The sequence below is a fragment of the Corylus avellana genome, chromosome 7, assembly GCF_965113065.1.
Source record: "Corylus avellana chromosome 7, dhCorAvel1.hap1.2, whole genome shotgun sequence".
NCBI classification, from domain to species: Eukaryota; Viridiplantae; Streptophyta; class Magnoliopsida; order Fagales; family Betulaceae; genus Corylus; species Corylus avellana.
In genome coordinates, this window is record NC_142496.1 from 18,656,806 (window position 1) to 18,728,894 (window position 72,089).

The 72,089-nt window shown below is 37.0% G+C and overlaps 3 protein-coding genes, 1 long non-coding RNA gene and 2 pseudogenes across 6 annotated transcripts; 5 read left to right on the top strand and 1 right to left on the bottom strand.

Annotated features, from left to right (window-relative positions):
• Positions 1 to 6,833: 6,833 nt before the first annotated feature.
• LOC132185647 (uncharacterized) lies at positions 6,834 to 7,945 on the top strand. Its single transcript, XR_009440624.1, has 2 exons — positions 6,834 to 7,019; positions 7,759 to 7,945. It is a non-coding gene; the product is annotated as an uncharacterized LOC132185647 (long non-coding RNA).
• Positions 7,946 to 16,101: 8,156 nt separating this feature from the next.
• LOC132184802 (putative metal-nicotianamine transporter YSL7) lies at positions 16,102 to 22,273 on the top strand. The gene is made up of 6 exons (XM_059598567.2): positions 16,102 to 16,591; positions 19,922 to 20,076; positions 20,219 to 20,316; positions 20,404 to 20,538; positions 20,693 to 20,882; positions 20,984 to 22,273. Exons 1-6 carry the CDS (start codon positions 16,195 to 16,197, stop codon positions 22,094 to 22,096), a joined length of 2,088 nt encoding a protein of 695 aa, XP_059454550.2. The 5' UTR covers positions 16,102 to 16,194; the 3' UTR covers positions 22,097 to 22,273.
• Positions 22,274 to 24,201: 1,928 nt separating this feature from the next.
• Positions 24,202 to 27,157, top strand: LOC132184643 (putative metal-nicotianamine transporter YSL7). The gene is made up of 7 exons (XM_088518540.1): positions 24,202 to 24,392; positions 24,647 to 24,800; positions 24,970 to 25,148; positions 25,301 to 25,435; positions 26,524 to 26,713; positions 27,010 to 27,063; positions 27,140 to 27,157. Exons 1-7 carry the CDS (start codon positions 24,202 to 24,204, stop codon positions 27,155 to 27,157), a joined length of 921 nt encoding a protein of 306 aa, XP_088374666.1.
• Positions 27,158 to 32,583: 5,426 nt separating this feature from the next.
• On the top strand, positions 32,584 to 33,459 carry LOC148584614 (putative metal-nicotianamine transporter YSL14 pseudogene; annotated as a pseudogene).
• A 16,484-nt stretch (positions 33,460 to 49,943) lies between these two features.
• LOC148584615 (uncharacterized) lies at positions 49,944 to 50,849 on the bottom strand (annotated as a pseudogene).
• A 17,293-nt stretch (positions 50,850 to 68,142) lies between these two features.
• Positions 68,143 to 71,105, top strand: LOC132184801 (putative metal-nicotianamine transporter YSL7). Of its 3 annotated transcripts, XM_059598566.2 has the most exons (7): positions 68,143 to 68,641; positions 68,812 to 68,966; positions 69,093 to 69,190; positions 69,278 to 69,412; positions 69,570 to 69,759; positions 69,839 to 69,866; positions 69,969 to 71,105. In XM_059598566.2, the coding sequence occupies exons 1-7, from the start codon at positions 68,245 to 68,247 to the stop codon at positions 70,952 to 70,954; spliced, it is 1,989 nt and encodes a 662-aa protein (XP_059454549.2). In that variant the 5' UTR covers positions 68,143 to 68,244; the 3' UTR covers positions 70,955 to 71,105. The 3 variants fall into 3 exon arrangements, with proteins under 3 accessions (XP_059454549.2, XP_059454547.2, XP_059454548.2); XM_059598564.2 differs by having other exon boundaries at positions 69,839 to 71,105; XM_059598565.2 differs by lacking the exon at positions 69,839 to 69,866 and having other exon boundaries at positions 69,929 to 71,105.
• Positions 71,106 to 72,089: the final 984 nt, after the last annotated feature.

Consider the following 72,089-nt stretch of genomic DNA (forward strand, 5'->3'; position numbering starts at 1 on the left):
ATTTTTTACATGTTAAAAAAGACAGTTTTAAAAACTATATTAAAATAAATTCCCAACTTGATAGCTTGGAAGCACTTTTACTTTTACTAAACTCATCTATAGTTAACTATCTTTATTACTATCGGTTGGGGCGCCGGCCACCCCCAACCGATCTTTGGGGGTGGCATGGCCCCAGGGGGTGGTCGGCCACCCCCAACTGATCTTGGGGGTGGCGGGCCCCAGGGGGTGGTTTAGCCACCCTTTAGGGCCAAACCCAAAAAAATTTGTTTTTGGGTTTGGCCATAGGGGGTAGCCGAACCATCCCCTGGGGCCCTAAGGGTGAAGCTGGCCACCCCCAGGAGCCAGTTGTTTTTGGGTTTGGCCATAGGGGGTGGCCGAACCACCCTTTGGGGCCCTAGGAGGTGACGCCGACCACCTCCAATCGATCTTTGGGGGTGGCCGGCGCCACCCCCTAGGGCCCCGGGGGGTGGTTCGGCCACCCCCTATGGCCAAACCAAAAAACAACTGGCCCTTGGGGGTGGCCGGCATCACCCCTAGGGCCCCAGGGGATGGTTTGGCTACCCCCTATGGCCAAACCCAAAAACAAATTTTTTTAGGTTTGGCTCTAGGGGGTGGTGCCGACCTCCCTCAACCGATCTTTGGAGGTGGCCGGTATGACGTCCCACATCGCCTGAGTATGGAGATGAGGATGTGCTTAAATGTATACTACACCCTTAATGACAACAACGCGTTTTAAAGCCGTGATAGTCATGATCCCATCAGACCTCCGCAGTTAAGCGTGCTTCTGTTGGAGTAGTACCAGGATGGGTGACTTCATGGGAAGTCTGGTTCGAGAAGAGCCAAAAGCGGACAATATTGTGTGTCATTAGGGTGGGATGTTACAGCCGGCGCCCCCCCCATAGCCCTAGGGGGTGGTTTGGCCACCCCCTAGGGCCAAACCCAAAAAAAATTTGTTTTTGGGTGGTCAACCCCTAGGGCCCTAGTGGTGGTGCTGACCACCCCCAAGGGCCAGTTGGGGGGGCACCACCCCATGGCTACGCTGGGGTGGCCGGCCACCCCCTATGGTGAAAATGGGGTGGCCAGCCACCCCATATTATTAAATTAAATTTTTAATTTTTAATTATTTAATTTTATATTTATTTTTTAAAATATAAATAATATTTTATTATTTTCTTTTATGTGGGACATGTGGTGAGCTTTAGACCGTTGGATTCCAGGTTAACAAAAAAAACCCCTTGGCAATTCCCCAGCTATTGCTGGGATCCTAATCCAGTTTTAACCCCACATTTATCTTGGAATAGAACCCTTTCCAGTTCAAATGAATTGGATAATATCTAGTTATTTATAGTGGATGAGCATTTTTGTCTTTACACTTTTTGAGGGGACAAAAATACCACTCCACTATAACTAACTAGATATTCTCCAGTTCAAATGAAATGGAGAGGATTCTAATTCCTTTATAATGAAGAACCGAAAAAACCCTATTTAATTTGTTTCCTCGAACTCATTGGTGGGACTTGTCACTTTCAACTTTGCACCTCTGCATAGACTTCATACTATAGCTGCATAGCTCAACGGTGACTGAAGGTCTTTGCTTTTATCCGGCTCGTTTGGCATTGGATGGTTACTGTTTAATGGACAAAAATTATAACCAAAAACAATTGATGACCATTCATTTTAAATTAGAGATATGATAGTGGCTCAGCTGAGTCTTATCTAAGACCCAACTTTTGTGTATATATATTTTGATTTTTGTTTCTTTTTTAAAATTTTAATTTAGAACCTAACACAACTCTTATGTGGCTTTGTGTCACGTAATTAAAAGTTGGGTCTTAGATGAGGCTTAGTTGAGCCCCTATACATTTGAGATTGTGATTTCGCAAGAATAATTTGCGTTTTTAAAAGATATCGCAAAATGTAAGGCATTTGACATTACGATTTAAAAACCATTTAATTTAAAATAGGAAAAAAATCTGCGATTTCTATAAGTAGATTAGAGGGTGAAAAAACACGAATTTAAACCAAAATTATGATTTCTCATAACAAATATTTATTAAAAAAAATATTTTTAAACATGTTTTACCAAATACCTTTGCGATTTCATAAACAAAATTTTTAAAAATTCAATTTTTAAATCGTAATTCCAAACGGACTCATATCTCTTTAAATTATATGTTCTAAGAATAGCATACCCTTGAAAATTGCAAAGAAAAATTTGCCAATGTTGAAACTTATTCAATCCCATCTACATGCATATGGCCCCCAAATTCACCTAAAATTCTATCATTTGCCTTTACCACATTCACAATCTGCACCCTCATTTTTCCTATAATATAATTTTCCGAAGGCCCGATTCTTAAGCTGACCTTGACTGCACATAATGGCGATAATCCTTCGGAATATGATCTTATCTAGTCTATTTTGGACTGAAAAATATCCAGTTAATAGTCAGGATCTCTTTAAAGAGATTTTGATGCCATAAATAGGACATCTGTCCCATTAATAAAAAAATAAAAAAATATTAAATATATTTTTTAAAAAATTATAAAACAAAATTATAAAAAATTAAGGGGTGGCTAGCCATCCATTGGGGGTGGTCGGACCACCCCAGTTGGGGCTGGGGGTGGCCTGGCCGGGCCACCCCCAAGGGTCAGATCTAAAAAATAAAAATAAAAAAAAAATCTTTCGGCCCTTGGGGGTGGCCGGACCACCCGCAAGAGCCCTGGTAGACCAGACGGCCTGGGGTGGCCGAAGCCACCGCATGGCCCTTGGGGTGGTTCGGGGACCCCTAAGTGCCAAATCTAAAAGATTAAAAAAAATTCTTTTGGCCATTGGGGGTGGTCGAACTACCCCCAAGGGCCCTGAGGTGGCTTGGGCCACCCTAGACCGGCCGGCTTGGGGTGGCTTCGCCCACCCCATGGCCCTTGGGGGTGGACCACCCCCACGGGCCAACACATATATATATATATATCCGGCCACCCCTGGCCCGCCATCGGGGTGGGTCTCAAGCCACCCCTAGCTAAAATGGGGTGGTCCAACCACCTCTTATGGCCAAGATGGGGTGGCCAGTCACCCCGTATTTTTTTATTAATTTATTTATTATTTTGAATTTTTTTTTTTATATATATTTTTTTGTAGTGGGACATATATTCTATTTGTAGCTGTAAGATTTTCTAAGAAGAAATCTCAGCCATGAACTAGATATTCTCCAGTCCATTATAGACTGGAGATGATCCTATTCCTAATCCTTCCGCTATCACCGGCTCCATCTATTAATTAATATGTTGTTAACGGTTGTTGGTGCCACTAATGTCAATGCCTTTACGCTTCTTTGTGGTTGTAAGATTTTTAAGAAGAAATTATAGCCATGAACTGGATATTCTCTGGTTTATTATTGACTAGAGATGATCCTATTCCTAATCCTTGCGCTATCACTGGCTCCATCTATTAATTAACATGTTGTTAATGGTTGTTGGTGCCACTAATGACAATACCTTTACACCTCTTTGTGGTTGTAAGATTTTTAAGAAGAAATTCCAGTTATGAACTAGATATTCTCTGGTCTATTATTGATTGGAGATGATCCTATTCCTAATCGTTCCACTATCACTGGCTCCATCTATTAATTAACATGTTAACGGTTGTTGGTGCCGCTAATGTCAAGCCTTTATGCCTCTTTGTAGTTATAAGATTTTTAAGAAGAAATTTCAACTATGAACTGAATATTCTCTGGTCTATTATTGACGGGAGATGATCCTATTCCTAATCCTTCCGCTATCACCGGCTCCATCTATTAATTAATATGTTGTTAACGGTTGTTGGCGCCGCTAATGTCAATGCCTTTACACTTCTTTGTGGTTGTAAGATTTTTAAGAATAAATTCTAGCAATGAATTGGATATTCTCTGGTCTATTATTGACTGGAGATGATCCTATTCCTAATCCTTCCACTATCATAGGCTCCATCTATTAATTAACATGTTGTTAACAGTTGTTGGTGCCGCTAATGACAATACCTTTACGCTTCTTTGTGGTTGTAAAATTTTTAAGAAGAAATTTCAGTTATGAATTGGATATTCTCTGGTCTATTATTGACTGGGGATGATCCTATTCCTAATCCTTCCGCTATCACCGGCTCCATCTATTAATTAACATGTTGTTAACGGTTGTTGTTGCTATTTACAATAATTTTTTTTTTTTTTTTTCAAAACAAATAATCTTTCATTCAATTTCAACAAAATACTAAACTCTACACAAAAAGAGCAAAATGCTCTTGGGAAACAATGTCAAAAATACAACTCGGTATTTCTTCCATTCATATTTGATCTGTGGGCTCCTTTGCAGCGACTTTTGCCAGTCCATGTGCTGCTGAATTGCCCCCCATCTTGACGTGCCCCATTTCCCATCACTGAAAGTGACGTAGTAACCCTTTAGTATCATTTACAATTTGGCCATACCGGCAATTTTCTAGATTGCCGGTCAAACATGATAATATATAAATAAATAAATAAAATCCCAACTTGAAAATGAAGATAATACTTTTTCTTTTTTGACATGTCTGCACAAGACGGAGGAGAAAAATTCGAACTAATGATCTTCGCTTCATTAGACATGGTCTCAACCAATTGAATTACCGGGACATGAAATAATACTCAAAGTCATAGATAAAGAAAAAGACAAAGACAACTGGATCCACCACAGTTCCCACTTGGCAGTGTGGATATCGTTTGCAGCAAACATTGACTGATTAACATACAGATTTGTTTTATGCGTCGGTGATTCAGCAGCATCACGCTCGCAACACAAGTAGAATAGTCTTTCTCCTTGATAAGCTCAGTCTCTTTTACAATTTTATTTATTTATTTATTTTATTATTTTTCTCTATTCTACTGCAAATCGGTTTGGATTATGAATTTAGTTTGTGTTCTACAATTAAGGGCAAATCTTGTAGGTTGAAAGGGTATGGGTGTTAATTTCGTGAGTGTAAAAAAAAAAATAGAATCGCATGTTGAAAATATATAAGAAGCGTGAATGGTTAATATAATAATGTTCGGCTTGAATTCAAGGGTTTAAGTTTTTGAGTTGTGTGGTGTCTTAACATGCTATATTATGGGCTCACAAATGAATTTGCCAAAACTTATAATGGATAAGGGCCAATCAGATGAAAGTAGTATTATACATTTATACCTCTTTTTTTTTTTTTTTTTTTTTTTTTTTTTTTTTTTTAAAAAAAACAAATTTGGGGGACATTTTTAAAATTTTTGTTAAATTCTAACATACGCCTAAATCTTTGAAAAAATTTTATTTTATTTTTCAAAAAAAAAGGGGAGATATTTTAGTAATTTTGACATCTTTTAGTTAAGATTTAGCGAAAATACTTAACGGAGAGAAGACATTGAAAAAAATTAAAACTTCACTAATTTTAGAGTTTTTGAACTTTAAAAGGATAATTACAAAAGTGATAAAAGTTTATAGGGGTTAAGTAAGGTTTTCCCTTAACTTTTGTTTAGACCAAACTAGCAAATTTGAAGATAGACAGATCAAATTTTGTCGCTTATAGGCAAAAAGTAAATATTCATAAAATGACACAAATTTCCTTCAACCTATTCTTAAAAAAAACTAAAAAAAATAAAAAAAGAAAAAAGAAAAAAAGTGAGAGATGATACTTAATACTTATTAGAATAGGTTGGAGGGAATTTCAATTTGGAAGAAATTTATGTCATTTATAAAATTGGGAGAGATGCACCATCTCTCCTAAAAATAAAATATATTAGAAATATTAACATAAGGTGAACAAACTAATATAAATTTTCTACAAAATGAGTTATAAGATTTTCTTCAACTTAATTTCTAAAAGTGTCATATGTCCTTTGAGCATGTGACAAACAGATTTTTTGTTTTATTATTAATGCTATTAAAAAAGCATGTAAGAAGTATATGTTAGGGTAAAATCCACTTAACCCTCTCAAACTACCACCCTAATGACAATTTATCCCCCAAATTATCAATTGTGACAATTTACAAATCAAACTACCAAAACAATGATAATGTACTCCCAATTTTAACAAAATGACAAAATTATCCTTACTAAAATAAAAACAAAAATACTAAAATTTAATATTTTTTTTTTTCAAAATTTTAAGAGTATTTTTATCTTATTAAAAATTCTATACGGGTAATTTCACCATTTTGCTAGCATTGGGGGTATATTGTCATTGTTTTGGTAGTTTGGGGTGTAAATTGTCGTAATTGATAGTTTGAGGGGTAGATTGTCGTTGTAATGGTAGTTTGAGGGGGTTAAATGAATTTTATCCTATATATTATTAAAAAATATGTATTTATTTTTTGCTTGTTCACACAAGGGGAGAAAAGGAATGGAGGAGAATTCGATTTAGTGACCTCTGCTTTACGAAGCGTGTATTTTTTACATGTTAAAAAGACACTTTTAAAAACTATATTGAAATAAATTCCTAGATTGGAAGCACTTTTATTTTTACTAAAGTCATCTATAAATAACTATCTTTATTACTATCTAATTTTTGTAGTACGGATAAATTTTTTTTTCCGTAGTACGGATGTTATTTTTCCTTTTCCATTTCTTTTTTATTCAGTTCCCACTGCAAAAATAATTCTAATCCGTACGATTTTATTTCTTAGTTCACTCTGTATTAATTTTATTTGAGTAATGCTAGGGAGAAGCATTTTATTAGCAAACCATTCGCATGGTACTGAGCTGTCCTGGTTAAGTGAACCATGGTTATCAGCTTTCTTTTATAAAAAATAAAATAAAATCACGCCCTGAAGAGTAAAAGTGTGAATCGTGTGATACGGGTTCAAAATTTTTATTTTTTCCCCCTAAAACCTTTCCCCGTCCTCCTCTCCCACACTTCTCCCTCCCGCCTTCTCCCATCAGTATCACCAAGCACTACCGCCACCGAACAGACTGCCACCCACGGCACTAACTCAAAATCCGGAGACGCCACCCAGCCACCACCGGCGACGCCCGGTGAGTTGGAGAAGGTATGTATAGATAGATGATTTCATTGTTTTGTTGGTTAGCGCTTCTTTCATTTCGAGAAAAAAAAAAAAAAAAACCCAGTCAGTTCGTGGGTTTTGGGTTGTTTGTGAGTTTTGGGTTATTTTTTCATGTTCTTCGATTCTATTCAACTCCCTGAAAGAATGGGTTTCGATTTTGCCGAATCATCATCGATTTTTCCGTGTCCTTCGATTCTGTATAAGTCTCTGCACGAATGGGTTCCGATTTCGTCGATCTGCATGAATGGGTTCCGATTTCGTCGATCTCCATCTATCCAAGCTCTCTCTCTCTCTCTCACTCTCTCTTTTCTGCCCATTGTATGGTTTTCATCTGCATCTGCAAGCTGATTTTGTCTTTGGAAGCAACTAATGAACATGAAAAATATTACTGAAGCTCTTTTGTCTTGGATGCAAAAGAAAGTTTTGATTCCTTTGTGTGTGTGGCTGGTTTTGATTGTTAACATTCTCGAATTTGTTTGTGTTTTCTTTTAGTTGTAGCTAGTTGTGAATGTCAAGCTTCACATGTGTTTGATGAAATGTTTGTGAGAAAATTTATTGCCTTTAGAAAGAGCTTTATTTATACAAAAAAAATAAATAAATAAATTCCTTTCATTTGTGTTACTACTGCTATTCACAACTAGCTACTGATAAATTTCCTTATCAAAAGAAAAATTTCCTTTCATTTGAAATAACTTGAAGCTAATGTTCTGTTTCTTATTTTCAGATGTAAGATTTTGGGCGGGATCAAGGAGAAGCAGAGCTACATGCTCTTTAGAGGGATTTTCTAGAAATTCAAAAGAATCCGGGTGTAAAGGATGATAAATGATGGGATTTGATTTGATTTTTAAGAACTACACGTTGTCATGTATTAGCCATTTTTCTGATTTGATTTGAGTTTTAATAAGAGAATGTGTTGTTTGAAGTTGCAAATTATTTTGTATGTGGACCACTGTGCTTGTGAAATTGGTTAAGAAAGGTTGTGTAGATGAGTCAAAGTTAGTTCTAGTACGATTTTTCCTTTGCTTTTCGGTTGAGTGCTGATTGGTCATGGGTCTTCTTTCTGCCATGGCCGAATGGGCTAGGTGGGGGGTTTCTTTTGCTCTCTGCTTCAGTTTTGCTTCACTCAATAGTTTTGAAGATTTTAATCCCTTCGATTTTCAGTGGTTGGTTGAGAATGGGTATATTTCTTGAAAACAATTCTTGGATATTTGGTCTTCGTTGGTTTCTCTGTTTTTGTCTAGTTTTTGATTTTTTGGTTTTACCACCAACAAGAAGAATGAAAATGAGATTTCTAGTTTTTGTTTTGGTAATTTTTTTTCCCTGGGTTTCTCTTTTCATTTTTTGATACTACTGCTTCTATTTTTGCTACTCATAGTTCTTAGTAATGAATTTTCTCACAAACATTTTCATCAAACACATGTGAAGCTTGACATTCACAACTAGCTACAACTAAAAGAAAACACAAACAAATTCGAGAATGTTAACAATCAAAACCAGCCACACACACAAAGGAATCAAAACTTTCTTTTGCATCCAAGACAAAAGAGAGTGAGAGAGAGAGAGAGAGCTTGGATAGATGGAGATCGACGAAATCGGAACCCATTCGTGCAGAGACTTATACAGAATCGAAGGACACGGAAAAATCGATGATGATTCGGCAAAATCGAAACCCATTCTTTCAGGGAGTTGAGTAGAATCGAAGAACATGAAAAAATAACCCAAAACTCACAAACAACCCAAAACCCACGAACTGACTGGTTTTTTTTTTTTTTTTTTTTTTCGCGAAATGAAAGAAGCGCTAACCAACAAAACAATGAAATCATCTATCTATACATACCTTCTCCAACTCACCGGGCGTCGCCGGTGGTGGCTGGGTGGCGTCTCCGGATTTTGAGTTGGTGCCGTGGGTGGCAGTCTGTTCGGTGGCGGTAGTGCTTGGTGATACTGATGGGAGAAGGCGGGAGGGAGAAGTGTGGGAGAGGAGGACGGGGAAAGGTTTTAGGGGGAAAAAATAAAAATTTTGAAACCCTATCACACTTTTACTCTTCAGGGCGTGATTTTATTTTATTTTTTATAAAAAAAAAAGCTGATAACCATGGTTCACTTAACCAGGACAGCTCAGCACCATGCGGATGGTTTGCTGATAAAATGCTTCTCCCAAGCATTACTCATTTTATTTAGACTGCAAGATACATGACAATGACATATCCAAGACCCTTAACTACAAAAAATTAAAAAAAAAAAAAAAAATTAGTACAGTGTGAAAGCCAGAAAGTTTTAGGCTTGACTCAAATGTATAAATTTGATGGTGGGCCACCACCTAATAATGCTCTTTTTTGTCACTAGGGTCAAACATTTTGAATAAGGTTCATACCAATGATATCATCTTATCACCATCAGTTTGCTGTAAATAAGAACCCTTCTAGAAATCATACTTACTAACTTAAAATAGTGGATATATCATTTCTGTGGCCACCCCAACAAGTCTCTATAGACTATAATCTTATCTTATCTTATCTCTTTTTAAATGTGTTGAAGTTTTGTGTCAAAACCACAAGCTTTTGGTTTTGGTGCTACTCTACAATATCTTTTGCTATTTGCAAGATTTTTTTTTTTAAACAAATCATCTTTCATTCAATTTCAACAAAATACTAGAGCACGAAACTCTACACAAAAAGAGCAAAATGCTTTTAGGAAACAATGTCAAAAATACAACTCGGGACTTCTTCTATCTATATTCGATCTGTGGGCTTATTTGTAGCGACTTTCGCTAGCCCATGTGCTGCTGAATTGCCCCCCTCTTGACGTGCCCCATTTTCCATCACTGAAAGTCACGTAGTAGCCCTTTAGTATCATTTACAATTTGGGTAAATGGCCATACCTGCTATTTGCTAGATTTACACACAATTGGTGTACAATACCTTTCGCATCTCAGTAATTAGTTAGTTCAATATATAAAAAAAGATTTTCATATATTTCATATTTAGTAGATATAGAAATATTTTCTATTACCAATTTTTTGTAATTAATTTTTGAGAAAATTTTATTTATCTATGTTAGAATATATAAAAAATATTATATTTTCCTTATATTCCATAATGATGCTAATATCAAATATTCTCTATTTATGTTAGAATATATGAAAAATAAAAAATATAATATATTTTTTATATATTCTAACATCTCTTCTAAATTGTATCATTTATAAAATTTTAGAATAAAGTATGCAAAACCGCATGTAACATGGCCCAAACCCTCTCACTTTAAGACTTAGAGCCTATTTGAAATTGCGTTTGAGAAATAGAGCTTTTAAGTCAAAAAAAACTTTTGAACAAAAGCTTTATTTTTAAGCTTTTATCAAAAATGCATTTTAGCAATTTTTAGGCTTTTTGGATCCTTAAAAAGCTCATAATTTTTTTTACTAAACGAGTAATTTTTTCTTCAAATGAGCTCTTTGAATGTTAAAAACACTTTTAAACTTTTCAAATGTAATCACAAACATGCTCTTAGCAGTCAAACATGATAATATATAAATAAATAAATAAAATTCTTACTTGAAAAATGAAAACAGTAGTCAAAGTCATAGAAAAAGAAAAGGACAAAGACAACTGGACCCACCACAGATTTTTGTTTCCCCAAACAGAAATCAGTTCCAACTTGGCAGTGTGGGGATCGTTTGCAGCAGACATTGACTGATTCACATACAGATTTTTTTATGCATCAGTGGTTCAGCAGCATCACGCCCGCAACACAACTAGAATAGGCTTTCTCCTTGATAAGCTCAGTCTCTTCTATAATTTTTTTTATTTATTTATTTTATTATTTTTCTCTATTCTACTGCAAATCGGTTTGGATTATGAATTTAGTTTGTCTTCTACACTTAAGGGCATATCTTGTAGGTTGAAAGGGTATGGATGTTAATTACGTGAGAGTAAAAAAAATAGAATCCCACGTTAAAAATATATAAGAAGTGTGAATGGTTAATATAGTATTGTTCGGCCTAAGCTCATGGGCTTAAGTTTTTGAGTTGTGTGGTGTATTAACATGCTATATTATGGGCTCACAAAAGAATTTGCCAAAACTTGTAATATATAGGGGCCAATCATATGAAAGTAGTATTATTCATTTATACCTCCTTTTTTTTTTTTTTTTTTTTTTTTTTAAAAAAAAAAACAAATTTGTGGTGATATTTTTGAAAATTTTGTTAAATTCTAACATACGCTTAAATCTTTGAAAATTTTTATTTTTATTTTTCAAAAAAAGAAAAGGGAGATATTTTAGTAATTTTGACATCCTTTAGTTAAGATTTAGCCAAAAAACTTAATGGAGTGATCACATTGAAAAAATTAAAAGTTCACTAAACATTTATAAAGTGACACAAATTTCCTTCAACCTATTCTAAAAAAATAAAAAAAATAAAAACGTGAGAAATGATACTTGATACTTATTAAAGTAGGTTGGAGGGAATTTGAGTTTGTAAGAAATTTATGTCCTTTATAAAATTGGGAGAGATGCACCATCTCTCCTAAAAATAAAATATATTAGAAATATTAACATAAGGTGAACAAACTAATATAAATTTTCTACAAAATGAGTTATAAGATTTTCTTCAACCCAGTTTCTAAAAGTGTTATATGTCCTTTGAGTATGTGACGAACAAATTTTTTGTTTTATTATTAATGCTATTAAAAAAGAATGTAAGAAGTATATGTTAGGGTAAAGTCCACTTAACCCATTCAAACTACTATCTAAATGACAATTTACCCCCCAAATTATCAATTGCGACAATTTACCTCCAAAACTACCAAAACAATGATAACATACTCCAAATTTTAACAAAATGACAAAATTATCCTTACTAAAATAAAAACAAAAATACTAAAATTTATTTATTTTTTTTCAAAAATTTAAGGGTATTTTTATCTTATTGAAAATTCTATAGGGGTAATTTCATCATTTTGCTAGCATTGGGGGATACATTGTCATTGTTTTGGTAGTTTAGAGGGTAAATTATCATAATTGATAGTTTGGGAGGGAGTAAATTGTCATTGGGGTAGTAGTTTGAGGGGATTACGTAGACTTTACCCTATATGTTATTAAAAAATATGTATTTATTTTTTGCATGTTAATACAAGGGGAGAAAAAGAAGGAAGGAGAATTTGATTTACTGACTTCTAGCTGCTTCACCATGAGTGTATTTTTTACATGTTAAAAGACACTTTTAAAAACTATATTGAAATAAATTCCCTACTTGATAGCTTGGAATAGGGGTGTCAAAAATAACCGGGAAACCGGAACCGGGACCGGAAAACCGGGAAACCGGGAAACCGGAAACCGGAAAACCGGGACCCGGTTCCGGTCCCGGTTTTTGGCACCCGGTCAAAACCGGGAAAACCGGAACCGGGTATTAAATAATATATATATATATATATATATATATATATATATATATATATATTTAATTCTTTTACTCTTAGTATTACGCAATACTCAGTTTATATATAAAACAATACTTTTTATTGTTTTAATGTTTTATTTATGTATCTAATTTAAAATTATGTTTAGGGTATTTTAAAAAATTTGAATTTTTATTTTTAAGGCTCATATAGGCAAAAACATTGATTATTTAGGATTTTTATGCTTTTTTAGGTTTATTTTTTAATTATTTGAAACAATCACAATAAAGCCTCTTTAATTTAGACAAAAAGATTAATAGTTTCTTTTTTAAATGAGCTAACTTATGAAAAAAATAATGGGCTTATTTTAGGCCCAATACCTAAAATAAGCCCCAAACACTAATTATTTTCAAAAACCGGGTACCGGACCGGGTAAAACCGGAACCGGCCGGGAACCGGGACCCCGGTTAACCGGGGTCCCGGTTCCGGTTCCGGTTCCGGTTTCCCAAAACCAAGAACCGGGGTACCCCGGTTCCGGTTCCGGTTTTGGCCAAAAACCGGGAAACCGGACCGGGTTGACACCCCTAGCTTGGAAGCACTTTTATTTTAACTAACCTCATATGCAGTTAACTATCTTTATTACTATCTAATTTTCATAGTACGGATGTTCTTTTTCCTTTTCCATTTCTTTTTTATTCAGTTCCCACTGCAAAAATAATTCTAATCCGCACGGATTTTATTTCTGAGTTCACTCTGTATTAATTTTTTTTTTCTTCCAAATAAAGATTGTAAGATACATGACAATGACATATCCAAGAACATTAACTATAAAAGAAAAATAAATAAATAAAAAAATTTATTTATTTATTTTTGTGACATGTCCATACATGAAAAGAGAGAAGGAATTCAAACTAGTGACCTCCGCTATGTTAGGCGTGATTCACAACCAATTAAATTACCCCGTGAAGTCAAAAGAAAATTGAGTAAAGTGTGAAAGCAAGAAAGCTTTAGGCTTGACTCAAATGTATAATTTTGATGGTGGGCCACCACTTAATAATGCTATTTTTTGTCACTAGCTTCAAACGTTTTGAATAAGGTTCATACCTAGCTATGATATCATTGTATCACGATCAGTTTGATGTAAATAAGAACCCTTCTAGAAATCATACTCACTAACTTAAAATATTGGATATATCATTTATGTGGCCACTCCAACAAGTCTCTATAATCTTATCTCATCTCTTTTTAAATGTGTTGATAGTCTCAGAAGGGTCGTGCACTGATGAAAAAATATTTTGAACAGCGCGTTCAGCTATTACAATATCGTTAATAACACAGTGACTTCATTTATAAATGAGAGTGTATTCTTTGTTAGCATATGAACTGCTCTGTTTGCCCCCCTTCTTATATGATATACTCCTCATCGTTGAATTAGAATTCAACATAATACATGCATTGCAGAGGAAAATAGTGAAGAAATTCGTAGGTCTAACTCAATTCTATTCCAAAAGCTTAAGCTTTTGGAATAGAATTGTGTTCAACTATGTATATTAATGTACTCTTGATAAAAACTCTATAACCGCTTTATTTCCCAACAAATGATATCAGAACCATGATTACCTTCCTGGGACAGGTATTTGGGCGCGTTGGGTTTAGAGTTGCGTCTGCATCCGCAACTCTTGACGCAAAATACTCTTAGAAATGTAAGAAGAGTCACAAGTGAGGGGAAGTTGGGTCAATGTAAAGAGACTCACAAGTGATACGAAGATTATTGTGAATATACTTATGAGTATTGAGTCCCACATTGAGAAAATATAAAAGAAAATAGTACTTAATATACTTAAGTGGACCTTAACCCATTAGCTTAGGCTTTTGGGATAGAGTTGTGTTCAACTATGTATATTAGTGTACTCTTGGTAAAAACTCTATAACTGCTTTATCTCCCAACATAAATAAGGTCTTGTTTACAAGCAATGTGAGATTATTTCTCATCACCCTTCCTCACGTGCGCCCGATGAAACTACCCCTTAAACACCACACCATGTCACCATTGTATCTTACCTTCATTCTTATACATAGATAATTTGAACAAATTAATGAGCCATTGAATTAGTGTTAATTTGTTAAAAAAATTAAATGATAGAAATTTCATCCAAACCAGTTTGAAGGAAATTTTCTCCGACCAACTTCAATAAGTGTCAAGTGTCATATCTCACTTTTTTTTTTAATATTCTTAATAGCTATTTATTGTTATTATATTAACCTTGGAACCCAAATATTAATTTTTGATGTCCCTTGCTCTTAAGGCGTTTTCTTCCTCTTCCTCTTCCTCCCTTTTCGCCCTTTTTTTTTTTTTTTTTTTTTTTTTTTTGATTTTAGGGTTTTTTGGAGGCCGATCTTCCGCCCTTCTCCATCCGCCGCTCCTGTTGCTAGGTCGGGTTTGGCTCCAATTCGTGTCCTGCCTGATCGACTGCCTATCGCTTGGTCCACCTCAATGCATACTCCACCACCTCGCTACACAGATCTGCTTGTGCTCATCATACCTTTTGCACTAGATCCGTCTCTCCGGATGTAGTTTGATTTCGATTCTCTCCAGCTGTTTTTTATTTATTTTAATTTCGTTTCTGGTTGTTTTATTTCCTTTCCTTTATGTCTATCTTTTGCCGTGTATTTTGATGTGTTGTTTTTGTTGCCTTGCTGTTTGTCATACTTTGTGGGTGATGCTCTTGAAGGATTCACTCAAACTCCCCCCCCTCCCCCCAGTTTGTTTTGTGTGCGACGCCAATCTCCTTTGCACATGCTCTGCCACCCATTGTCCGCGGTCGGGTCTTTCCTCGTGTCCCCCCCCCCCGATAAGCTCCAATGCCACCTTTCGCGTCGATTTTCGGCTAGTACATGATCGGCTTCCTTCCGGTTGCCGTTTCCCGCTTAGTGTGCTTCTCCGGTTTTTTCCCTGTTCTATTGGTTTCCATTTGTCGTTTGTCCAATTTTTTCTATTCTGTTTGTATTTCCGCTGTTATTTCCTATATTTTTGCTTGTAATAAGGCTCTTTTTTCCCTCTCGATCTGCATGCGTGATGCCTTCTAGGTTATTTGCTATGGTCTAAACTTTGGGTTGTGGATGTGAACGTTATCCTGGCTTTCGGGTCGAGGAGGAATAGCTTCGGTTAGGGGTTTGTCTACTCTTAGTTCCGAAGAATAAGCACTACCTATATATTAGTTTGAGTCTGTTCGGCATATATCTGTTTTTTAATATGTAGCTTAGTCATGAGTTAGTAGATTGGTTTTGGGTCTGAAATGTAATATGTCATATTTGACACTTTTAACCTTGTAACTTTGACTACATTTATTTGTAAGAGTTTTATACTCATGATGATTTTTATGAGTGAGACTGATAAAGATACTCTTTCAAAGATTAAATTTTGAGAAACCTAAAGATATTAAATGTTACTAGTCATGTATTAAATTTATGTCCAAAAATAAATAAATCAAATTTAACTCAACTCGACTGGATTCGATTACGTTGTATTCATCACTTATCCATCAGCGATGAATACGATCATCACTCCTTCGGTCCTTCCACGCTTTGACGTGAGAGGTAATAAGTAATTTCTAGCCACTTTAGAGGGACCAGAAAAATCCCATCATAAATATAAAGCACCCACCTAGATATTCTCTCATTCAATAGAGATTCACTTTCATAGTCCCCAAGATTCCAACTCCATAATCCATTTTCTCGGAAAACAGAGAGAGAGAGAAAAAAAGATGCCTCAAAATGGGAGGGAGGACAACGGTTACGACCCGGAAGATGATCGAAGTGTTAACCACGACAACGGGAAGCTCAAAGAATTGGGAGAGTTGTCGGTGGAGAGGCTGTTCGAGAACCAAGAGGTGCCGTCGTGGAGGAAGCAGCTGACGGTGAGAGCCTTCGTGGTAAGCTTCGTGCTGAGCATACTGTTCAGCTTTATAGTGATGAAGCTCAACCTCACCAGCGGTATCATTCCTTCCCTCAACGTCTCCGCCGGTCTACTGGGGTTCTTCTTCGTCCAGACGTGGACCAAATTGCTTCGGAAGTCCGGCTTGTTGAAGCAGCCCTTCACCAGGCAGGAAAACACCGTCATCCAAACCTGTGTTGTCGCTTCCTCCGGCATCGCCTTCAGTGGTATGCCTGCCCTTCACTCATCTCTCTCCACTTAATTTTTCTGAATTTCAATCAATCACCCTCAAAAAATCTCAGTTTCAATATATTCTACTTTAAAGATTTAAGATTTAATCTCAAATCTTAGTGAGTTTTTTAAAGTTGAATATACTAAATTAAAAGTTTTTCAATTATGAGATTAAGTAAAGTTTTGGGAAAATTATAATTTACCCCCAAACTCGTCAGCTTTTTTTCAATTCAAACACCAAAGTTCAAGTTTTGCAATCAATCTTTTCAAAGTTCTAAATTTTTGTAATTTGATCAATTGTATCAAAAACTTTTCATATTGCCCATAATTTTTATTTTTTTATTTTTTATAATTTTTTTTAACAAAAAAAGATTCACTATGGCTACTTTGGCTATCTGGCCATTTTTACATCCCCAAATTTGTTTTTATTTTGTTTTATTTTTTTCTTCATAAAAAATAAATAAAATAATATAATAATTAGGTGCAATATGGAAAGTTTGAGATAATATTGGCCGAATTAAAAAAATTGAAATTTTGTGGGAGTGAATTGCAAAAATTAAAATTTTGGTGTTCGACTTTAAAAACGCTGACAATTTTAGAAGGTAAATTGTAATTTTTCCTAAAGTTTTTATTTATTTAATTAACTTTATTTAAAGGATTTATTTAAATGAGATACTCCATTGATTAAGATTATGTTCTTCTTTAAAATATATGCTTGCGTGAGTCGAATATTTACTCTGCAAGTGAAGTTCCAAAGAGTCAAATACCATTATCTAAATTGTAGTCAAGAGTTGTGCTTCTTAAGTAAACCGACTGTGCACGTCAATTTTTGCTGTGGCTAAAAGAATAAGTCAACTTTTTTTTTTTTTTTTTCTTTTGGTGGTCTCATAAGTCAAACTGTTTTGCTTGTCCTGTTACGGACGGCATTGGACCAATTTTGTTTTGTCCCTTTGATTGTAATAAAAGTGTGGTTTGACAAACAAGTGATGGTTGGAAAAATTTGGATTTGATATTAAGGGGTTTCAAAAAATCATGAGGGAATATTCATACAGTATGTCTATTTAGTTGAGTGTAATATGATCAAAATTAAATATTGTTTTTATTTTTTTATAAGTACTGAGTTTCACTGTTTTTTTTTTGTTTTTTTGTTTTTTTGTTTTTGTTTTGGATAAGTAGTACTGAGTGTCACTGTTAAGCCATCAAGTTTGACCTTTCGTCCTCTTTCTTTTGTTTTGATTGTCCGGGGCCAAAAAAAAAAGAAAAAGAAAGTTAAATCTTAGTGAACAATATGCATGTGCTGCAGAGATGCCTTAAACAAGTGGCATGAAATAAAATCTTAGTGAACAATATTCATGTGCTGCCGAGATGCCATAAACAATTGGCATGAAAGTCAATCATCATGTGATCTCCATGATTTATGGGGTTTTATCTTACTTTATTGCTCTTCATAGGATGAGGCATGGGATTCTGGAATGGGCACATGCACCCATAATCTCAGCACCATACCACCACCACTCAGTCCAAAAAATTTGAATAATCTGTAACAAAGAAGAAAGAACCCTCCTCATTTATTAAAAAAAAAAAAAAAATTAGTGGAACGTTGAAAAACATGCTTGGTTTCTATCCACACATGACATATCCTTGCAGGCTTCTTGTCCACAGTCGTTTTTGGTCCTCATCTTGGTTACCCATTTTATCTTTTGAAGTTTGACACGTATTAAGAAGCTAGTTGCTGCACACAAACATTCCATAAATATCCTACAAATTAAGTTGATCAATTTTGTAGGATATTTGTGGAATGTTTGTATGGTAGGTAGCATTACTCTAAGCACAGACATCTTGCTTTCTATAGTTGAGGAGCTGTGTGAGAAACATATATCACTCCTTCATGATAATTAATGCCCAGAGGGCCAGAACAAATGCTTGCTCGATTTCTCTTGCCATCAGCCAAATTATAATTCCTTCCCCCCCACCCCCCTGCATTTTACATTTCCCCACATGAAGATGTTCTTTTTATGTCTAGAAATGAAAAAGTTTCCTGTATTCAGAAATTTATTTGTATCCTAAATGGATAGCCTGAAATTTAGAGCTCAAGTGAAAGTGAGGGTGTAAATGAGGCTGTCAATCAAATTACATCATTGGGATGTTTCAGATTGGTTGAATTTGGAAAATTGAAAATTAATGCCTTTATTAAATTCCTACTTTCCCATGCAAGTATTGACCACATTGAGCTTCTTCTTGCATCTGGCAGACATTCTGCATTAAGGAGTAAACGTCTACTACTTGGGCCAAAACCAAGCTCGATCAGTTGTTTTTCTGTGGCGATTGGTGGCCACTTTTTCTATCATTTCCATAGAGTGCTCTGACCTTATGTTCATAACCCATCTCCATTTTGTATAACAACTTGGTACAAGTCCTAGTATTTTGAAGTTAGGCATCAATAACCTGTTTGATTTGTGACGAGTCATTATATGTATACACACATGCTTACGCAACACCCTGTGATAATTCCTTCTATTTTTCTTGTTAAAAAATATGTTAGTTTGTCGAAAAATCTGAAAACCAAGATGAAGTAGATATTTTAACAGTGTTGCACAAAGGCGCAATTTTTGTTGAGTATGTCATGTTTCTAATTGTTGGGTAGATAAAAGCTTAGGAAGTTTTTACTTAAGAGTGCATAAATATACATATTTGAACACCACTCTAGTCCAAAAGCCTAAGCTAATGGGTTTAGGTCAACTTAGGTATATTAACTACTATTTTTATTTATACTTTATCAATATGGAACTCAACACTCACAAGTGCACTCACAACAATTTCCTCCTCATTTGTGAGTTTCTTCCACATTGATCAAACTCTTTTTTGCTCGAGTTTTTTTACATTTTCAAGAGTTTCCAGCATCAAGAGTTGCCCCGATGACCACAAAGTGCAACTCCCAAACCAGATGTGTCTAAACACTCGTCTTAGGAAGCTAACCATGGTTTTGATACTACTTGTTGGGGAGATGAATGGTTATGGAGTTTTTATTTAGAGTACATTAATATAAATATTTAAAAACCATTCTAGCACAAAATCCTAAGCTAATGGGTCTAGGTCAACTTAAGTATATTAACTACTATTTTTCTTTATACTTTTTCAATATGAGATTCAATACTCACAAGTGTACTCACAACATTAACTGTGTTTTATGATAAATCTGGTCCAAACTATTATGCCTACTGAGAAATATTTATTTTCTTGCAATCTAGAAAAATATGTTTTTCTCAAACTCATGACTTTTATTGGTAGACTGAAAATTCCTTCTTTTAATTGATTTCTATTAACAGGAGGTTTTGGAAGTTATCTGTTTGGAATGAGTGAACGGATTGCCAAACAATCAGCAGAGACTCATGATTTCAAAAACCCGTCATTAGTATGGATAATCGGCTTTCTCTTTGTTGTCAGCTTTCTTGGACTCTTCTCGGTGGTGCCTCTCCGAAAGGTATATATCATATTTCTCATGTTCAGTCAATTCACATTGCTCTGAGGATAAAAGTTAAAGAAAAGAATAAGTTCATTGAACACAAGAAAACCTGGCCTTAGTGCTCTATTTCTCCAATGATGTGTTTCATGTTTGGTGTCAGATTATGATCATAGACTTCAGACTAACATATCCAAGTGGTACTGCAACTGCTCATCTTATCAACAGCTTCCACACTCCTCAGGGAGCCAAACTAGCAAAGTAACGTATCTGACACGTAATGGTTTCTAGCTACATGCGACCATATGAAAATTTAAAATATCTTTCTTTTCTATTCTACTTGTCCAGGAAACAAGTGAGAGAGTTGGGCAAGTTTTTCAGCTTCAGCTTTTTATGGGGTTTCTTCCAATGGTTCTATACTGCTGGAGACAATTGTGGATTTGCAAGCTTCCCTTCATTAGGGCTCAAAGCATTTGAATACAAGTACATATATAATTATCCTTCAGTTTGCTCTTAATAAAATTTGAGTTTACTTTATGCAAAGAAGAATTTTCATTTGGTAAAAATTTTGCTTCACCTAAGCCTTGTTCTCATTTATTGATGTTGAGGCTAATGCGAAATCTTGATTGTTCTGCAGATTCTATTTTGATTTTTCAGCAACATACGTTGGAGTTGGAATGATTTGTCCCTATATCATAAATATATCGGTGCTGGTTGGAGGGATTCTTTCTTGGGGTCTGATGTGGCCTCTCATAGAAAAAAGAAAGGGTGACTGGTATTCTGCAGACCTGTTAAAAACCAGTCTGCATGGTCTGCAAGGTTACAAGGTAAGTTCCCACTAACAGAGACTGCCATACAGCACCTATATTTTCATCCATCAAGAAGGCTTTTCTGTTTGTTGAAAACTTCATTTATATTCTTTATTCAGGTATTTATCGCCATAGCCATGATCCTAGGTGATGGTCTATACAACTTCCTCAAGGTTCTAAGTCGAACCATCATAGGTTTGTCTCATCAGTTTCAGCAAAAAGATGTGGGCTCTGATCTCCCCACTGCAGACCATTCTTCTCATGTGAGCTCTCAGGTCTCATATGACGACCAGCGCCGGACCCAACTCTTTCTAAAAGATCAAATTCCAGCATGGTTTGCCATTGGAGGTTATGTTGCTATTGCTGTCATCTCTACCGCCATTCTTCCACATATTTTTCACCAGCTCAAATGGTATTACATATTGGTCATCTACATATTTGCACCCACATTGGCTTTCTGCAATGCATATGGTTGTGGGCTCACTGATTGGTCCCTAGCGTCCACTTATGGAAAGCTGGCCATCTTTATCATTGGAGCATGGGCCGGTGCTACTCATGGTGGAGTTCTTGCTGGCCTAGCAGCTTGTGGGGTTATGATGAACATTGTCGCAACAGCCTCTGACCTAATGCAGGATTTTAAGACTGGCTACTTAACGCTAGCTTCACCCCGTTCCATGTTTGTGAGCCAACTAATTGGCACGGCAATGGGTTGTGTAATTGCCCCTTGTGTCTTTTGGCTCTTTTACAAGGCCTTTGATGATCTTGGGCAACCTGAAAGTCAATATCCTGCCCCTTATGCTGTTGTGTACCGTAACATGGCTTTGCTGGGGGTAGAGGGCTTCTCAAGTCTACCAAAGAATTGCCTTCGACTTTGTTATGGGTTTTTTGCAGCAGCCATTCTGATAAATTTGATTAGAGATTTAGTGGATAAGAGGTGGGGACGATTCATTCCAATTCCAATGGCAATGGCAATACCTTTCTATATAGGATCATATTTCGCCATTGATATGTGTGTTGGAAGCTTAATATTGTTCGTGTGGCAGAAAATAAACAAGGCCAAGGCAGATGCTTTTGGGCCTGCAGTAGCTTCTGGTTTGATATGTGGGGATGGGATATGGACTTTGCCTGCTTCTATCCTTGCTCTGGCTGGGGTTAAGCCACCAATCTGCATGAAATTTTTGTCAAAAGGGACAAATATTAGGGTGGATAAATTTCTAACACCACAGGGCTAAGTTTTACCATGTGATAAATGAATGTGATGTCTTAAGTCCATTCAAAGACTAGTAAATATCCCTGTAAAGACCCCCCCACTTTTTTTTTTTTTTTTTCCTTTGTTTGTGCAGTGGACAAAGTTTATGTGGTGTCTGTATTGGACTATAATATCATTATGGTGAATGTTTTGCTTTCCCTATGCTTGCTCTCTTTGAATGATTGCATAACTTCTTGTCTTGTTGCCCATATCTTTCTCTGATATGGCACCATGAGTTCTCAGTTAAGATTGCAGACCCAGCTACATGCTTGGATGTTATAAAGGCATGGCTTTGACTATATCTATATGTATTGTTATATACGGTCATTACTCCTTGGGGTCAGAATGAAGAAAGCCAAACAATCCTTTTCACCCCAACCATAAAAGTTATTTCAAGGAATTCCTCAGGTACACTAGCCTTGGGTCTTTCTATGGAACCCACTGAGCTGAAAGACACTAGGCATACATAAAAAAGTTGTTTGTCTCCAGCTCACTTGATCAGAGATGGAAAGATACTTGCAAGAAATCAAATTATGGAGAACAATACCACCTAAAACATGTATATCTTATAAAAGTTGAAGTCGAAGAGCATATCTAGCGGTCGTAGTCAAACAACTCTTTATTTTAGGTAGTACTTTTTCTATACCCTTTTTAACAGATTCTTTATTCTGTACTTTAGTTGTTATTAAATATTATTTCTCATTTTTTTTTATTATATTCTTACTAACACTCGATCAAAGGAAAAATATTGAAATTCTACATTGGTGGGGTCACCTACAGTAGATTTCTCATTCTTTTTCCTACACCATACGAGTGTTGCACCAGTTGAAAATTCATTAAAATTATCAATGAAAAAAAACAACAAAGTAACAAAAAACAAAGCCATACGTGTGATCAAATGAAGTATCATAAAAAAACGAAGCAACAAAAGAACAACCATTCAGCATACAATAATGCAATTCACGAAAGCAATAAAAAATGGAAACCAAATGGAAATATCAAATATCTCAAAAAAAAAAAAAAAAAAAACTGAAATAAGTCTAATAATTCTTAAGATTGATCATGCAATTGCCACAAGTTCTCGATAAGGTTGGATTGCAACTGAGGATGAATTTGACTATCTCTAATGCTCATAACCTTTGAATGAACTCAAAAAGTCTAGGGGTATGCTCGTGAGAAATTTGTACACGGGGAGTTTTATCGATTTGTTCATATTCAAAGGCATTAGCAATGTTAATATTTTCTTTTCTTCAATAATCATGTTACGCATTATCGTAAACACTTTCATATTGTAAATAACTGTTTCATAGCTCCAACCACTTGCAAGTTCTATGAACGATTGCTAATTGTGCTTAAAACACTTCAGATGCATGTTCCACGTCCTTTCTTGTTGACTCTCTTGGACTGCAATAAATTGTTTGGCATTTTTCCCTTGTGGATGTATACAATCTACAGATAAAAATACCATTACTCGTAATCTAAAGAAGAAAAAAAAATTGGTGCTCGTTTGTCACTAGCTTTAAAACATTTGTCATTATTAACTTAAACATCAAAGTGCACTCCCACATTGAAAACAAATATACGATCTTATCTTATATCATATCGAGGTATTTATTGTCTAGACCATAAAATAATTTACCTCTTCTCCACTTCAAGTTAAAAGGGGTGAATCCTATTCCACGACTTTTACTGTTTTACATCACTCCTTCACGCTTTGAAATGATCGGTAATTAGTAATTTCCAAACCACTTTCGGCGGGAAAGGAAAAGTCCCAATATAAAAAATACCCCCAAGAAAATGTTCTCAATTCTCATGCGTATTTTCATATATACTACCCACTCCCCATGAGTCCCCCTCCATAATCCATATTCTTGGAAAACAGAGTGAACAAAAAAAAAAAAAAAAAAAAAAAAGAACCAAAATGGGAGGGATCAGGAAAAGGTGGACAACGGTTATGATCCGGAAGATGATCGAATGTCGGTGGAGAGGCTGTTCGAGAACCAACAGGTGCCGTCGTGAAGGAAGCAGCTGACGGTGAGAGCCTTGGTGGTGAGCTTTGTGCTGAGCATACTCTTCAGCTTCATAGTGATGAAGCTCAACCTCTCCACCGGTATCATTCCTTCCCTCAACGTCTCTGCTGGTCTCTTGGGCTTCTTCTTCGTCAAGTTTCTTCGGCAGTTTGGCTTGTTGAAGCAGCCTTTCACCAGGCAGGAAAACAGTGTCATCCAAACATGTGTCGTCGCCTCCTCCGACATTGCCTTCAGCGGTTTGCCGCCTCTGTCTCTCTATTAATCAGTATATATATATATATATATATATATATATATATATATATATATATATATATATATATATAAAAGTAATTGGATACTCTTCTTTTGTAAGCTGGACTAAAACCACCTACCACGTCGAATATAGGATCGAAAGGTTTATGGACTAATGTCTTTGTTTGGAGTATTTATTTTCTTGCAATCTAGAAATAATATGTTATACTGAAAATTCCTTTTTTTTTTTAATTGATTTCTATGAACAGGAGGTTTTGGAAGTTATCTGTTGGAATGAGTGAACGCATTGCCAAACTATCAACAAATACTCATGATTTCAAAAACCCGTCATTAGTATGGATTATCGGCTTTCTCTTTGTTGTCACTTTTCTTGGACTCTTCTCGGTGGTGCCTCTCCGAAAGGTATATAGCATTTGAGAAATCTTGGGCATTTATTAGATTTAAGAATTTTTTTTTTTTTTTTTTAAAAGGAAAAAAATAAGTTTATAGAACACAAGGAAATTAAATTAATCAAATTATCGTGGTCATAGTGCTCTTTTTCTCCAATGATGTGTTTGATGTTTGGTGTCAGATTATGGTCATAGACTTCAGACAAATTATCGTGGTCATAGTGCTCTTTTTCTCCAACGATGTGTTTGATGTTTGGTGTCAGATTATGGTCATAGACTTCAGACTCACGTATCCAAGTGGTACTGCAACTGCTCATCTTATCAACAGCTTCCACACTCCTCAAGGAGCCAAACTAGCAAAGTAACGTATCTAACACTTAATGGTTTCTAGTGCCACCCCACCCCCCCCCAAAAAAAAAAAAAAAAAGAGGAAGAAGAAGAATGGTTTGTGGTTAAATGCTACCAAATGAAAATTTAGAATATCTTTAATTCTTTCCTATTCTACTTTTCCAGGAAACAAGTGAGAGAGTTGGGCAAGTTTTTCAGCTTCAGCTTTTTATGGGGTTTCTTCCAATGGTTCTATACTGCTGAAAACGGTTGTGGATTTGCACATTTCCCTTCATTAGGGCTCAAAGCATATAAATACAAGTACATATATAATTATCCTTCACTTTCCTCTTCATAAAATTTCAGTTTACTTTATGCAAAGAAGAATTTGCATTTGATAAAATTTTTGCTTCAACTAAGTCTTGTTCTCATTTATTGATGTTGTGCCTGTCAATATAAAACAAAACTCCAAACACACCTAGAAGAGGGGTTGAATAGGTATTTACCAATTAACACGGAACTTAAAAATTAACAGCCATAATCAAATCAATCACCCAGTAAATTAAAGAATAAAAATTATACACCGCACAATATCAATAACTACACAATCAACACTAGGATTTTGGTGATGAAATAGAAACCTTTTGAAGAACTCTTAAAAAATAAAACCACTCCGATGCAGCCAAACCCAAAAAATTAATCTACTATAAAATAATAAGGATTACAAGAAGTTTACACTTATAAAACCTTTGAAGTTGACACTGTCTTGCATAAGACAAGTGACCTACTTAACTTCTATTGTTGTAGCCCTCCTCAGAATGTCTGGAACAATTCTTCTACTTGATCTTTTTTACTGAAACTCTGATATGCTTCAATTGTTATTGATAAACGGCTGTGGTTTACAATAAAGGCTCTGAAATAAAAATAATTGAAAGCATAAAAACATAAGTTTTCTCTCTTAGACATGAAGGAATAACCTCTTTTTTCTCTAAAAATATTTCCTCAAATCCTTACAAAATTGAGGCTCCAAAGACCTTAAATAGACTTGAAAAAGTAGCCCAAATTAAATCACAGTGTCGGTTCCCAATTTCCGTCAATTTGGACAAGATTTTCCGTCTTCTTTTTAGGTCCTGTTTCAACCGAGAAAATGTTGGAATTGGAAAATTTTCATTAAATAAAAATTGCATCATTTTGAGTTAGCTTTTCAACGACGCCAAGTTTGCTTCAAAATCATAGCTTGGAATTAAAAGTTATGATCATTTTAGTCCGGTAAGGTTAATGTTGACAACATACACAAACTTGAATAATTATGTCTTGGATTAACTTTTTTACCAACTTAACCTTAGACATAAAAACTTACACCAAACATATTTTGACACTGAATTTTCCAAATCTTGATTGTTCTGCAGATTTTACTTTGATTTCTCAGCAACATATGTAGGAGTTGGAATGATTTGTCCCTATATCGTAAATATATCAGTGCTGGTTGGAGGGATTCTTTCTTGGGGTCTAATGTGGCCTCTCATAGAAAAAAGAAAGGGTGACTGGTATTCTGCAGACCTGCCAGAAACCAGTCTATATGGTCTTCAAGGTTACAGGGTAAGTTCCCTCTAATAGAGACAGCCATATATACCACACCTAGCTATATTTTCATCTAGAAGCAGTGCTACACATTCATAGTTAATTTGTCCATTTCTTGTCAATCTATTTTATAAATCTACCATTGAATATGTGGGATCTTCATATGGTCCCACAGACTCAATGGTGCACTTGCCCATATCGTGTACAGAGATGGACAAGATATGAGCAAGAGATGAAACTAAACATTTATAATTTTCATCTATCAAGAAGGCTTTTCTGTTTGTTGAAAACTTTAATTTATATCCTTTATGTAGGTATTTATAGCCATAGCCATGATCCTAGGTGATGGTCTATATAACATCCTCAAGGTTCTAAGTCAAACCATCATAGGTTTGTCTCATCAGTTTCAGAAAAAACATGTGAGCTCTGATCTCCCCACTGCAGACCATTCTTCTCATGTGAGCTTTCAGGTCTCATATGATGACAAGCGCCGAACCCAAATCTTTCTCAAAGATCAAATTTCAGCATGGTTTTCTGTTGTGACAAATGCAAATCCAAGATCACCAAAGAGGTAGAAAAGTGCAGAATAGAAAAATAAACACAACCACACAAGACACCAAGATTTAAGTGGTTCGGCTTAACAAGCTTACATCCACTGGCGGGGACGATCCAGGAGAAATTCACTAACAAAAAGTGGAGTACAAAGAGTAGTACAAACAAAACCACTCAAACCCAAAAGCCCCAGTACACCCCAATTTCACTCAAAAGAGAATTAGATACAAAAGAGAAAAATATTCTCTAAAATTCTCTAAGCATTTCAGCACTCCAAATGTGAGATCAAATTGAAGAAAAATGGTGCATCTTCTTCTCCCTACAGCACAAGCCTTTCTCTCTCTCTCTCGGCAATTTTTTCTTTTTTTCTTCTTTCTCTCTTTTTCTTGCTAAAGTTGCTGCTTTCCTCTTGTTGACCGAATGGTTTCAAATAAAACAACAAAGCCTTTTCACAAAGCTTCTAGAAGAAGCTCAATCAATGGAGAGAAAGAGAGACGTGTGGGAGAGAAAAAAAAAAACAAGACAGAGTATGGGATGCCATACTGCTGTGGGGCCCACGGTAAGACTTGTGAAAACAAGTCACAAAATCTGACAAATCTCCACCTTGACTTGAATTTCATCAAGTCTTCAACACAAATATCCTCAAGACGTCTCCTCCAACACCCCTAAGGGTAATTACAAACTGCAAACACCAATCAAGCCCAAGCAATGCTTGAACTTGAGGATCGGAAGTGGCTTCGTCAACATGTCCGCTGGATTTTCCGCCGTAGCAATTTTCTTCTCTATGATATCATCTTGTATCACGACCTCCCGAAGAAAATGATATCTGACATCAATGTGTTTGGTCCTCTCATGATACATTTGATTTTTGGTCAAATGTATTGCGCTCTGGCTATCACAAAATATAACAGTCTCATCCTGTTGCAAACCCAGATCACTAACCAAACCTCTGAGCCAAATAGCTTCTTTCACTGCCTCTGCTGCAGCCATATACTCTGCCTCCGTAGTGGACAAAGCAACCATCGACTGTAAAGTCGCTTTCCAACTAATGGCACACCCCGAGAGAGTGAAAACAAAACCTGTCAGAGATCTTCTTTTATCCAAATCACCAGCATAATCTGAATCAACATAACCAGTAACACTGGAACTGATACCACTGCCTCTTTCATAGACTAAACCAACATCTGTAGTGCCCCGTAAATAACGGAGTATCCATTTCACTGCCTGCCAGTGGACCTTGCCCAGATTCACCATGTAGCGACTAACAACACTGACTGCCTGTGAAATATCTAGACGAGTGCACACCATAGCATACATGATGCTTCTAACTGCATTGGAGTAAGGAACATGTGACATGAACTGCTCCTCTTCCTCACTCTGTGGCGCTGACGCTGCTGAGAGTCTGAAATGAGCTGCAAGTGGAGTACTCACTGATTTAGAATTATGCATATCAAAGCGTTCAAGTACTTTCTCAATGTACTTTTTCTGTGACAAGTACAACTTTCCCGCTTTTCTATCCCTGTGAATCTCCATACCAAGGATTTTCTTCGCAACACCCAAATCCTTCATTTCAAACTCATCACTCAACATATATTTCAATCTCTTAATCTCCAACATACTTTTAGCAGCAATAAGCATGTCATCCACATAGAGTAACAAATAAACAAAAGAACCATCTGACAATTGCCTGTAATACACACAGCTGTCATAGCTACTTCTTGTGTAACCATGTCCGATCATAAAGCTGTCAAAGCACTTGTACCACTATCTTGGAGATTGTTTTAAACCATACAACGACCTCTTCAACTGACAAACATGATCTTCTTTACCTTCAACAATGAACCCTTCTGGTTGATGCATGTAAATGGTTTCCTCAAGCTCACCATGCAGAAATGCAGTTTTCACATCAAGTTGCTCAAGTTCCAAATCATTTAGAGCAACCATGGCAAGCAAAACACGAATAGAACTATGTCTCACAATAGGAGAGAAAACTTCATTGAAGTCCATACCTTCTCTCTGACTATAGCCCTTTGCTACCAAACGTGCCTTGAACCTTGCATCTTCAACACCTGGGATTCCTTCCTTTTTCTTGAAAATCCATTTGTAACCAACAGTTTTAGCGCCTTTAGGCAATTTCACCAATTCCCATGTTTGGTTCTTATGAAGAGACTCAATCTCCTCATTCATGGCAACAACCCATTGAGCAGACTCACTACTTGTGACAGCTTCTGAGTAAGTGGAAGGCTCCTGGACTGCAGTGTCCTCTGCCACAGTAAGTGCATATGCTACCAAATCTGCATAGCCATATCTCTGAGGTGGCCTAATCTGCCTCCTCTGTCTACCAGCCGCAATACTGGTCTCTTGCTTTTCTTGTGGATCATCATCATCAGAACTGGAATCATGAACATCTGTAACAGGCTGATCTTAAGTGTTATCTCGCACCCTCTGTGAAGCCTTCACCTGAAGCTCCACCTCCTTGCTAGAACCTTGCTCCTTTCCTGCAGAAATAATGACTCCTTTCTCGGGTGAAGCATGGAAGATTCATCAAATACAACATCTCTACTGACTATAAACTTAGGTGATTTAGGATCAGAACACCACAATCTATATCCCTTCACCCCATCCGCATAGCCTAGAAATATACATTTCTTTGACCTAGGCTCAAGCTTACCATCATTCACATGACAATAAGCAGGACAACCAAAAGTTTTTAAAAAAGAATAATCAGCAGGAGTACCAGACCATACCTCATAAGGAGTTTTACAATCAATGGCTGTTGATGGAGAACGGTTGACCAAATAGCAAGCAGTATTGACTGCCTCAGCCCAAAAATCTCTAGACAACCCGGCATTTGAAAGTAAGCAGCGCGCTCTCTCCAAGAGAGTCCTGTTCATCCGCTCAGCAACCCCATTTTGCTGTGGAGTATGACTAACTGTGCGATGTCTAGCGATGCCTTCATCCTTGCAGAATTTATTAAATTCACCACCACAAAATTCCATGCCGTTGTCTGTTCTGAGTCGCTTGATTTTCTTCCCAGTCTGATTCTCAATTAATGTCTTCCATTGCTTGAAAGTGGCAAACACATCACTTTTCTTCTTCAAAAAATACACCCAGACTTTTCTCGAATAATCATCAATAAATGTAACAAAGTATCGAGCACCACCCTTTGATGGAACCTGAGAGGGACCCCATAGATTTGAATGGATATAATCCAATGTACCATTTGTTTTGTGGATGCTTGTACTGAACTTGACTCTGCACTGTTTCTCGAACACACAATGCTCACAAAAGTCAAGAGATCCCGTTTTCTGGTCACAAAGCAAACCCCGCTTGCTCAGGATTGTCATACCCCTCTCACTCATATGACCCAACTGCATATGCCATAACCGGGTAGTGTCTGAATCTGGATCATCTGAAGAAGACACAGCAGCTGAACCTGTTACCGTACTATCCTGAAGAAAGTAGAGGCCATCAACCTTGTTACCTTTCATTATAACCAATGAGCCTTTGCTAACCCGAATAACTCCACCTTCACCGGAATACTTGTATCCAAGGGAGTCCAAAGTGCCCAATGAAATAAGATTTTTCTTCAAATCTGGTATATGTCGAACATTCGTCAAAGTCCTCATAATCCCATCATGCATCCTAATTCTGATTGTACCAATACCAACAATCTTGCAGGCGACATTATTTCCCATCAAGACTGAACCACCATTGACTGAATCATAGGTAGTAAACCAATCCCTTTTAGGGGACATATGAAATGTACAAGCAGTATCAAGGACCCACTTGTCGTTAGAACGATCATTAGAAATGGTAATTGCAAGGACAAGGTCTGAACCCTTAGAATTTCCTTCAACAACACCTGCCACAAAAGAGGAACTTTGCTTGTCACCTTCCTCTTTATTTTTCAGCTTCGGACACTCGGATTTATAATGCCCATACTTTTTACAGTAGTAACACTTTACTTTCTTCTTTGACCTGGACTGTGATCGGCCTCTTGATTTACCTTTACCCGAATCCCTCTCACTAGATCGACCTCTAAAATTGAAAGAATTTTTTGAACGACCCTTAACAAATAAACCCTCTACCTGATTATCACTACCTTTACTATTCAATCTTGTCCTCAACTCCATAGAATTCAAAGCAGATTTAACATTAGCTAAGGAGATAGTATCTCTACCGTACAACATTGAATTAACAAAATTATGAAAGGCATCCGGTAGTGAACGTAACAAAATCAGGGTTTGATCCTCATCATCAACTTTAATATCAATATTTTTCAGATCCAAAATAATTCTATTAAAATTATCAAGATGATTACAAAGAGGCATACCTTCTTTCATCTTGAGGGTATATAACCGTTGCTTCAAATACAATCGGTTAGTGAGGGATTTCTTCATGTACAAGCTCTCCACCTTCTTCCAAAGTCCAGCGGCTGTTTCTTCATCGGCAACTTCTCTTAAAACTCCATCTGAAAGAGACAACAAAATTGCACTGTGGGCTTTTTCTTCAAGTTCCTTCGTTTCCTCCATTGATGATGTTGATGGCACCTCGCCATCCAAAATCTTCGCCAAGCCTTGTTGTCGTAACAAAGCTCTCATCTTGATACGCCAAAGGCTAAAACTATTCTGACCATCAAACTTCTCTACTTCAAATTTTGCAGTAGCCATCCCGCAAAATAAATACCCAAGCTCTGATACCAGTTTGTTGTGACAAATGCAAATCCAAGATCACCAAAGAAGTAGAAAAATGCAGAATAGAAAAATAAACACAACCACACAAGACACCAAGATTTAAGTGGTTCGGCTAAACAAGCCTACATCCACTGGCGGAGACGATCCAGGAGAAATTCACTAACAAAAAGTGGAGTACAAAGAGTAGTACAAACAAAACCACTCAAACCCAAAAGCCCCAATACACCCCAATCTTACTCAAAAGAGAATTAGATACAAAAGAGAAAAATATTCTCTAAAATTCTCTAAGCATTTCAGCACTCCAAATGTGAGATCAAATTGAAGAAAAATAATGCATCTTCTTCTCCCTACAGCACAAGCCTTTCTCTCTCTCTCGGCAGTTTTTTTTTTTTTTTTCTTCTTTCTCTCTTTTTCTTGCTAAAGTTGTTGCTTTCCTCTTGTTGACCGAATGGCTTCAAATAAAGCAACAAAGCCTTTTCACAAAGCTTCTAGAAGAAGCTCAATCAATGGAGAGAAAGAGAGACGTGTGGGAGAGAAAAAAAAAACAAGACAAAGAGTATGGGATGCCATACTGATGTGGGGCCCACGGTAAGACTTGTGAAAACAAGTCACAAAATCTGACATTTTCCATTGGAGGTTATGTTGCTATTGCTGCCATCTCTACAACAACTCTTCCACATATCTTTCACCAATTCAAATGGTATTACATATTGGTCATCTACATATTTGCACCCATTTTGGCTTTCTGCAATGCATATATATGGTTCTGGGCTCACTGATTTGTCCCTAGTATCCATTTATGGAAAGCTTGCCATCTTTATCATTGGAGCATGGGTTGGTGCCTCTCATGGTGGAGTTCTTGCAGGCCTAGCAGCTTGTGGGGTTATGATGAACATTGTCTCAACAGTCTCTGACCTAATGCAAGATTTTAAGACCGGCTACTTAACACTGGCTTCACCCTGTTCCATGTTTGTGAGCCAACTAATTGGCAAGGCAATGGGTCGTGTAATTGTCCCTTGTGTCTTTTGGCTCTTTTACAAGGCCTTTGATGATCTTGGGCAACCTGGAAGTCAATATCCTGCCCCTTTTGCTGTTGTGTACCGTAACATGGCTTTGCTAGGGGTAGAGGGCTTCTCAAGTCTACCAAAGAATTGCCTTCAACTTTGTTTTGTGTTTTTTGGAGCAGCCATTCTGATAAATTTGATTAGAGATTTAGTGGATAAGAGGTGGAGACGATTCATTCCACTTCCAATGGCAATGGCAATACCTTTCTATATAGGATCATATTTCGCTATTGATATGTGTGTTGGAAGCTTAATATTGTTCGTGTGGCAGAAAATAAACAAGGCCAAGGCAGATGCTTTTGGGCCTGCAGTAGCTTCTGGTTTGATATGTGGGGATGGGATATGGACTTTGCCGGCTTCTATCCTTGCTTTGGCTGGGGTTAAGCCACCAATTTGCATGAAATTTTTGTCACGAGCGACAAATGCTAGGGTTGATACGCTTTTATCATGATAAGGCTAAGGTTTAGCATGTGATAAATGAATGTAATATTTGAAGGACTGGTAAATAGCCTTGTTTTTTTTTTTTCTTCCCTTCTCTCTCCTTTTCTCTCTTATTTCCTTTCTTTGTGCCGTCGACAAGGTTAGGGCAAAAGCAGCCATAAATGTTATAACAAAAAGTTTGTGTTCGCTTTCCCTATGCTTGCTCTGTAACGCCCTTAAATCTTGCATTGATTAGTTTGGTAGAGTTACTGGCAATTACCCCAATATAGCTATCTAGTAGTTTTCTGGGAAACCACCACTCTAAGCCAACTCAGAGTTAATGCTTAGGAAAGTGAGATAAAACTGAAAATTTTAATAATCATAAGGGAAATATATATTATACTCAAAACATAGACACTGAGCAGCTAATAAAAATAATAACTTGATCAAAGTTGATAACATGGAGATCTTTGGTCTTACATAAATCCGTAGTGGCAACCTTGTCACTCTTCTCCTTCTAGAAATAGGTTTTCTACAAGATGTAATAACCGCAGTGGTCTAACGACTTAATAGGTAAACCTCATGGTTGGGTATGACATGAGCCAGTTATCATTGAGCAGAAATAAACGTGCAGTTTGATGAAGATTTCAAAAGGTGTTGTCTCTGTTGATACACCATAAAATATTGTCTTATTGAGAAAAAGAGGTATACTTCTAGCGGAAATCGCTGAAGTGTTTTAATGCAGAAAACTAATGATTTATAGGTCATAATTATCATATATGGTTTACCTGAGATATTACCCATTCTCAGCAGGGTTGGCGCTGTCTCGAGAGATTTGTAATACAGTGACAGTGCCCCGGCCATTGTATGTTATCGTCCATAATACTAGCAGCCCAGCCGAGTCTGACCTAGTGTGGCCCATGCTACTAATGATGTACGTCTTGTGATAACCCGTCGATTATGGCTACGCCGGTCACGAAATAACTATTGGATCCAAGGCCCCTATATCATATCCATGCATAAATTTGACCATAGAATCAAGTTTATATAGTAAGATTATGGCCATTGTACTGCATGTACCGGTGTACCATGTCATATGATGCATCTTATCAACAAGTTATTAAGGCAGTTACTAAGTTATACAAAAATATAGGCATGCTTATATCATACGCATACTCAGTCAGCTGATATATCACACGTTTATAAGGAATGTAGTTGTAAGAGTTTACTGACCTCGTGTGTTCTCTTGAGTCCTCCGACATCATAAATTCTTGCTGTAACGAAATACGACACATCGTTATATGTAGTACTAGAGAACTCTTCGAGTGACACAATAATTTCTATCTAACAAAAGGGGTCGTTGAAACCTTAACTCACATATTTAGGTCACTGGGCGTACATCCTACTCTCTGGGCCAACGATCGGCCCCATGGCCATACATTCGGCCAGAGAGTGGAAACTCTCGGCTAGAAGCCCTAATCATGGTCTTATGATTCTAGGGTGCATGGTAAATACCATCCTAGGCTCCTAATGGACACATGCATAGTACAAAACATGCTAGCATGCAAACTTTAAGGAAATCAAAGGCGGGTGAAAAGCTCTTTAAAACATTCTTGGTCCTTTAAAGAAAATGGGTATAAGAATATGTCAAGGCACCTTAAAAAATTATAATACTAAAAAAGCAGTAAGAACAACATAAAGGATAAGGGAATGAACAAGAAACTACCTTGATAATGGCAAAACTCCACCAAGGCTTCCTCTTTCTCCTCCAAAATCACTTCTCACTTCTAGGGTTTGGGTTTCTTGGTGTGAGGAGGGGTTGAGGGTTGAAGGGAAGGGTTTATATAGGGGTTTGGGGTGTACTATCCTCTAAAAAGGTGGAGAATAAGTTAAAATTACTTTTAAGAGTTGTCAGCTAACGTTCAGGTACTATGGGACGAACATTCGTATACTATTACACAATAGATAAAAGGGTTTAGGTGTACATTTGGGTATTACCCAATGGCTGAAAGACTGGTCAACGAACACTCGTGGTGGTCCCCCAAGCAAACGCTCGTACTTAGGTTAAGAGCGAGCGTTAGTGTGGTCCCCCTAGCGATCATTTGTTCAGAGAGTGAAGTTCTTGGGTCTTGTTTGAAAATATCAAGGGGTTGGGCTACTCATAAAGGTTTTGGTCTTTGGGCTTTAAAATTATGTTTTATGAAAATGTTTTGTCACCTTGTAGTAAACTATTAGCCTTTTAAAAATGGGTATTTTGTCGGGGTATTACATGCTCTCTCCCTTTCTATCTGAATGATTGCATAAATTCTTATCTTGCTGCCCATATCCTTTTTTTTTTTTTTTTTTTGTTAAGGAAAATCTTTCATATCCATTAATTAAAAAAGATCAAGAGTATAAAGCCCTTACATCAGAGAGCATAAAGCTCTGATAAATCATAGCCAAAGCTTTGAGGTTATAATGTCATAGAGACAAACATCAAATCTTCCAGTCAAGTCCTATCTATGACTTCAACATCCGCTAACCCATGTCTAAACTTCAGTTATAGAACAGATTTGTTTCAAGTGGACTTAATCTAATACATAGGTAGCCCATATTCCCAACTTTTTTTTTTTCGGATATAAGAGCAAAACCCTCACACCGAAACTAATTCTCCTTGACCCAAAGGCAAGGAAAAAACCTTCACCCTAGAGATCGCTCATGAAAGCAGATCTAAAGAGAAGTCAAATCCTTATTCAAAAAAAAAAAAAAAAAACATAATTGAAAAAAAAAAAAACCAGCAAACAATTACAACAGCCGAGGCGAGGAAGGTGAAAAGCCCAACAGATTCCGTGGAGGCGAAGAGCGGCGCAACACAGTGGAGGGCAGACAGAGGCAACACAACATAAGCAAAGGATAGCTGAAGCAATTGAACTGGTTAGAAAAACCAAAAAAATAAACTGAAAAAGAAAGGAAAAAAACAAGGAGAGGAGTGGGAGGAAAGAAGAGGGAGTAGGGGGAAAGGAGAAGGGAGGAGGAAGCATGATTGTATGAGCTCCCTCCTCCCCACGGGTCTGGTTTTTTCTCTATAGGTCTAGAGAGAAAACCTAGGGCCGGCTCTAGGTTGTGATCCATATCCTTCTTTGTTACGGCACCATGAATTCTTAGTTTGTAATACACCAGTTACGGATTCAATGTTTTGGAATGAATTTTATAAGAATTGATGGATTATTTATGAGAGAATGGAAGGTTTGTAAGAGAATTTGATTGGATGTTTATGGAATCGATAGGAAAAGTATTACAGATAATAGATCAACTCGAGTTTGATCAATAACTCGTTGTGAAAATTTTAATTACTCGCAAGTGTAGAGGTCGATCCCAGAGGGAATTGTGCTTATGAAAACAAAATTTATCTAAACTAATTAAATCTTAACCTAGTTACAAAAATCGAGTGATTTTTAAATTTTTTTTTTTTTTTTAAAAAAAAAACAACTTAAACAAGATGAAATTAATCAATGGACGAGCATGAAGGTTTTGGAATCAGCACTCACACACTCATAGCAACATATTTCATGTTCATCAATATTCTCTGAAATTCTCAAACGACACATTTTATGTATGTTCTATTTTGCTTAAAAAATTTAATTAAATCATCCAAAGTATCCGTTTTTTGCGCAAATCACAAAGGATACCCGATTTAAATTAAATCATCCAATGTATCCGTGCTTGGCACAAATCACAAAGGATATTCAATAATTTAACCAAATAAAAACCATGCAATCAATTTAAATGAAAGAATTCAATTAATTGAATAGAAATAGAACAATCAGAACTATAACTCATATAATTGGAAAGAGGAATGCTGCCATGCATTCTACCCACCATCTCCCCACCATCTCTTCACCTTGTCATCTTGATTTTTTCAAAAAAACAAAAAAACAAAAAAAAAGGCAGAGAGAGAAGAGATGGTGGGGAGATGGTGGGTAGAATGAAGAAGAGCATATCTCAATTGGAAAAGTATTGAATTACATTAAAATATTGTTGCTAATCATCTGTGAGGCTTCATCCTAAACCTTAGTTGAGAAACTAGCTACACATAATTATAAAAATAAACCATACAAACAAAATGATAAACATAAAGGAAAGATTAAACCTAACAAGAGTGCCGGTGTGCTTGATTGGCCTTGGCCGAATGGGAGAGAAAACTCCCAATTCTTGGTTGTGGCTCCTCGTTTACGTCCTCTCTCCAGCCTGCCTCTAGCCTTCCAACCTCCTTTTTTCGTTTCTTTCTTTTCTTTTTATAACCCTTTTCCTAAGGTTTTTGCTAAAAAGGGCGCTAGGCAGAATTGAGCAAATTTTTCAACGCTGGCAGCTCCGTCCTGACGTGATTTTCCTGTGTGCGCTCGAGCGTGTGATCAGTGCACTCGAGCGCACGTCCGTCCGGATGGGAATTTTCCCCATCTGGACGAGCACTTCTTGATGGCCTTTTCCAGCACCTGTATTTCTTTCATTTAGTCCGCAATTTTCCCTTAGCAACCCTGCAAAACATTAAAATCACAAAACTCACATTAAAAAAAAAAAAAAAAAAGATTAAAATACAACCAAGGGATTAACGAATGCAAATTAAGGGGCTCAAATATGTAATATTTGGTACTCATCACTGATCTTACAAGACTAAGGCTAAACTATTAAGAACTATGAACTAAGGCTCTGTTTGTATTGATGTCATCTTTCCCATTGGAAAATACTTTCAGCTAAAATTATTTTCTCGAAAAATTATTTCTTTGAAAACATTTTCTGGTATTTGGCGCGTACAAAAAATCATAAATTTATACATTTTGTTCATTTAATCATATTAAACTTTAAATTACTATAATGTCCTGACTAGCTGCTAGCCGTGACTTGTCTAGGTCCTGCGACTCCTGCCAGTCCCGATTGGGTCATGGCGAAGTCCCAATGGTGGTTTAGTTGGGTCTTAGCGAGTTTTGACTTGGTCCCGGCAAAGTCTCGGTGGTGGCTTAGTCTGGTCCTTGTGAGTCCCGACTGGGTCCTAGCAGTGTCCCGATTAGGTCCCAGCGGGGTCCTAATTGGGTTCCAGTTGTGTCCCGATGGTGCTCGGTCGGGTCTAGGTGGTGTCCCTACCTGGTCTCGTTGAGTCCTGACCACGTAGCGATGAAGTCTGGGCAGTGGCCCGGTGAGTCCTGATCGGTCTCGATGGATTCTAGGTCGAGTCCCGACGAGGTCTCAACCTGGTCCTGGCTGTGGACCAATTCCAGTGGGTCTAGACCGGGTCTTAGCATGGTCCTGACGATGGCCCGGTGAAGTCCTGATGAGGTCCCTGTGACGTTTAGGCTGGTATTGTTGTTTTGAGAATAAGATACTCAAACTCAAAAAAATGTTTTATGGTTTTAAAAAATGAAAACTATTTTTCGAAATTAAAGAGGCTTTTTTGGACAAACTGAAAATATTTTCCGTTGACTTTTATTTTTCGTTGCACCAAACACCTAAAAATGTGGAAAAACATTTTTTAGAAATCATTTTACGTGGAAACAAACGGAGCATAATCTAACAAGCCAACATTTCATACGAGAAGGTGCTAAATGAATTTCCCAAATGAATACAAGGGCCATTATAGAATAACAACCCAACCATCTAACTGAGTTATCCAAATCTGTTAGCCCACTTGCATGATAGCTCAGCCCAATACAGTTATATCAAACTCACATGAGCCAACGTACTATAAACCTATACTAAGCTTAGTCCATGTGCGTTTGCCATGTAATCTATTTGACATGTAAACTTGTTACAAGCTTGGATATTATAAAGGCATGGCTTTGACTATATGTATAGTTATACATGGTCATTACTCGGGGTAAGAATGAAGAAAGCCAAACCAGCCACTACAAAAAAATTAGCTTTTAGTGACGTGGCAACCGTTCATTAGTTATTGCCACGTCACCATATTGTGACGTGTGAGTTACTGACACGTTACCAAAATGCTTACTAACGTGTCATTTTCCACATGTCACCAAATGGTGATGTGTGGAAAATGCCACGTTACCATAAGATGACGTGTTAAATGGACACGTCATCTTACGGTAACGTGTGCAATTGACACGTTATTAAATAGTAACGTGTCATATTGACTCGTTACCATGTTGTGACGTGTCAACTTGACACATTACCATATGGTAACGTGTCAGGATGCCACGTTACCATTTTTGTAACGTGTTGAATTAACACGTTACCATTTGGTAACGCGTCAACTTAACACGTTACAATTTTGTAACGCGTTAAATTGACACGTTACCAAAATTGTTAAAAAATTTTAAAAATTAAAAAATAAATTGTTTCAGAAATTTGATGATAAAAAAATTGTTTCAATGACTCCTTGCAATATTTGCTAGATGAGAAGTGTTTTTTTTATATAAGTGTTGAATCTTGTAAACAGTCATTCGATTCTGTTGACATTCATTCTATTATTATTATTATCAAATTTAGTACGTGTATTAATAATTCAAACTATAATAAGTTGTAAAAACTTGAGGCATATATATTATAAATTTAGAGAGAGTGATGAGTTGTTAAACATACATAGAAAAAAGAAATGGGGGCTTAGGACTTTGTGGCAGGCAAATCATGATTGCATGCAATGCTATAGTTAAATTTAGTGACTCCTCAGCAATCTGATAGAGTAATTATGAAAAGAGCTAGATTCTTAATAACCCTATCAAATAACCAAAGGGAACTGAATGCAAGCACTGAACATGGGGGAAATATGCACGCCATATTTTAAGTAAACATGAAATAATTAAACTTGAGCAATAAATTATAAAGTTTATATAAACTAATGAAATAAATAAACAATTCAATACTATCATACTTTATAATAATTATAAAGTATATATGATAGGTTTTTTTCTTACTATATTGTCATATTTTAAGTTCTTTATATTATGGTTTATGTTTTGCATTATATTAAATTACACATATTTAAATTTATATATATATATATATATCAACTTATTAATTACTAAGCTTAATATAAAGCTTAATAATTGCAAGTATATATTAATATAAAGGTTTATATCAATTATAAAGCTTAAGCTTTATAGTATATATTAAGCATTAAATTGCAAATGTAATTTATTAAGCTTTATATTAAATATTAAGTATATTTAGCTTAATATTTAATATAAAGCTTAATAAATTAAAATATAATTAAGCTTTGTATTAAATATTAAGTATATATATATATATATATATATATATATATATAGTAACGTGCCACATGGCACGTTACAAAAGGTAGTAACGTGCCTTATGTGGCACGTTACTATTGGCCTCGGGAAGACGCACCAAGCTGGCCGTGGCAGCTTCTTCTTCCTCTCCTTTTCTCTTTTTTCCCCCCTCTTTTCTTCTCCCCCGCGCGCAGTACTTCCTTTCGTCTCTAATCTAAATTTTTCTCTCTTCTTCTCACATAGCCACCTTCTCTTCTTTCACCTGCATGCGAACTCAGCTTCTTCTTCTGATTTTGTAGCCGGCCAGCTCAGCTCTTCCTCCTCAATCAGCCACCACCGCCTTCTCTCTCCGCCAACGAACTCATCTCTGGCTGGCAACTCACCTGCAACTCACCTCTCACACATTTTTCGGCCATCTCCCACCTTATCATCGATCAGGTATATATATATTTTTATAGTGTATATATTGATAGTTTTTTTCTATACAGTGTATATATATATATATGAACAAATTTTTTTGTTTGCTGATTAACTTATTAATTTGTTTGAAATATATGATTTTTAGGGTCCCATGTTTGTATGATAGGTACGTAAGTAGGAATGTAGGATTGTTTAATATGAGCATGCATGCAAAATATTTATATCTACATTTTTAGGTAAGTAGTTTGAAATTGGCTAGATTTTTTTATTTTGTGTAGGTTTTACAAACCTATTATATAAATGATTACAAAAATAATAATAGAGAATAGAGAATGCAAAAAAAAAACCTACCTAGCTAGTTAGATGAATTTTATTGAGGGTCCCCATATAAAGTTCAAATTATGTAATTGTATTTTTTTAAAAAAAAATTGCGACAAAAACATAACTTAAATTTATTTTATTTAAGGTCCTCGTAACAAATTATGCTTTTCAATTTGTTTTATATAATTTGGTTTAGGTTTTGCAAATTTAGATTCGAGTACATGTTATTAAATAAACAACGAACATAGATTTTTTTTTTTATGTACGGTACCCATGACAAATGCTTTTAATTTTGTATTATAATGTGGTTTAAGGTTTGGAAATTTAGATTTCATAAATTACATAAAATAGATTATAAGGATAATAAAAAAAAAACCTATAGGACACAATCAGAAAACAAATAACTAACCGATATTTATTTTATTTAGGGTCCAAATATATACATAACAAATGCATTTACAAAAATTGGCCACAACATACATAGATTTAACTTATTTAGGGTCCCCGTACCAAATGCATTTAAGTTTTGGGCTTCAATTTTGTGTTGGGTTACGTGCAAATTTATTTTATGTAAATATTAAGCCAAAAAAAAAAAGAAAAAGGAAAGAAACGAATAACAAAAAGGTAATGAACCTAGCTTTACTTATTCATTTTTAAGGTCCCCATGGGCCATACTAATGCATTTCTATTTAAGTTTAGGGTAATTCCTATATATTTATGTTTCTAATGTACATAGTAACACTATGGACAAGAGTTGGATGAAGAAGTCTAAGGGTACGAAGGAATACAGAAACGGATATAGAGCATTTGTGGACTTCGCAGTTAGGAACTGTGACACTCCAAACAAACTTATTGTGTGCCCCTGTAAGACGTGTCACTGTAACATGAGACCCCCCCAGGTTTGGTATACGACCACTTGACAGGGGGAAAGGAATGTGGGCCCAATACAAATTCTGGATTTATCATGGCGAGAGGCCTGTTCGAGCTCCAGTTGAAGACTCGAATTCAGCACGTCCGGCCATAGCTGAGGGTGCAAGTACTGAATAGGGTGGAAATATGCACGCCATGTTGCGTGATGCATTCGACATGCACGAAGTCAGAGATGACAACACTGAGCCTTGGGTTGAGGTGCATGGAGAGGAAGAACACATTGTGCATGACGAAGCCGATGGAGGTGAAGTACGAAAGTAAGAGAAATTGCTTAAAAATGCAGACAAACTGCTTTATGATAAGACCAAACATAGCAAGCTGAGTGTTACTGTACATCTGAACAATTTGAAGTGTGTGGGTGGAGTTAGTAACATGATATTCTCGTGTTTCCTTGAGCTAATCAATCAGTTGCTGCCTGCAGATGATGGAGCTTTGCTAGTTAATACATATGAGGCCAAACAGTTTCTAAAGGACATGAGACTCGGGTATGAGAAGATTCTGGCTTGTCGCAATGATTGTATGTTGTTCTGAAAGGGCAATAAGGACTTAGATTCATGTGTTAAATGTGAAAAATCTAAGTGGAAAGACGAAATTCATTTGGACGAGGATGGCCACCCCATATAGTTGAGTAAGAGACGTCCAGTCAAGGTTTTACGGTGGTTTCCCATCATACAACGACTATAGAGGCTTTTTATGTCAGAGCATACTGCACCCTATATGTGGTGGCATGCAGAAAGCCGCACTAAGGACGGCGTATTGAGGCATCCAGTCGACGGTGAAGCAGGGAAGTCATTCGACAATTTATATTCGGAGTTTTCAACGGATAGTAGGAATGTAAGACTTGGCCTAACCTCGGTTGGATTTAATCCTTTTGGGAACATGAGCACATACTACAGTACTTGGCCTGTAATGCTTGTACCCTACAACCTGCCTCCTTGGATGTGCATGAAATAGGCGTCTTTCATATTATTCTTGATTATTCTAGGTCCAAGTTCATCTGGAATGGATATAGATGTCTACATGCAACCATTAATTGAGGAATTACAGTAACTATGGAGTGTGGAGGTACGGGCATTTGATGTCTCCTTGAAAAAGAATTTCATGCTTTGAGCGCAGCTGATGTGGACAATTAATGACTTCCCGGCATCGGGCGGCATATGCAGGCTTGTCTAGGTGGCCTACAAGGGGTGGAAAGGCATGCCCTTGCTGTATGCATGCAACAAGGTCCAGACAGTTAAAACACGGTAATAAGTCTTGCTTTATAGGGCATAGGCGATACTTGCCCATGGATCATCTATGGAGGCGGAATACAAAGACATTTGATGTTAACCACGAACTAGAATATGCTCCCGATGTGCCAGATGAAGATAAAATCCTAAAACAGTTAGAAGGGATGGTATTTGGGGATGAACGCGCCGGTAAGTCAGTTAACATTGATAATTCACATGCAAAGAGGAAGAAGATTGATAATGTATTGTGAAGAAGAAAAGTATTTTCTTTCGATTGCCGTACTGGAAGGATAATTTATTGTGGCACAACCTTAAGTGATGCCCATAGAGAAAAATGTGATGGACAATATAATTGGCACAATACTTGACATTAAGGGGAAATCGAAGGACAATCTTCAAGCCCGTAAAGACTTGCAAGAAATGGGTTTGAGACATACACTTCATCCTTTCACGGGTGATGATGGGAGAATCTATATGCCTCATGCTTGCCACACGATGTCGAAAGAGGATACAACTAGTTTCCTAAAAGTGCTTCAAAATATAAGGGTACCAGACATATATGCTTCGAACATTTCCCAAAGTATAAAACATAAGGACCGAACGATGTCGGGTTTGAAGAGTCATGATAGTCACGTATTGATGCAATAGCTTCTCCCAATTGCATTGAGTGGATCACTGCTCGAAAACATGGTTAGACCTCTGGTTGAGATGTCTACATTCTTTAGGAGAATATGTTCAACGACGTTGACCCAAGAGGATATGGCCCGACTTGAGGCTGGCATCTATGTCACCCTATGCAAGATCCCCAGTTTTCTCACCATCATGGTTCATGTTATGGTGCATCTTGTCCATGAATGCCGACTCGGTGGACCGGTACAGTATAGGTGGATGTACCCGGCAGAGAGGTAAACTTTCCCGTAAAAAACTAAAATTAAAATTTTGTTGCCCTTTATTTATTTAAAAACAATTATTAGATGTAATAATTGACTAGTTTAGATATATAGGAGCCTCGGGGGGTTCAAATGTACTGTGCGCAATAAAGCGGCTCATGAGGGCTGCATTGCGGAGGGCTTCATAGCAACCAAGTTGGTGACATTCTGTTCGATGTATTTAGAGAATGCACCGACATTTCACAATAGGCCGCAACGAAACCCGGGAGGGCCTAAAGGGGCGGCAACCCAAGTCGTCCTCGACCGACTCACGTTGACACAGATTCACAGTTACATTATGTTTAACTCAGATGAGTTCCTCCAGTTGCGGATGTGAGTATTGTGTAATCAAGATATGCATGTTCATATCCTGCAACACCGTTAATTGTGAATTGTAATTAATTGATTTTATTACATTATGTAGGATGCACAAAGATTCGATAAGGCAAACTGCAAATAGGGGGCGAATGACGGACGATCAGTTGGAAACCCAACATTTTGAGCAATTTTGCAATTGGTACTGTGACAACGTAAGACTAATGTTATGCACACCTTGTAAATTTCAAAATGTTTCCTCATCGTACTAACTACATTTCACCATTGTATATGATTCGCAAATAGATAGTTCGGATGATCGACACAGGAAGGATATGGGTGACAAACTAGTAATGCATTGTAAAGGGCTGATGGTCTCAACAGTCCAATATAACAGATATGTGGTCAATGGCATATTCTTTCGTACTGTCACACATGATGAGGGAAAGAAGTCTCAGAATAGTGGCGTGTGTGTGCCGACTGTTGATGGCGAAACATACTACGGGAAGATAACTCAAATACTTGAGGTAGAGTATTACGACAGGACAAAGTATGTTATGTTCAAGTGTAATTGGGCGGACAACACAAGGGACAAGGGATACAAGGTGGATGAGTATGGCCTAACGCTTGTCAACTTCAAAATCCTTGTCTATAGGGGGAAGTTGATTAGTGATGAGCATTATGTACTAGTTTCCCAAGTGGAACAAGTTTTTTACGTCGAAGATCAAAGGAACCCAGATTGGGCTTGCGCGGTGAGGACTAAATTTAGAAACGTATACGACGTTGGTCAGAGTCAAGCGCCTCATGATGATCATGCCAACTATCACGAAAGTGAGCCACTCATTTTAAACAATAATCACCTAAACGATCCGCATAATGACATCCAATAAGTCCGACCCGGCTTCGCACCAATCGAAGTGTATGTCATTCCATATAAATTAAATATTGTACATTGATTGGTTTGTTGTTATTAATTTGTATATTGATTGTCAATTTTTCTTCATATAAGCGGTGAATATTTCTTACACTATACACATAACTAATTGGGTACGTGTTGTATTTCGTAGGTAGATATGAGTACTCGGGAGAAGACAAGAGGATGGAGGACATAGTCTTGTGGGTCGAGATCGCATCATGCCCTTACTTACAGTGAATCGCAGGAAGCTGCTATGCTTCTGAGGCAGCAATCAGGGTATCGACCCATACTGTCACAACATGTGGAAGGGCATACATCTGCAAGACACGATTATGTTTTCGACATTCCCGGCTTTTCAATTGATTTTGGCCCGGATTTCCCTGACCCATCCCGTCCGACATGCCTTACCCAGCTAGGGTATCGATGTGAGCCTACTCCTCGCGACTCGGACGAATCCCCACGTATGCCATCCCCGCCACCCACATTGACCCAGTTGGGTATATTGCCGCATGGCTATTTCGATCGGCCACCACACAGTAGTGCACGTGTGGATGATAGTGAGACACAGGCCCTCGATGACATGGATGATGAGACAGGTGACGTGCACAATCAACAGCACAATGACCCTACTTGGCCAGTATTGGCTATCGACCAGGTTTGCACGATAGGTATGTATGTATGCTATTCTAAACCATAAATATGTACATATTTATGCATGATGGTACATGTAGTTAATTAGTACATAAATTCAAATAATATTTGTTTCACCATTTGTGTGTTAATACTTCATCATTGCAGATAGCCAGAATAACTTTGAAGTGTTGACCGTAAATGACTCGCACAAGTTGTGGGACATTCCCAATGGGAAAAGGATCGTCATGGAGGATAATGACGCGTGGCAGCCTGTAGGACTAAGCGGCTCAAAATTTAGACGGATGATGGGCAAGACTTGCATGAGCGAGTCATTTATCAGGCTATCCGACGACTGGAAGGAGGTACTAGAAAATAGGAAGGAGGATTTATTTGAGTCATTGATGGTAAGTGTAGATTAGATGTTCTTAATTTATGATATATAGCATTTTTATATTAAATTTTTAAAAAAACAACCAACGCTTTAATACCCTAGTTTTTAACTAATGCAGAATCACTTCTACATCATGCCTGGGTCAGATATGACAGAAATAAAAAAAGTCTCGTTCAGAGACATGGGCAAGAAGCTGAAGCTTTTGAGGCACAAGTTAAGGAAAAAGCTCATGATTCAGAGCGGCGATACTGATGCGACAGTGGTAGCGAGGATGGGCCAGACAATTTCAAAGTACAACCCCGCAGACGTGGAAAAATTGTTGGTGAAATGGTGTGATCCCGCTTATCAAGTAGGTCACTTCAAACTATTTGTGTTTCGTTAATACACCATTGTTCGATGGCTTAGCTATTAATAATGTCTACATGTTGTGTTTGTAGGATTATTGTGTGCACATGAAAGACATACGAGCAAGGAATCAAACACCACACTACATCGGCTCGAAGAGCTACGCAAGGGTGGCACATGAAGACTTACTACTCTAATTTACCATAACTATATGTAGATGCCATATATTGCGTAGTATATATACGAATGTTTCCTTGATGGTTTGAACTTATTGCGGGTAATTACTTCGGGTAAGGCTCCTACGCGAGCGAAGAATTACATCAAGACCCATAGAAAGAAAGATGGTAGCTGCCCAAATCCGGTGATCGCAGAGAGAATTGTAAGTGCCTTACACCTTGTCATGAATTTTTATTTATGTATTAACTTATTGAGTCTTAACAATTATATATATAACAATGATCATGTATAGGCATGGATGGAGGAGTTATTGAAAACTGACCCTGCGGAACTGGTAGATGGGCCCCAGGGGACGATTAGGTGGACACCAAATGACGCTTATGCCCAGGCGCATGGCAATAAGCCTGAGTATGCGGGTCGTGTTCGAGGGGTCAGTAAAAATATTTTTCCTGCACGCGACACCATCCACTCATACTATACTCCGTCCCAAGCACGATCGTAGAACCCTGGCGGGACGATGGTCTCTCGTGCTGAACTTGAAAGAGTCATTGAAGCTGAGAGGGAGAAGCACAAGGAGCAAATGGATGCGAGGCTAGCGCAGCAAAGGGAAGAGATTATTGCGGCGGTGACCGGGCAGGTGACTCAGCAGATGGCAACGTATGAGGCCCGGTTTCGCAGCCTTGAGGGGTTGAGACGTATGAGCTCCGAGCCGGAGGTGACGACTATTAGGACTCTGCAAGATGCGGAGTCCCTAGCCCCAGTGCTTGTGAGATCCTCAGTTGATAGCCGATCAGGTAACAATATATTCTTATTGTTTATATTTTAGTAACACGATTATCTTACGAGATGACAATCATTTTAATGGCTAGTAATTTTGTTTGGTAAATAAACTTTGTTCGTATCTAACACAATTGCAACGTAATATGTGTAGATGACGTAAGAGCAGAAGCCGAGGACGACGATCACAATGAAATCCAACACTAGACGCCGGCTTGATAGTAGTCTCGTTTGTCAAGACATTATACCCGTCATTCAGCAACCCCGTGAGTATATATATAATCGGGTAGCTTATATGTATATAAACTGAAAAATAATCTACTTTGTTGTTCTTGGTTGGTTTGGATGTGGTTGGAGCTTTGCATATTTAATCTTACCATATTTGTTGAAGCCGCTTCATTGAATTAATGTATATGTAGATGTATATGTGTTTGTGCGTAGGTCGTGCAAATATATATGTTGAGGTTGTTTATGTGACAATCATTCAATTTTATTCTCATTTACTTGGACGTCGCTCATCTCTTAGGACTTGATATGATTCTACGGCAAGTGTCAATTTGCTGATTGATTGTCTGTTTTATCATTTGCAGTTAATGCGGAGAAGTCGGGAGATAATGATCATGATGATGTTCACTCGGATTTCGTCGGAGTAGTGTTTGTTTGATAGTTTTTTGTATATAATTTAAGGCTTAAGTTTTTTGTATTCGTGTATAACGTAAGTTGTATTGTGTTTTACTATTTCCTACGTTGATGTGTATATATTTAGAATTGGATTATCTGTGGTAGTTGGATTATTTGTGATACTATATTTAGATTAATGTTGGATTGATAGATTATTTATATATAGATTATTGGATTAGTTGGATTATATAATGTAACTTGTATATCAGGTGCCGACCGGAGAAAATTCTAGTATCATAACCGAAGAAAATGAGAAAAAAAAAATTTCCTACCAAGTTTTGTAACGTGTCAGCTATTGACACATTACCAAATTGTAAAGTGTCAATTACCATTTGGTAACGTGTCATAATTGACACGTTACAACCCCTTTGTAACGTGTCAATTATTAACATGTTACCATTTGCTAACGTGCCATAATTGACACATAACTAAAGTTGAAATAGTTACGATCAATTTTTTAACCCATCAAACACGTTACCATAGACACGTTACTATACTTTAGTAACGTGTTAACACCATATACACGTTACTAACGGTCCGTGACCAAAAAAATATATTATTGTAGTGAGCCTTTCACCCTAACTATAAAACTTATTTCTAGGAATTCCTCAGGTACACTAGCCTTAGGTCTTTCTATGGATCCGACTGAGCTGAAAGACATGAGGCATACATAAAATATTGTTTGTTTAGATCTAGAACATGCTCTGGAGAACTCACTTGGGATGGAAAGATACTTACGGGAAATCAAATTTTTAATTAAATTATGGAGAACAATACCACCTAACACACATGTATATCTTATAAAAGTTGAAGTTTTTAGAGCATATCTAGCAATTGTTGTCAAAATAGCTACTCAAAAAATACAACTATTTACTTTAGATACTGCTTTTTCTGTACTCTCTCCAATAGATTCTTTATTATCTTTTCTACTTGCTTTTAAATATTATTTGTCATTCTTGGTTATATATATTATTTCCAACACTCAATCAAAGGGAAAATATTGAAATTCCACATTAACGAAGTCACCTACAGTAGATTTCTCATTCTTTTCGCTATACCATACGAGTGTTGCACTAATTGAAAATTTATTGAAATTAATATAAATAACAAAGCAACAAAAGAACACCCATTCAGCATACATTAATGCAATTCACGAAAGCAACAAAAAATGGAAACCAGATGGAAATATCTCCAAAAAAAAAAATCCTAAAACATACAATAAGGCAAATAATTCTTAAGATTGACCATGCAATTGCCACAAGTTCTCGATAAGGTCAGATTGAATGAGTTTGAGTGTCTCTAATGCTCATATCCCTTTGAATGAACTCCAAAAATTTAAAGGCATGCTAGTGAGAAATTTGTACATAGGAAGTTTCATCGATTTGTTCATATTCAAAGTCATTAGCATTATTAGTATTTCGTCCGTCTTCAATTATCATATTATGCATTATTATGAATGCTTTCATAATGTAAATAAGCGTTTCATGACTTCAACTACGTGTAGGTCCATGAACAATAGTGAATTGTGCTTGAAAGCACTCTAAATTATTGTTTCACTTCCATTCTTGTTGACTCTCTTGGGTTGCAACAAATAGTTTTGTCTTTTTTCTTGTGGATATGAACGTTTTACTTCCTTTCTTGTTGACCTCTGTGGATATATACAATCAGCAAGATAGTATCCGATTGTGTAATTTTGGTCATTGACTGAGTAATTGGCTGGAGCAGCACGACCTTCCGCGAGCTCGAAAACCACAAAAGACCACTCTAGAACATTGATGTCATTGTGAGAACCAAATAATCCAAAAAAGTGCATGCCATATGCATAGATCTTGTGAAGCCACTACTTCCAAAATCATTGTTGGTTGATGTCAATGGCCATAAAACATACATTTTCACACAGCTGGACAATTCTTCCATGTCTAGTGCATGCAATCAATATTGCCTAGCATTCATGGAAAACCACGTCTCTCGCCAACTTTTAGCAATCTAGCAACAACATTAATGTTTGGAGACTTAAGTAATTGTTAGAATAAATTGAAAACACCACATTAACAAATTTATCTAGAGATTCTATTGCAATGGTTTCTCCAATCTACACATACTCATCCACATAGTCGGCTCGTATTCCATAAGTGAACATTCTAAATGCGACAATCACCTCTGAAAGGAAGACAAACAAAGTGTGTTGCAAGTTTTAAAAGTACTCGCAAGTGCACGAGTCGTTTGCAATATAGTTTATGCAAGTGCGAGGTCAAATCTGCAAGGAATTGTGTCGTGAAAGTTAATTTCTATCTAAACTAATTATATTTTAACCTTATTCCAAATTTTGTGTGATTTTTCTTGCAATAAGGTAAACTAAATGAAAGATGATATTAAATCAAATGATAAATGACTAAGGTTTTAGAATTCACCTCACCAAATTAAAACATCACTCTAATGTTTTGTTCATACATCCAAATAACGATAACACGTATGCATGTTCTATGTTTTATAAAAATACTCTATTGAAATATTCAACAAATCCATCCATTGTACAAATCACAATGAATATCCAATTGAAATCAAATCATCCAACATATCCGTTTGATTTATGAGTCATGATGAATATCAAATTTAAATTGAATGATTTGATGTATCTGTCGGATAAAACACATCAAATATCCAATTTGCACAAATAATAAACAAAACAATCAATCATAAGAATTTACTCAAATAATTGAATTAAAATAGAACATCAAACTTTATTAAATAACGGAATTGTACGAACAACAATATGAAAGTATGAACGTAAATCAATGGTGAGGCTTCATCTTCAACCTTAGTTGAAGGTTTTAGCCTCTCATGATCACAAAAAGCATGATAAAATGTATTGAAATCATGAAAACTAAAAACTTACAAAGGAAAATCGAATTCAGAGCTACAAAACACGTAAAACTCAAAAATACAGTCTGAACGGCGCCCCTTTGGTACGTTTACAATAAAAAAATATATGGTATTTATACTAAAAAAACTAGGGTTTCGGCGATGCCATGTCAGCCGAGTACGCTTGATCGGACACTAGGTGCGCTCAATCACACTCGGGCAAGCTTCACGTCTTCTATAGCGTAGCGCTTGGGTGTTGAGCGCTTAAGTGGTGTATTTGCGCTCGTGCGCTGTTGTGGCCATGCTCTAGGGCATATGTGCTTAAGTGTAAGGCTGCTGGGCTTGAGAGCCGGTGTGCTGCGCTCGATCCCAGCTCTAGAAATGCTTTTCTTCAACTTCTTTGCATCTTCTACATTAAGACCACAGTTTTCCCTTAGCAATCTGCAAAACACTAAAACACCAAAACTAACAAAAACATAAGAAAATAATAAAGCTAAAGGTAGAAAATGCAAATTAAGGGGGTCCAAATTTGCAATATTTGGCACTCAACAAAGTGTTCCAATATAATTTCTTGTGTGGACAAAGTACGGATCGTAATCTTTGACCTTAGATAGAATATGAAGAAAAGAGGACGATGCATCTGAAACTTCCTTCAAATATTTTTGGAGGATATACTGGTAAATCAACAAAATAATCGAGAAAAATCCTTTGGTGGCCTTGCAAAGAATCACGATCGGTGAATGTACATTCTCGAACAGAACCATGATGCGAAATGGATTATCCCACTCTATTGCAAAGTATATGTGCCAAAATAATTGTGGTAAGCAATTCCAACTCATTATCGGATTCAGAGTCTTCAACGGGCATTTTTCTTAAAGGATTTACAACCATTGTGTTTTGTGGTTACACTTATTTTTACATTGAAGTGTAAGTGCCTATTGAAGTGTAGAAAAATCTGTAGCTTTCATTGGCTAAAAGACAAAAATCTTACAAGAGTCTTGGTCTATGGTTATTAGAGGCAGTAGGGCTTGTAAACCATTGCCTCGCCGACCCCTCAAGAATTAGAGGGAAGGCTCAGTAGGCCATTTCACCTGGTTCCCATAGAGGATTATATGAGCCCTATATGTTTCGATCTAGGTACTTGGCTAGATCCTTCAACCTATTATACAACTTCACATGAGGGACTTTAAACCTTTTCGGTAACAAAAAATTTATTAGCCGGTCAGTAAATGGCAGTTCGTACTTTGCAACAACGTATCCAATATTGATTTCTTGCCCTTCTCTCCATTGTCTTCTTCTTTCTTCTTCATAATTGACTTCTACGTGGTTCTCATGCTGGGGGACCTCTCGGTCCTCCATGAACTAGGATCAGTGGGGGCTCATACATTTGGGTCCACCTTATGAGGTAGTCCACCCCACCATCATTAGGATGGCTGTTTTTTTTATTGCGTGGTCACCATAGCAGATTTTGTCTAGGAACTAAGGGCCAATTTATGATTGCGTTTTGAGGGGCTAAATGTGCTTTTAACATTCAAAAAATCCGTTTGAAAAAAAAAAGAAAAAAGTACTCATTTGGTAAAAAAATTAAAAACGCTTTTAAGGGTTTAAAAAGCCTAAAAATGGCCAAAAAAACACTTTTGGCAAAAATTTAAAAAATGAAGTTTTTGCCCAAAAGCTCTTTTTAACTTAAAAGCTCTATTTCTCAAATGCAATCCCAAACAGGGCTCTAAATAGGTGTTTCCTATAGACATTGCCAAAATTTTGATATAGTTTTTAGGTTGGTGAACACTAATGAGAGATATTTCGATATGGAATAGCTTTGGTGCTGAAGTCAAGAGTAGATTTTGAAGGAATAGAAAACGTATGGAAAGCGAGTAAGTATTTCTTATCGCCCCTGAGGCTTACTCAATTGAATTGTATTTGACCAAGGAATCATAGCTGCAATTTGCACCCTTATATCATGGGATTCTTGGTTGATTACCAATTTCCTTCCATCCCAAGATTTGGGATATCATAGCCAAAAATAGATTGATTTGAATCATATAATGAAGGTTGATACTGGCGTGTTGTGGAGACCTACTTGAATAGCTTCATGGGCCTTTATTTCTTGGTTTTCTTTCCCACCTAATTGTCACAAGTTTAGATGTTTTTTTTTAAAAAAAAATAATAATAAAGATTGCAACATAAATGAGATATCCAAGATCATTTGATCTATAATGTTATTAGTTATACAACTATCATATAATTTGATGATGTGGAAGTAAAAATCAACAATTAGATCAACAGTACTTGTAAAAAAAAAAGAGAATTTTTACTGTCATGTCATCTCAGTTATATAACATTCATATAACAATACACTAAATAGCATTACTCTTAATCTAATATATGAAAGAAAGGTTAGGCTTGGGGTCATGATTTCTTAATGTATGATTTTGACATTGGACCATTTGGTGCTCTTTTGTCACTAGCTTCAAAACATTTGTCATCATCATCAATTTGATACACAAAACTCTACTTATTTTTATTAACTTAAGCATACAGTTATTCGTTTGTAATCTTATCTCTTATCTTTTGGAGGTGTTAATTGTGTGTGTTTGGCAAACAACATCCATTGCCACGTCACTGTTTATGTTTGGTGAGGAAAAAAATGAGTGTAATAATTAGTATATAAAAGTAGTATTGAAAAGTGGAAAAGTTTTGTTTTGTAGTGATTTTTTTTTTTATTTTAATAGTAATTGTTAGATTATATGTAGTGTTGTCCCACATTGGTTGTGTACATATAATGTCTGTATTATTAGTCTATACATATAGGCCCCTTCTGTATATTATTCTGCGTGATTCAATATACAACCTTATTCGCAATATGGTATCAAAGCACAGCTTCTAAATCACCTTTAAAATATATATATATATATTTTCCGCATCTTTTTTTTTTTTTTTTTTTTCTACGCCTCTAGTGTTCTACGGCAAATTCTCGCTCTGTCCTTTTTGGTTCTCTCCCTTCTCCTCGAAGTTTTCAGCAGATCCATATACCGTTCGAAACATCAGAAGATGACCGTTCCAAAGACGCCGCACACAGTCCAATCGGAGTTCTCACGCTCCCAAACGCGCCACCCAAACTCCCGGCTGTTCTGCCACAAGCCGCCACAGTGGTCTATTCACTTCTCTCGGCCCACCAATCGATAGATCTCCTTCTGATGACTCCATAACCGCTGATAGAATCCAATTCCGGCAAGCCACGCGCCCTCACATGCCACTCAAAGATCTGCGCGTGAGATTCACGCGCCAAGCGCCACTATCTACTCTCGCGCGTGCACCACATGCGCTAGGCGCTTCAGTTTGCCATGTCAGCACTATCATGATAAGTGCTAAAATATTCATATTTTCAACCCTTAACTTGCATGTTTTAATCCTTTGGTTTTGATTAATTAGGTCATTTTAATTTCTTTTTGTGTTTTTCATATTTTTGTAGGCTTTTGGAAAAAAATGAAGTAAATCTAGATGATTTGGACTAAAAAAGAGAAGATGGCAAAAATGAGAGCTTTCTGACACTGCGATCGATCACAGGGTACCTGCGATCGAGCGCGGTACCCGAGAAGATCAAACACAAATCAGGCTAGGAGCGATCGAGCGCATGACAGAAGAAGGATCGATAGCAGACCTGCGATCTAGCGCACATGGGTTGCGATCGATCGCACCGGTGTGAATGAGACACATCAAGTGGCGGCTAGAATGTCTTTCTTTCCATATTAGGGTTTTCTAACTCGCAAATGTAATAGGTTTTGAAACCCTACAAAATCCCTAGGTTTACTACTTTGTCAAGGACTTCTAAAGCCTATAAATAGACCCTTAAGCCTCTATAATAGATATACTTTGTAAGGAGAAAAATAGGAGCTCTTCAAATTCAAGTCTCGGGTTTATTCTTTTCCTTTCTTTTCTTTTCTTTATGAAGATGTTTAACATCAATTTTATGTGTAGCTAATTTAATTAGTAGGGCTTGATTGAAGCCCTAGTTATGTTTAGTTAATATTTCAATATTGGCGCCTTTGCAATGATCTTGTTGTGCTATTTAACTTAATTAACACCTACTTGCATGAATTCCTCATATGTGTGTGCCTGATCAACATATGCATGTGGTATGAACTAATTAGTTAAATCAATTTGGATGGTCGAGTCCTGGGTTTAATAGAAGTAACAAAAGAATCCACACCGCGATTCTTAGGTTAATCAACATGGGGAACCGGGAGTATATGCCATGCCCTAGGCCTCATGTGTTTGTTGATTTCCATAGAATATATGTTTTCCTAAGGAAAAACTTAATATACATCATGCTAAATCACTTAGAAAAGAAAAGAGTTAGAGTATACGCCATATCTAACTCGTTGCTTAGGGAAATCTATAGCCTACGGAGTATACGCCATGCCCTTAGGTTGACAAACATTAGATATGCATAACATGATCAAAGCATTGGCATAATGTTATATTAGCTAAATATAATTAGTGGTGGATATCAAAGCCCTACCTTTTATTATCATCACTTAGACAATCAATCTTTGTTTTACCTAAGGAATTTATTTTTAAACAAAAATTCAGCAATCCTCGTGGGAATGATCTTGTACTTGCACCATATACTACTATGTTGACCTTGTGCACTTGCAGGTAAAACGTACAAGTATTTACCAATTAATTTAGGTAGATATTTGCACAACATAACACCACGTCACCAACTCAGCCACATCATCTCTAGTGCCACGTCAACACTTCTGCCACGTTAGCACTTCTGACACGTCTGCCTAGTGCCATGTCAGCACCTCTACCACATCAGTATTGCGTTGACCGTTGGTCGTTGACTTCTGTCAAAGTTGACCGTTGACTTTTTCGCTGATTTCCAGTGTTGACTAGTTGCTTTCTATTCTATTTTTTTGTCCTGATTTCATATTTGGGGTTAGTTTTTTCATTTGAGCTTCTAGATGTCATCAAAAAAGATAACAATTACTTCTCGACTCTCTTTTAAGTCTCGTGATAACAATTACTTTCGCTATTGTCGACGTCAAGGGCACATTATTGATAAGTGTTGGCATAAGGGAAGATCTAATGCACCTACAGTAGTAGTTGCCCATACTGAGAGTGGTTCATTTCTAGCTGTTTCGTCTCCAGCTACTCCTCTTTAGTTGCTCCCTCTGGCCAGTCATCAGGATCCAGTATCACCTTATCTGTAGTTGACTTCGAGGCAATAGTCAACCAGGTCATCCTATCTCATTTTGGTAATGGATCTTCCTCTGTCCTCTCAGTCCTGCCAAGTACCCCTTCCTCTTGGCTCTTTGACTCTGCTTGTTGCAATCACATGACACCTCACCCTACTTCATTTACCACATCTGCACATTCACCTCATTCCTCATTGATTCACACAGCTAATGACTCTACTATGTCTATTCAAAATATAGGCACTATCAACACACCTTCCCTTTCTGTTCCTAAAGTTTTTCATGTGCCTGAATTGTCTTTCAATCTTCGTTCTGTTGGCCAACTATGTGAACTTAGATATAGACTTGTTTTTTACTTTTCTGGTGTGCAAGTGCAGGATCCTCATACGAACCAGACCCTTGGGACCGGGAGTAGAATTGGGCGCATGTTCGAACTCTCATCCTTACACCTCCCCACCACTAATGTCTCTGCTCCTGCCTTTTCATCACCACCATCTCTTGTACTTTGGCATTCGCGTCATGATCATGCATTTGCGTCTCGGGTACAACTTTTAGCTTCAAAGGGTTTGTTAGGTTCAGTGTCCAATAGTTCTTTTGACTGTACTTCATGTCAACTTGGGAAACAACCAGCTTTGCCATTCAATAATAGTGAGTCTCATGCTGCTGCTTCTTTTGATTTGATTCATTCTGATGTTTGGGGACCTTCTCCTGTTGCTAGTATGAGTGGTTCACGTTATTTTGTTATTTTTGTTGATGATTTCTCTCGTTACACTTGGGTGTTTTTAATGAAATCTCGTTCTAAATTATTGGACATTTATCGCACATTTGCCAAAATGGTTGAAACCCAATTTTCAAAACCCATCAAAGCCTTTCATTCTGATAATGCTTTAGAATATACTCAACATGATTTTCAAGCCATCCTCAAACATTATTGCACTGTTCCTCACTTGTCGTGTCCAGGCACCTCACAACAAAATGGTCGAGTTGAACGTATACTTAGGCACATTTTAGACATTTTTCGTGCTTTTCTTCTTTCAACATCTGTTCCTACCTCATTTTGGGGTGAAGCCACTCTCATGTACGACTGTCTACACGATCAATAAGTTGCCTACACCTATTCTTGATAATTGCAATCCTCACGAGAGTTTGTTTGGCTCTGTCCCCTCATTTCACCATTTTCATGTTCTTGGTTCTGCTTGTTTTGTTTTACTCCAACCTCATGAGCGCACCAAACTCGAGCCTCGTTCTCGGTTGTGTTGTTTTCTTGGATATGGAGTGAAACAAAAGGACTATCGGTGTTATGATCCTATGTCTCATCGTCTTTGCATCTCCCGTCATGTAGTTTTTTGGGAGCATTGACTATTCCACGAAGTTTGCAAATTCAGCATGCCATCATTTCCTCCTTTTACTACCCTTCTTGAGATTCCTCTTTCTCCAACTCCCACCAGCAATGCCTTGCCAGAGTCTTTCTTGCTCGAACAACAGTCATCTGATGCTCTCGATGCTACTCCGCCTGCGTCGCCAAGTTCTGTTCCATTCGAGGATCCAATTTGCATTCCAGCACTTCACCTTCGCCGATCCACCTGAGTAAGATCTCTCTCATCCATTTACAGGATTTTCATTACTTTCATGCCTTAGCTATCTTGCATGAGCCTCACTCCTTTCGTGAGACCTCCACTAACCCTCTTTGGTAAGTTGCGATGAAAGAGGAACTTGATGCTTTACACAAGAACAATACATGGGATCTGGTTGACTTGCCTCCTGGAAAGTCTGTGGTTGGGTTTAAGTGGGTTTACCAAATAAGACTTGTTCCGATGGCACTGTTGATAGGTACAAGGCTCGACTTGTGGCCAGAGGTTTTACTTAAGAGTACAATGTGGATTATGAGGAGACTTTGCTCTAGTTCCTCGCCTCTCTTCTGTGCGTGCTCTGTTGGCTGTTGTAGCCTCTTGACATTGGTCACTCTATCAAATGGACGTCAAAAATGCCTTTCTTAATGGTGATTTAAGTGAAGAAGTCTATATGCAACCAGCTCCTAGATTTTCTCATCCTACAAACAAGGTTTGTCGTCTCTGTCGAGCTCTATATGGACTTAAGCAGGCTCCTCAAGCATGGGTTGCTAAGTTTAGCGCCACTGTCTTTAACCTTGGCTACTCTATCAGCTCTTATGATTCAACCTTGTTTAGTCACCGCACAGAGCGGGGTACCATACTTCTTCTACTATATGTTGATGACATGATCATCACTGGAGATGCTATCATTGGCATTCAAGAACTTACACAGCTGCTCAGTTAGTACTTTGAGATGAAAGATCTTGGCCCTCTCAGCTATTTTCTTGGTCTTGAGATCTCATATTCTTCTGATGGTTATTATTTGATACAGACCAAGTATATCTCTGATCTGCTTTCCCGAGCCAATCTGACAGGCAGTAAGATTTTGACACACCGACTGAGCTTAATACTCGTCTCACTCCTCATGATGGCGAGCCTCTTCGTGATTTTACCTTATATCGGCATTTAGTTGGCAGTCTTGTCTACCTTACTGTCACTCGGCCTGATATCTCGTATGTTGTCCATCAGGTGAGTCAGTTTATGGCTTTCCTCACTCCACTCATTTCTCAGCTATCCTCCGCATCCTTCGCTACTTGAAGGGGACATTATTTCATGGGCCCTATTTCTCCTCTCAGTCTCCTCTTCAGCTGCATGCTTATACTGATGCTGATTGGGCGAGTGATCCGACAGATCGTCGCTCTACCACTGGTTACTGTTTCCTACTTGGCATTTCACTTATCTCTTGGCGAAGTAAGAAACAAACTATTGTTGCTTGATCTAGCACCGAGGCAGAATATCATGCTCTAGCTGACACTACCTCGGAGCTTCTTTGGTTGCGATGGCTATTACAGGATATGGGTGTCTCTCTTTCTTCTGCTACTCCTGTATACTGTGACAATATGAGTGCTATTCAGATTGCTCATAATGATGTTTTTCATGAATGGACCAAACATATTGAGATTGATTGTCATTTTATCCGTCATCATTTTCTTCAGGGCTCACTATAGCTTCATTCTGTCACGTCTTGTGATCAGCTCACGGATATCTTTACAAAGTCACATCCTCTAGGGCGGTTTCGAGATCTTGTGTCCAAACTCAAGTTGGTCTCACACACTCCACCTTGAGCTCGAGGGGGGCTATTAGATTTTATGTAGTGTTGCTCGACATTGGTTGTGTACATATAGCGTCTGTATTATTAGCCTACATATGTTGGCCCCTTTTGTACATTATTCTGCGTGATTCAATATACAACCTTATTTTCAACAGTAATAAAAGATAATTGATGTGATATAAAAAATAAATGATGTAATATAAAAATGAGAATGTTTTGATCTTAATTTTTTTGAGAAATGAAGTAAATAATGTTTGGGACAGAAACAAGAAACAACCCCTGTTTCTCCTTCCTCTTCTCCTAGTTTTCTCTTGTTTTTCTCTTTTCTCTCTTTCTTTTCCATTGCTCCTCTGCCATCTCCGTTCAGCGCCGCCATCACTGCCCCATTTTGTTGCTCCTACTTCGCCGTCCCTCCTCCGCCACAGATCGTTCGAGCTTTCCACAAATCCGCCATAGATCCGCCTCAGATCCGTCCACCATCTCCTCCTCACGTGGCTTCTCTGATCTTCCTTCGGCCTGCCTACCTCCTCCCCTGCTGGTGTTGTGTGGTATTTTGTTCTTCTGTTTCTTGTTTTTGGTTTTTCTATTCCCTTGTTTTTTGGTTTTTGGTTTTTTTTGCCTGGTTGCTGCTACTCTCCACTGTCGCCGTTCACCAGGCTCCTCTCCATCATCGCCACCCGATCTCCTCCACCTGCCTCTCATCATCCACTGTAGCTATTGCTTTGTGTTTTGTTGTTGTGTTGTAATATTTATGTTGTTTTGTTGTAATCTTGCTATTAAAATCTTGTATTTTTTCTGTTTGGTTGTGCTGTTTTTCTTATTTTTTGTGGGTTACTATCTCCCAGTATTAATCTGGTTTGACGTTGTGGGGGAGTTTTTTGATGCTAGTGGTTGTCCTTCAGAGGCTCTTTCTCGGTTTTATGTAGTGTCATCCATGCAACTTTCATTTAACAGTGATTGTTGCCTTAATCGCATAAGTCTCTTCACCGAGTCCTTATGCATTTTAGAAGCGCCTTGTGTGGCCCAGGAACAAGCCCGGCTTGTTTATGGTTTTTCTGAGGCCATAGATGAAATCATTGGCTACTGTTTGGTCATTTTGGATCATTCCCTGTACTTGGTCATTTTGAACTTTTCCATGTATCCTTGCTACATTAATCATTTGAGCTTTGTTTTTTGGATTGTCCACTCCTTTTTTGTTATTCGATCACATGTAACCCTTTTTCTCTACTCTTATTTGATTTAAAAAAAAAAAACCATTGTCTTGAGTTGACCATAAAATAATTTCTCTGAATTCTATTCCACGACTTTTCCATCACTCATTCAGTTGTTCATGTTTTGATGTGATAGATAATAAGTAATAATAAGTAATTTCCAGCCCACTTTCGGTGGAAAAGTAAGGCCTTGTTTGGGAAGCAAGATTTTCCAACTTAATCTCAAATTTTTTCTAAATTCAAGTTTGGCAATTTTTTAAACTCAATTCAACTCAACTCAAAAAATTTCAACTTAACTCAAAAATTTTCAACACAATTAATAAAAATTATAAATAAAGATTGAAAAAATAAATAAATAAATTTAGGGTAGCCGAAACACCCCAGGTGGTGGCTGGGCCACCCCAAGCCCAACTGGGGTGGTCCGACCACCCCTTAATATTTTATTATTTTTTTAAACTTCTTCTTATTATTTTTTTAATTAAATTTAAAATATATAGAATATTTTATTATTATTTCTATCAATGGGACATATGTTTCATTTATGGCCTTAGGATCTCTCTAGAGGGATCTTAATTATTAATTGGATATTCTCCAATCCAAATTGGACCGGAGAAAAGCCTCTACCATGTTTGACCCACATTCCTTCGTGGGCCATAGGTCGAATAATGAAGGTTGTTGATAGAGGACAATTTTCAATCATATTTGCTTTAACAAAAGGGACATATATAGCGATTCAGACATCATATGGGGACATAATTAATGGCATTGGAAAGCTCATTTAGAGGGTTACAAAGTCATATTCCATTAAGTTTTTCTAATTCAAATGTTTACTGAGTTAAAATAGACCGTAAAAAGAAAATTGAAAAGCTGTACAAAATTGCTCGTCCGTAGTTTATGTTTGAACAAGCTTTAAAACGAGTTGACAAAATAGCTCATTCAATAACTCATATGAAGTTGGTTTCGAATGAGTTATTTATAGATACACACGTTTAAAGTTGGGTTAGAACGAGCTGCTGTGTGAATTGAGAATTCAAGTAAGAATACGAGAAAACCATAGTTAGGTTCAAAAGAGCCTCTTACACGTTCAGGCAAGCTCCAATAAATTTTTGTAAACAAACTTTTATTTAAGCGTTTTCTTAGGTTCAGGAGTCTAGGTGGTATAAATATATGTAATGGCTATCTATAGCCTTAATTTATTATGTTATTTTGACCAGTTATCAATGAAAAACACTTTTAAGAGTGGTTTTCTTTTCTATCCACATTAAATCCTTGATTGATTATTAGTTTTAAGAAGAGTTGTGATTCTTATCTTGTTTGTCTTGGCAAACTAATCACGATACGCTGTATTAATTGATATCAAAGTCAAGTTGCACTGCATCAATTATTTAATTGTTGATGGAGATCTTGTGGGCTAAACAACAAAAAAATTCGTCCAAAGCGCGTTAACTAGCAGAGCAGGAACGTTAGTAATTACTACTCTTAACTATCAGCAAGAATAAAAGTCCCCAAGATTTTAAAATACCACCAACATGTTCTCACTCAACAGAATCTAACCACATTTTCGTACTCCCGAGTCCCCAAGATTCCAACTCAATTACCATGTTCTGGGAACACAAAGAAAAAAAAAAATGAACTAAAGTGGGAGGGAGGACAAGGTGGAGAAGGGTACTCATGATTCGGAACATGATCGAAATTTTAACGACGACAACGGGAAGCGCAAAGAATTGGGAGAGTTGTCGGTAAAGAGGCTGCTCGAGAACCAAGAGGTGCCGTCGTGGAGGAAGCAGCTGACAGTGAGAGCCTTCGTGGTCAGCTTCGTGTTGAGCATACTGTTCAGCTTCATAGGGATGAAGCTCAACCTCACCAGCTTTATGTATAATTGAAGCTTAATCTTTCTTAAAATAAAGATTGCAGGTTAAATTCACTTTATCCTTGAAATTTTAGAGGTTTTTTAATTCAAACCTCAATATTTAAAAATTGGGAATGTACTTTCTTAATATTTCAAAAAATTTCAATTCAAATCCTCCATTACTAATTTTCGTCTAATTTGATGGAAATCATTCCACGTACGTTTCACGTGGGATTTTGATGCCCTCTATTCCAATTTTGTCCTTATTAAAACCTATAAAATTGAGAGTAATTACGTAATTTTATAGGTTTTAATGAGGGTAATTACGTACTTTTATAGGTTTTAATGAAAGTCAAATTAGAATAGAGGGCATCAAAATCTCACGTGAGATGCACGTGAAATGATTTCTGTTCAATTAGACGGAAATTAATAACGGATGGTCTAAATTGAAATTTTTTGAAATATTAGGAGATACATTACCAATTTTTAAACATTGGAATTCAAATTAAAAAATCTTTAAAACTTAAGGGGATAAAGTGAATTTTCCCTTAGATTACAAGATACATGACAATGACATACCCTAGGGACCAAGAACATAACTAAAAAAAAATCAAGACTATTTAATAGTGTGAAAGCAAGAAAGTTTTAGGCTTGACTCAAATGCATAATTTTGATGGTGGGCCACCACCTAATAAAGCTATTTTTGGTCACTTGCTTCAAACATTTTGAATAAGGTTCATACCCAGCTATGATCATCGTATCACCATCAGTTTGATGTAAATAATAACCCTTCTAGAAATCATATTTACTAACTTAAAATATTGGATCATTTCTGTGGCCTCTCCAAGTCAAATCTTATCTTATCTCTTTTGCGAGAATAATTTTTATGTGGACTGTGTATAAACATGAGTTTTGTGCTTGTCACATCAGTTAGAATAGTCTATGTAATACTCGAGGAATTTATTAGGATGACTAAGAATGCTTTAGTATAAATTTTAGTCTAAAGTTAAATCAAATATATTAAAAAAAAATATTTGATGTCTAATTTAATATTCTCAGTTTGAACTGAGAAGTAGATAGTTAGAGTTAGCTTTGATTCACATTATAGATTATTTGTCATTTAAGATTTAATTAATTATACTTAAAATAAAAATGAATTAGTTTAGTAAGATAAGAATATATATATATCAATTGCTCTATCAATTGCTCGTTGAAACAAACTTTTCTGGACTATCTTGAAATGGTTGGTGCAAGTAGGCATATTTGGTTAATAAATTAATAATAAAACTATAGAAAGAAGAAAAATTGGTTCTATGTTCTCAAAACTCACCAAAGCTGACTTCGGCGCCCACAATAAAAAGCTGCAGTTTAAATTTTGTTCTGCTACCTTTAGGCTTATTTCCCACCATGTCCTAAGCTTTCATAAAAATTCTAGTTTTGTCCCAAAATTCAGCCTATAAATAGTCCGGGCTGTACATGTTTTCAATCACAAAATAAAATGCTCTCTCTCAGATTTCAAGTGAGAAATACTTATAATATTTATAAGCTTTAGAACTTAAAAGCTTTGGAGCTACTTAAAAGGGGGAGTGCTAGGTATAATTTTTTTATTTTTAATTTATGTCAATTTTAGTTATTAGAATTTAATTTATATCGTTATGATGTCCAAATTGCTCGGGAAAGTGTGATTGAATATCTCGGGAAGGATATTATATTCAATCATCTTTTTAAATATTATAAATGCGTCATTGTGCTACCTAAATTTTATTAGGTATTTTATAATAGTGCCGTTGTGATAGCCAAGTAATATTAGCAGTTTTAGATAAATATTACATTAATGATGTAGTAATGCCCATATAAAAATATGTGGTAATGTTACATAGTCGTTATGATGCCATAGTGACATTATAATATTTTAGATATATGTCGTTATGCTATCCAATTTTGGATAGAGCATAGAGATAAATAAAGAGGTCGTTATTTTAGCCTTCTAAATATAATTTTAAACTAATATATGGTTGCGCGCGGGCGTACCAAATGCAGTGAATATTAGAATTAAGGGTTAGAGCGGAAATTCAGCTTAACGGTGAAATGTAAGTATAACTACTTACTGAGCATGACACTATTTTAGTAAGTATAACTACTTACTGAGACTGATACTATTTTATAAAGCTTTCGAAGCATGATTATTACATGAGCCTGAATATTTTATGAATAACATGATTATATGCTTTCAATTATTTTCACATGTATTGAAATAATTTGCGAAATGAAAGGAGATGATTATGAGAACAAAAGAATGATTTTAAGAGACATGTTATTGCATATTGTTGAACATTGGGAATAAGAGATTAATTAAATATGAAGCAATAAGGTTTTCCTGTTAACGGTGGGAGCCAAAGAAGCCTCTCAGGTTAAATAAGAAGCCTTTTTGTCTTCCTAGAGTTGAATGTAAAACTATAGGATTTCTTATATTAACAGTGGAAGCCGAAGGAGCCTTCTAGGTTAAAATAAGAAGCCAGGTACTAACCGAGGAGCCGAAGGTGTCTCCTGATAGCCGTAAACGAAAGGTTCAAGTCCTTTAGAAAACCGGAAAGGCCAGAGATTGCATTGCATACATTGAATAATGTGATTTGTTTGTTTAACCTCTTTATATTTATATGCATATTCATTTTATGAGATGCAAGTAAAATGCATATATGTATAAATATAAAGTTGTATGTCTAGAAAAGATAAATGGATTTTATTACAAAATAGCTCCACAGTGCTTATCTTATCAGCTATCGATTATACAAAAACGAGCATGTTTGGAAAACCTAACATAGCTGTTATTATAATCACCATGTTAGAGATATTTTCGAAAAAGATGGCTCATATTGAAAATGTTAGTAATTCTTATACTTATTGAGACTGTGGACTCATTAATCCTCCTATGTAAATGTGGTAACACCACAATTACACCACATTTACATAGATGTTGATACAGATGTAGAAAATGGTGAAGATGATCCAAATGCCTACCTAGGTTATTATGGATAAGGCTTTCTGGTGCCTTAGTTTATTGTAGAATATCATAAAGATGCCTATCTTTTGGAATGTATCTATAGTTAGACATGTTCTAGGTACTTTTGATGTACATTTACCCATATGCCGTATGTGGCACTTTTGACTAGTGTATTTTCTTGTCTTGTAAATTACAATGTATAAATTTGTTTAATATAGAAGTCTTGTTATCAGCTCTGATATGTTCTGTAAGGGTTACATAAGAAAAAAATAATTTTTTCCGCTACGAGATTTATAATCTCTGATGATATTGAGGTAGAGATAGTAGTGCTTAGTGGCAATTGGAGATTTCCACTTTCGCCTTTCATTAAGTAAAGTTGGGGTGCTACAGCCTAAGAAAAAATAAACACACACACCTGATTATATTAGGTTTTATTAATTTTTTTTTAAAAAAAATAAATATAGAGGGTGGCAGAGGAAGGTGGGGGCAGTTCGCTGCTACCTTCATTGGCCGGGGTGGCCGCAAGCCACCCCCTATGGCTTGGGGGTGGCCACGAGCCACCCCCCAGTGGCTTGGGTAGCCGCGCAACCACCCCAAATGGCATGGGGTGGCTTGCGCAGCCACCCCTAGTGGTGGCTGGGTGGCCCACGGGCGACCCCCAGCCAGATCTGGGGGTGGCCGAGCGCCACCCAGCTTCCACCCATGCTGGCGAAGTGAGAGAGGGAGAGAGATCTGGTTGGGCAATGGGTGGAGGAGTGTGGGCGTAGGCGGTGGTTCGATTCGATCGGCGGAGGCTGACGGTGGCTAAATGGCTGTGTGGGGAATTAATCCTATACTTTGCAAACATACATTTTTCTTGCAATTTTCTTAAATAGATGATGTGTCAGAGGCTGAGTGGTTTGCACAAAATTTGGCTTTTGTGCAACGACCACACAGCAACTACTCTCCTCTTTTACATGTGTTGATAGCCTAACAAGGGTCATGCACTGATGAAAAAATATTGAACAGCGCCTTCGCTATTACAATATCATACTAACTTTATCTATAAATGAGAGTGCATTCTTTGCTAGCATATGAATCACTCTGTTCGCCTCCCTTCTTACATGATATACTCCTCATTGTTGAAAACAATTCAACATAATACGGGCATTGTCGATTACTTAGCCATAGTGACACCAATTTTTGTCATTCTTTCTTAATGTTTGCACCAAGCATCTCTCCGCAGGCACAAACAGAGGAAAATAGTGAAGAAATTCATAAGCCTAACTTATCTCGCAAAACCAGTTCTATAGAAAATGGTTGCACATTCCTTAACATGTCTAAGGTCTTGTTCACAGGCAATGCGAAATTATTTCTCAACATCCTCCCTCACGTGCAGGTCAATATTTTTCCTGGTCCTTGTCATGGAGTAAGTAGTATATGCCTCATTCGTCATGTGGTAGGCTTAGATAACATGAAGAAATTCATGGGCCTAACTCATCTCATAAAACCGATTTTATAGAAGATGGTTGCTCATTTCTTATAAACATGCTCAAGGGATTGTCCACAGGCAATGTGAGATTATTCCTCAACAAATAGGAAATGAAGATTCGAACAAATTACCTTAACTTCACAAGACGTAATATCCAGCCAATAAAGCTATCCCTTAAAGACCACACCATTGTATCTTACCTTCATTCTTATACATAGATTAAGTTTTAGTGTTAATTTGTTAAAAAATTAAAAGACCAAAATTTCATCCAAACCAGTTTGAAGAAAAAATTTTCCTACTAATTTCGATAAGTGTCAAGTATCATATCTCACATGTTTTTTTTTTTAATATTCTTAATAGCTATTTATTGTTATTATATTAACCTAAGAATCCGAATAATAATTTTTGAAAAATCTAAAGATTTTGAATAATATTTGTCACTTATTAAAGTAAGTTCAATAAAATTTCTTCTAAATTAATTTAAAAGAAATTTGTGTCCAAAAATAAATAAATCAAATTTAACTCTACTCGACTAGATTCGATTGCCGTAGTATTCATCACTCGTCCATCACTCCTTCGGTCCTTCCACGCCTTCATGTGAGAGAGAGGTAATAAGTAATTTCTAGCCACTTTCGTGGGAACAGAAAAATCGATCCAATTATAAATATAAAGCACCCACCAAAATATCCTCTCACACAATAGAGATTCACTTTCAGGCTCCCCAATATTCCAACTCCATAACCCATTTTCTCGGAAAACACAGAGAGAAAAAAAGATGCCTCAAAATGGGAGGGAGGAGAACGGTTACGACCCGGAAGATGATCGAAATGTGAACCACGACAACGGGAAGCACAAAGAATTGGGAGAGTTGTCGGTGGAGAGGCTGTTCGAGAACCAAGAGGTGCCGTCGTGGAGGAAGCAGCTGACGGTGAGAGCCTTCGTGGTGAGCTTCGTGCTGAGCATACTCTTCAGCTTTATAGTGATGAAGCTCAACCTCACCACCGGCATCATTCCTTCGCTCAACGTCTCCGCCGGTCTATTGGGGTTCTTCTTCGTGAAGACTTGGACCAAATTGCTTCGGAAGTCCGGCTTGTTGAAGCAGCCCTTCACCAGGCAGGAAAACACCGTCATCCAAACCTGTGTTGTCGCCTCCTCCGGCATCGCCTTCAGTGGTATGTGATAACCCCTTCTATTTGTCTTCTTGTTCAAAAACATGTTAGTTTAATTGTCGAAAAATCTGAAAACCAGGATGAAGGAGATAGTTTAAAAGTGTTGCACAAATTTCATGTTTCTCAAACTGGTAGACTGAAAATTCCATCTTTTAATTGATTTCTATTAACAGGAGGTTTTGGAAGTTATCTGTTTGGAATGAGTGAACGCATTGCCAAACTATCAACAAACACTCATGATTTCAAAAACCCATCATTAGAATGGATAATCGGCTTTCTCTTTGTTGTCAGCTTTCTTGGACTCTTCTCGGTGGTGCCTCTCCGAAAGGTATATAGCATTTGAGAAATCTTGGGCATTTATTAGATTTTTAAATAAAAGTTTATCGAACACAAGGAAATTAACGTGGTCATAGTGCTCTTTTTCTCCAATAATGTGTTTGATGTTTGGTGTCAGATTATGGTCATAGACTTCAGACTCACATATCCAAGTGGTACTGCAACCGCTTATCTTATCAACAGCTTCCACACTCCTCAAGGAGCCAAACTAGCAAAGTAACGTATCTAACACTTAATGGTTTCTAGTTAATGGGACCGTATGAAAATTTAGAATATCTTTTCTTTTTTATTCTATTTTTCCAGGAAGCAAGTGAGAGAGTTGGGCAAGTTTTTCAGCTTCAGCTTTTTATGGGGTTTCTTCCAATGGTTCTATACTGCTGGAGACGATTGTGGATTTGCAAGCTTCCCTTCATTAGGGCTCAAAGCATATAAATACAAGTACATATATAATTATCCTTCCGTTTGCTCTTAGTAAAATTTCAGTTTACTTTATGCAAAGAAGAATTTTCATTTGGTAAAAATTTTGCTTCACCTAAGCCTTGTTCTCATTTATTGATCATGTTGTGCCTACTGCGAAATCTTGATTGTTCTGCAGATTTTATTTTGATTTCTCAGCAACATATGTTGGAGTTGGAATGATTTGTCCCTATATCGTAAATGTATCAGTGCTGGTTGGAGGGATTCTTTCTTGGGGTCTGATGTGGCCTCTCATAGAAAAAAGAAAGGGTGATTGGTATTCTGCAGACCTGCCAGAAACCAGTCTCCATGGTCTTCAAGGTTACAGGGTAAGTTCCCACCTATATTTTCATCCATCAAGAAGGCTTTTCTGTTTATTGAAAACTTTAATTTATATCCTTTATTCAGGTATTTATCGCCATAGCCATGATCCTAGGTGATGGTCTATATAACTTCGTCAAGGTTCTAAGTCTAACCATCATAGGTTTGTCTCATCAGTTTCGGAAAAAAGATGTGAGCTCTGATCTCCCCACTGCAGGCCATTCTTCTGATCATGTGAGCTCTCAGGTTTCATATGATGACAAGCGCCGAACCCAACTCTTTCTCAAAGATCAAATTCCAGTATGGTTTTCCATTGGAGGTTATGTTGCTATTGCTGCCATCTCTACAGCCACTCTTCCACATATCTTTCACCAGCTCAAATGGTATTACATATTGGTCATGTACATATTTGCACCCATATTGGCTTTCTGCAATGCATATGGTACTGGGCTCACTGATTGGTCCCTAGCATCCACGTATGGAAAGCTTGCCATCTTTATCATTGGAGCATGGGCTGGTGCCTCTCACGGTGGAGTTCTTGCAGGGCTAGCAGCTTGTGGGGTTATGATGAACATTGTCTCAACAGCCTCTGACCTAATGCAGGACTTTAAGACTGGCTACTTGACACTTGCTTCGCCCCGTTCCATGTTTGTGAGCCAACTAATTGGCACAGCAATGGGTTGCATAATTTCCCCTTGTGTCTTTTGGCTCTTTTACAAGGCCTTTGATGACATTGGGCAACTTGGAAGTCAATATCCTGCCCCGAACGCTGTTGTGTTCCGTAACATGGCTTTGCTGGGAGTAGATGGCTTCTCAAGTCTACCAAGGAATTGCCTTCTACTCTGTTATGTGTTTTTTGGTGCAGCCATTTTGATAAATTTTATTAGAGATTTAGCGGGTAAGAAGTGGCGACAGTTCATTCCACTTCCAATGGCTATGGCAATACCTTTCTATATAGGATCATATTTCACCATTGATATGTGTGTTGGAAGCTTAATATTGTTCGTGTGGGAGAAAATAAACAAGGCCAAGGCAGATGCTTTTGGGCCTGCAGTAGCTTCTGGTTTGATATGTGGAGATGGGATATGGACTTTGCCTGCTTCTATCCTTGCTCTAGCTGGGGTTAAGCCTCCAATCTGCATGAAGTTTTTGTCACGAGGGACGAATATTAGGGTGGATAATTTTTTAACACCACAGGGCTAAATGTGATAAATGAATGTGAAGTCTTTAAAGCAATTAAGTTTCTAGCTTGTAATATAAGGTTTAGGGTTTTGTCGGTTTATTTATTTAAGTGAACGTTTGTACTCCTATTAAAAACCGATGACAATTAATGAAAAAATTTGTTTGTTTTGGATGTGACTACTGTTATCTTTTTGTGGTGAGACTCCGCCAACACCAACTTATGATGAGTTCATCCACCATGTATTGATGATGATGAGAGGATGCACTTGATTTTGAAATAGCATGATTGAATGCTCATTCGTGTTTTGGATGGAAGCCAAAGAATGATCCGAAGCCAAAGCAAAAGCTATATATCATGCCCAACTTCGAGAAACAAAAGATAAAAGATATGCACTTTGATAAGCGTCAAATGTTGCACATTTAAGCCCCTTAATTGGCATATGTTAATTCCTTAGTGTTATTAATTGTTTGATTTTTGTGTTTCATGTTTTATTTTGCAAATGCAAGAATTCCATTGAAAATCGGGCTTAAAAGACTATTTGGATGCATTTTGGCACCTGGGATCAAGCTCAGCAGCACTTGGGATCGAGCGTACATACGCTCGAGCGCATTCCAGCCTACGATCGAGCGCATCAGGGATCGAACGCAGAACCAGCCAAGCTCGAGCGTAGGTGCGATCAAGCGCACTTAGGCGTCCAAAATACGGCAACAATCCTTTTTCACATTGGATTTGGTTTTCAGTCTCCTACTTGGATTGGGAGACTGACCTGTGGTTTCCTAGGATTTTTAGGGTTTCTAGGCTTCTCATAATCCCTATAAATAAGCCTCTAAACATTGTAGAAAACACACCACTTCCTAGAGCAAAAATTCATTGGAGCTTAGCAGAGTCATGAGCAACCAAACCCCTTCGTGGAGTGTTGATGTAACCTTATCCAAGCACAATGGTTTAATTGTATTTAACTTCGAGATTTTCAGTTTATGCATGTTGATTGTAGAACTATGAGAATTGATACATATTGATTTCATTCTTAAATATTAAATGTAATTGTTCTTAATTTCAAAATCAATATTTGTGAAATTCTTCTCTTGTATTAGAAAGTCTTTTACTTTTATTGAACTCAAATCATTCTTGTTTTCTGTGATTATAAGGATGATG

What these genes read in the sequence shown, in the direction of transcription:
- LOC132184802 (XM_059598567.2), top strand. Translation starts at nt 16,195, where the DNA reads ATGCCTCAAAATGGGAGGGAGGACAACGGTTACGACCCGGAAGATGAT. An exon ending in CTCAAAGCATTTGAATACAA is followed by an intron (nt 20,539 to 20,692) that starts GTACATATATAA and finishes ATTGTTCTGCAG; the next exon opens with ATTCTATTTTGATTTTTCAG. An exon ending in ATGGTCTGCAAGGTTACAAG is followed by an intron (nt 20,883 to 20,983) that starts GTAAGTTCCCAC and finishes TTCTTTATTCAG; the next exon opens with GTATTTATCGCCATAGCCAT.
- LOC132184643 (XM_088518540.1), top strand. Translation starts at nt 24,202, where the DNA reads ATGAAGCTCAACCTCTCCACCGGTATCATTCCTTCCCTCAACGTCTCT. An exon ending in TTCAGCGGTTTGCCGCCTCT is followed by an intron (nt 24,393 to 24,646) that starts GTCTCTCTATTA and finishes TTCTATGAACAG; the next exon opens with GAGGTTTTGGAAGTTATCTG. An exon ending in ATGGTCTTCAAGGTTACAGG is followed by an intron (nt 26,714 to 27,009) that starts GTAAGTTCCCTC and finishes TCCTTTATGTAG; the next exon opens with GTATTTATAGCCATAGCCAT.
- LOC132184801 (XM_059598564.2), top strand. Translation starts at nt 68,245, where the DNA reads ATGCCTCAAAATGGGAGGGAGGAGAACGGTTACGACCCGGAAGATGAT. An exon ending in CGGTGGTGCCTCTCCGAAAG is followed by an intron (nt 68,967 to 69,092) that starts GTATATAGCATT and finishes GTTTGGTGTCAG; the next exon opens with ATTATGGTCATAGACTTCAG. An exon ending in CTCAAAGCATATAAATACAA is followed by an intron (nt 69,413 to 69,569) that starts GTACATATATAA and finishes ATTGTTCTGCAG; the next exon opens with ATTTTATTTTGATTTCTCAG.